This window comes from Dysidea avara, chromosome 3, assembly GCF_963678975.1.
Source record: "Dysidea avara chromosome 3, odDysAvar1.4, whole genome shotgun sequence".
NCBI lineage: Eukaryota > Metazoa > Porifera > Demospongiae > Dictyoceratida > Dysideidae > Dysidea > Dysidea avara.
The window spans coordinates 20,060,979-20,133,067 of record NC_089274.1 but is presented as its reverse complement, the minus strand read 5'-3'; the positions used below and the strand labels follow the sequence as shown (position 1 = coordinate 20,133,067).

At 37.4% G+C, this 72,089-nt stretch overlaps 2 protein-coding genes across 2 annotated transcripts; one reads left to right on the top strand and one right to left on the bottom strand.

The window, feature by feature from the left end:
• Positions 1-16,595: 16,595 nt before the first annotated feature.
• Positions 16,596-26,217, bottom strand: LOC136250027 (programmed cell death protein 6-like). The gene is made up of 3 exons (XM_066042187.1): positions 25,984-26,217; positions 24,517-24,696; positions 16,596-17,104 (listed from the first exon to the last, which is right to left on the bottom strand). Exons 1-3 carry the CDS (start codon positions 26,177-26,179, stop codon positions 16,734-16,736), a joined length of 747 nt encoding a protein of 248 aa, XP_065898259.1. The 5' UTR covers positions 26,180-26,217; the 3' UTR covers positions 16,596-16,733.
• Positions 26,190-52,810, top strand: LOC136250032 (coiled-coil domain-containing protein 43-like). The gene is made up of 6 exons (XM_066042191.1): positions 26,190-26,417; positions 26,464-26,566; positions 27,600-27,765; positions 27,965-27,996; positions 31,168-31,378; positions 52,545-52,810. Exons 1-5 carry the CDS (start codon positions 26,259-26,261, stop codon positions 31,353-31,355), a joined length of 648 nt encoding a protein of 215 aa, XP_065898263.1. The 5' UTR covers positions 26,190-26,258; the 3' UTR covers positions 31,356-31,378; positions 52,545-52,810.
• The last annotated feature ends 19,279 nt before the right edge of the window (positions 52,811-72,089 follow it).

Here is a 72,089-nt window from a genome sequence, read left to right as displayed (position 1 = left end):
TGGATCATGATGAGGGTTAGAACTAGTGGTGCATGATAAATATTTTACGCTCCTAATTAGGATGTAGCTAGTTCCACACATATATGCATATATTAAATATTCATGTCACCCACATTAATTATGATGCTATGATCGGTACACCTTACTTTCTTGTGTTAAAGAATGTACAATCATAATACCAATACTTCATATATGTAGGCTTTATTGTGAATTGTTTATAATATCTCCATGGTTTCCTTGATGATCATGCATGTATGGTTCTATAGGTGCTAACATGATAATCATGGTGTCAACAGTATATATCTTCTTATGTGATGATGCATGTTTAGTTATCCTTTTGTACTATACTCAGTATTAATAAACTGCCCATCAGGGTCGCCCACAGTCTGAGGCATTTTCCCCGGGCCCCACCCCTTGAATACCTGTTAAAAAGTTTGATATACTCTAATAGAGCAGTCAAGATCTAGATACTCTAATACAGCAGTCACCATATTCTTCAGAGGAGCAGTGTAGCAAGCTATGTATTAAGGAGATATAGCTGGTAAGGGATAGCTATTGTCATTGTATATAGCACGTAGTGACTTTTTTTTTGGTCTTTTACTTACCGCTAAGCTGAAGTTGTGATTCAGAGTGGAACCCTCCTTGCCCCTGGGGCCCTTTTTGCCCTGGGCCCCTTAATTTCTCTGGGTGGCCCTGCTGCCCATGCTTTTCCAGATTTTTTTGTTTAGCTGGCATTAGAGTGCCTGTAAGTTTTTGTGGTGCTAGATGTATGTCATAACAGAGGGTTATGTAATCCATTCTATAATGCTGAAGTATATTACGTCAATTTACATGCCTTCCAAGTGTATCATCCACCACTTATTTTATTGACATTCCAAGTGACAGGGGATTAAAAGGCTATTGATGAAACTTATAACCCATTTATCTACATTTTAGAGTGTTGATTTGGGAAGTGAATGCATACCAGGGTAGTAGGTACATGAAGCAGAAGTTGTTGACATTTTATACACTTTATAGCTAGCTAGCTACTCAGTTAAAAACATCCATGGAAAGCAGTCAAGCTGTTAACAACAGTGCAGCCTTCAAAAAAGTCAGTGCTTGGTTGTTCAAAGCAGTCAAGCTGTTAACAAGGTGCAGCCTTCAGGATTTAAAGTTGTTCAAAGGTGGCAGCCAAGAAGTATCTGCCAATTTTTAATAATAACAACCTTGCAGTACTGATCAATTAGAATAGGTCACATATTTTTACTGACTTCTTTGTCCATCACAATAGTTGTATAATGTGCTAATGGCAGGCGTAACTCTTACAAAATAATCACTATAGCTATTATAAGATTTCAAGTAAGTATCTACTGATATGAAGTTGCCCTAAAAACAAACTGAAGAGTTTTTTCCACTCAGCATTTACCATGACACACATTTAATTGATGACATCAACATCATGCACTGCAGCCATTTGTAGCAAGTAAAAGTAATAAATTATGTTTCCTTAGTTAGTGGTCTTTGTGAAGTGTAGGGACCATTGCCAGTGGTGAGTTCCGTAAGTAGTATATGTCAAACATGTAACATAGTTATGGTATGCAAAAGACAGCCACGACTATGTTTAAAGGACTTACATTTGCAGTAGCATACTATACTGAGACATACTTGAAAGTTTCCTCATTAGCCAACTTATACATACTTTGCTTTGATTTAGTAGGATCTGTGCTAATTAAAGAACAGAATACTATGTGAATCAGTAACTATTGGGAAAGCACGAGATGGAGTTACTCTAATAGAGCAGTCACCTAACTACTCTAATAGAGCATTCCAATTTGTCTGCATGTCTCCGTTAACAGATATATCCATACATTATCAAGTACATGACACAAGTCTATCTGAAATGCTGTCATTTACTGATGTATGTGTTTGTACTACAGTATCTTATTGCTAAAGTACACATGTACCAACTTCAGCATTCAAATTTCAAATTTTCCTGGTGAGGGGGACATATCCCCAGGCCTCTAGCATGCTACTTGTGGTAGTGCAGTTAATTACCAGTCATGCACCCCACATGACTTGCCCCCATATACTTTGTAGTGCTGTTATCTGCCGTTTATTCGGATATTTGCATGTTTTTGTTCATCTGATTGTCTAAATGGGGTGTATATATCAATACCAATGCAAAGGTCTTACTGAGCAGTACTTTGCGATGTCTATATGTACTATTAGAGTATCTCAATTGTTTAGGTAGTTACCTATGTGGTTAGGGATGTGGGGAGGATGTCTTCCATGCTCCTTCTTAAACTATATGGAAGTTACCAAATACATGTACAATTTTTCTGTACACACTTAGTATATATATAGCCCTATGAGTGCATAGCGCATAAAGAGCTGTGACTTGAAAATGGAAAGGGGGGGGGGTGTAACAATGTAATCATCTCATACTGGATATACTATTGATATTGTAGGGCTTAACTTAAGGACATAGTTGCAGTGACTGTGTTGTGACAAGAGACTGTGACCTGTTAAATTTGCTGACAAAAGTTGCTATCACCATTAAATTTTGCAGACATACTCTCTTTACCTATTTCAACACAAATGATCTCTGTTTAACAGTTTGTGAATACAGTTCTGTGTACATTCCATCACTCCATTATATTATGCTGAAGCTGGTATAGAAATAGTGAATGAATCAGCAGTTCACCACAATTAGTCCCACTCAATTTTTTCTTTATTCATGAACTTAATTGAACACTTGAACTGAGAGAGTTATTTTAGTTAGTTTATTTTTAGTTTCGTACATACAAGATACCTTACATGGTATAGTCACATAGCCTGAATGTGTGTCATCATAACATATAGAAACTGTTAGTTTAATATTTACAACTTGACATGTCCTCAAATGGACAATGGTGGTACTAATTAAACTTTGTCATAAGAAGTGAATGGTCGGACCTACATGTGACCATGTCATTATGTGTCATAATGACACTATAACATTTTGAAGTGCTTGTCATGTATGATAAATATTTTGTAGCTACTCCTGATGTGAATATCAGTATACATTTTCACCCACATTAGTAATGTTACTGTATTTGGTCAGTGCATTTGATTCTCCTGAACAAAAGAAAGTGTGCATTTCTTAAATTATATGGTCCAGCGAAGTAAGATACTGGGATGCTTATAATACCTAAGTACATCTTCTTTTGTACACAGTATAACATGTCCACCACAACATGCTGTAAGACACTATACATGGGTACATGATAGGTGAGCTGGTAAGGTAATGCAAGCACTTCAGACTTGTAATAGTACACCATGCCGTGCATACGTATATGTAAAAAGAATTATATTGCTACATATAGAACTTTTTGTGGTACACACATTCTTCAAACCAGTTTACAGGATGTCAAGTGCAGATGATGGACTGATGGACTATGTGCATATATGATATGTCAAGTTATGTACTGAACTAGGAACTGACATGTATTAATATCCCACAGCTGCCACTGACAAACAGTAACTATCTTGTTACAGGTTACATGTAAGAATGCTAAAAAGTTTACTATGTCCTTATATCCAGAGGGATTCTATTATCAAGAAAGGTACCACATACAGTGTAGTTGTCCTTCACATTCTTAGAGGTCTCATCCTATACGTAATATCCATTGTGCAGTGTTGTATAAACAGTGAAACCTGTGTATTAAGGACACCTTGGGACCAAGTAACAGTGTCCTGATTATCAAGGTGTCCTGATTTTCCAGGTCAGTGTACACGCTAAGGGATACTTGGGACTATTTCCAAGTGTCTTGATTAACAGGTTCCAATAGTTACAGTTTGTGTTTTCCTTTTTCTGTGGTTGAAATATCTTGTTGGTGATATAATACTTTTGTTTCACTAAAGTTATAAACCCTTATATATACTATACTGAGGTCATAAATTAGCTATATTTAAACCAAGCCATTATAATGAGGTGGTAATTTATGCAAACAAACAGCTGCTAAGTGAGGTTTCACTGGTTTTTCAGGTGGCACACAGTAGGCAGATCACTTTCAAAGACTTAACATTGGTAGCCCTGTTTTAGCTGGTCAACCAGATACTTGTGTCATGTGCTAACCTGACATAGTACATGTACTATAGAGTGTTTCAACTGCTCAATGAAATTATAGTTACACAATACGCATGAATAACATATAATATTTGTCTAATACACATATAAATTTGTATCACAGTTCAATCAGACAAAGAAAGCTTTCCCTCACACATTCCTATGAACTTAATATCAAACACTTGAACTGAGAGAGTTATTTTAGTTTGTTTATTATTAGTTACACTACTACATACAAGATCCCTAATATGGAATAGTCACATACAGGCTGAAAGTGTGCTATCATAACATATAGAAACTGTTAGTTAATATTCACAGCTTGACATGTCCTCTAATGGATGATGGTGGTACTAATTAAACTTTATCATAACCAACCTACATGTGACCATGTCACTATGTGTCATGATGACTCCTTCACATCTTGATTTGTATAGTGAGCACTTGTCATGTATGACAAACATTTTGTAGCTACTCCTGATGTGAATATCGGTATGCATTTTTACCCACATTAGCAATGTCGCTGTATTTGGCAACACGTTTGATTTTCCTATGCAAAAGAATGTGTGATTGACTTTACATTTCTTAATAACAAGAGACGCATAGGGTTCACTGAAGTAAGATACCCTTCAATTATGGGTTGCTTATAATACCTAAGTACATCTTCAATTGTATATACACAGTATAACATGCACAACATGCTGTAAGACACTGTTACACGGTACATGATAGGTCATCTGCACAGTAGGGCAATGCAAATACATCAGACTTGTAATAGTACACCATGTCAATATGTTGGCACATATAGAACTTTTTTTGTGGTAATGCATCCTTCAAACCAGTTTACAGCATGTCAGTGCAGATGACCAACTATATCATATATGATAATTATGTCAAGTTGTATATTAATTTCCCACAGCTGCCACTGACAAACAGAAACTATATCTTACATGTAATCTTGTTACAGGTTACATGTAAGAATGCTAAATAGCTTCTTATATCCAGAGGGCATAAATTCTATTCTCAAGAAAGGTACCGTATAAACTGTAGTTGTCTTAGAAGTCTCATCCTATTATATCTATATCCATTGTGCAGTGTATAACACCTTGGGACCAAGTAACAGTGTCCTGATTATTACTTAAGGTGTCCTGATTTTCCTGCTAAGGGATACTTCGGATTATTTCCAAGTGGATCATTTTCAAGTGTCTTGATTAACAGGTTCCATAATAGTTACACCTGCACTTGTTGTTGATAAAATGTTTTTGTTTCACTGTGGTAAAAAAAAAGCCATCTTATATGTATATCCTCAATAGTGAGATAGTTATAAACCCTTATTACTGAGGTCATAAATTAGCTGTATTTAACCCAACTTGAAGTGGCCATTATAATGAGGCGGCCATTTACGTAAACAAACAGCTGCTGGCTGCTAAGTGAGGTTTCACTGGTTTTTCAGGTAGGCATATAACTTTCAAAGAATTAACGCTGGTAACCCTGTTTCAGCTGGTCAGAACTGTCTAACTTGACACTTGTGTCATGTGCTAACCTGACATAGTACATGTACTATACAGTGTTTCAACCACTCAGCACATAGATAAGAACTTACTGCTTTGCTGTAATAAGAGAAATATTTAATGCTACCAAGGTTGCTTGATAATGTAACCAGCTAATGTGTCAGAACATATATTTGTACACCTCAGGCTCTTTGAATGTTGATAACACAAAGATGCTCCACTTCACTGTATATACCATGTAGGGGCGGATTTAGGGGAGGGGCTAAGGGGGCTGTAGCCCTCCCTTCCTTTCTAAGTTAATACCTGGCCAACAAAACCCTAAACTTTCTATGTGTATCAAAAGTAGACTTAATTCAGGAACTATGCATCACTACCAACACAAATAATGTCTATGTAATACCTATTGTTCAACCCTGTTCCAGGAGAGTACAGCTTCCTTTTCTTCAAGAGTTCTTCAAGAAAAAGTTTCGATTGTGGGTTGCATCTTTAGTTACAAAAGTTGTAATTGTGGGTTTTGTTTTATTCAGATGATTAGCAATGTTTTCTACTATGACTATGAGAGGTGATTAGTCTGCCTCTGTTAAGCTATACATGTTTCTTCCACACATTATCCCACAAAGGCTTCCCCTATTGTCTAGCTTTGTTTGATCATGGGAGTATTTAGAAACAGCATCCTTCATGCAGACTGCAAAATCATCACAGTCAAACTTGTGTAGTTTGTAGTCATAGTCACCCAATGTTGATGAATCCCAGATGGTCTTTAGAAGATGATACTCAAGTGTTACATAAAGAGAATCTGCCTTAAATCTGTAGATGTTGAGGCTGGGGTAAGGATTTTCCACAATTCTTCCAACTTCATTGATGATGTGTGAAATAATCTATACTCCAGTCTCCAACCTTCCAGTGGGATCCAACAACATCATTTTTATCAGTAAGAGAGACAGTTGAGGCTGTTGAAGAGGAGCTGATGCATTGTGGTATGCTATATCTAAATGCTTGGTAGCTACAAATAAAAAGATTGTCATGCATGCATGATGGCTACATATTGCAATCAGTCTTGATTTAATAAAAAAGTAAGTGTTTTGATAAACTGAAATTTCATTATTTTCCACTGAAAAATAGCTAAAAATACTCTCAGATTCACCTTTAGAGGGCCTAATTTTCAAACATTTCCTGGGGGATGCCCCCAGACCCCCTAGGCACACATGTTCGCACCCTAATGTAGTCATTATTCCAAATAGCTAATTTAATGGATACTACATGAATCTTACCACTAGGGCCTTGTGAGAAGGCTTGGTATCTTCTAATGTCTGGCTAGTTACATACCTATGTCTCTGTCCAGCTTAGCCCCTCCCTTTTCAAAAAATCCTAGGTCCGCCTCTGCCATGCATGTTTCATCAAGTGACTGGTGAGTCTATAAAGAATGGCATACACAAGATAATGTATTGTGCATTTCATTTGCAAAATATCCTTAGCAGGTTAAGTGTGCTCATGCATAGGATAGTGCTGTAGATGTTAGTTTTTTCATACTCAGTAACTATGGAGGACTGCCAATAGTGTTATATGCGGTGACTGTTCTATTAGAGTATTTTATTGACTACCCTACCCCCAACCCCTTAGATCCGCTATTGTATAGGGTGCATTGAGTATGGTAAGAATACTCTTTGTCAGTCACCCTTCATTGTAGTGTGTTGCCAGAGATTCAACCATCAGTCTGTCCTTGTTGTCTCAATATGTGAGCCAAAACTGTCTTCTGCATGTAGCTAAATAGCTGCCAGCCATTTTGTATAGAAAATGTTCTCTATAATCTAACTTCTCTGCTCTACAGAATGCAAATGGCTATGTAAACAATCTTCATAATGAAGCCAACAAGGAAAAAAAATCACTGTAAAATTTTCATCATGCACTAATGAGGAGTAAATGAATGCAAACTTACTATGTCGTCTGATGTAACTAATTCTGTAGTATTTAAATTTTAAAGGCACACAATAATTGAACAGTTATTCAAGAGCCCAAAACAATATGATCACTAGAGATGTGGATAATGAAAGGTTTGTGTGAAAATGAAGCATTGTGCCGCAAGAAATTTGCTCTTTGCACAGTTTGGTTTAAAAAGATTGATAGAACAGTTAAAGTGTCTAATAGAACAGTCATGCAGCAATAAACTGCTCTAATAAAGCAATATATACACAACATATTCTAATATAGCAACCAGTCAAAACAATAGAAAGCTAAAACACAATTATGAAATGAAATATTCTAATATAGTATTATAATAATCCAATACAACAATCAATTACACAGCTGACAAAAAAATACATATCTGTAGATGTGTGATGTTTTTTTGTCTTTCAGGTGTCAGACAGTTCACTATAGTACAATATTGTGGAAGTAATCATATACTGAGTAGCTACAGCATGCAGTTAGTAGTATAATTAGCAGCTCAGTTATTTAGGTAAATGAGAATGTCTTATTAGGAGTGTTAAATGATTGATGTTTTTGAGCTTTAGATATTTTGGCTACATTTATCTTGTTGTCAAGAGTTTTGATTCATATTAGCTATAGTTGCTGTAATTTTACTCATAATGCAATCATATGCTCACAATCTCAACACATCAGATGATGTCTAGTCTAATACTATGTCATCAACTGTAACATGTCTAGTATTAAAAACTGTATGTATAGTTTGAGCCCCTGTTCATAATTGGTTTCTCCATAGTGATGTTTGATGTCATGCAGTGACTACAAAAATCATGTGATGGCAAATGAACCATACTAGAACTCATCCAACTCATATTACACATGTCATATGTACAATGATTTTAAGGAACATTCCACCTCATGACCTGTACACAATGCATGTGCATAACAAATTAACAAACAGCTAATAGTTAATATGACGATTACAGCATCAGTATTAACAGCTATATAGCATAGAGAGCTGACTAAACAATTAACTATATTTTACTACTACTACTACTACTACTATAAGTTTATTATGACATCATTATTTTCAATAATCACTATGGTAACAACTTTGATGTATGATAAATAGGGTTCCACCGATACAGAAAAATAACTACCGATCCGATACCGATACCTAGAAGCAAATTTTCACCGATACAGATACCGATACCGATAATTGCTATACAATTTACAATCATCTCAAGCTGGCTATGTGTGACTGTTCTAGTAGAATATATTATTGTTCAGTGACTGTTCTATTGGAGTATTTCGATCTTTTTCATGCAAACATAGTAAGTAGCAGTTGCTTGATGTTTAGCAAAGCAATTCCTGCACCTTTTATGTTAGAATAATACTCAACACTATTTCCAACTTGTTATACCTCACGTTTTGCTAGCATAGGATTTATGATGATAGTTATGGTTATGACGATTGGTGCGAGTGGCTATTAATCGGTATCGGAATACCTGAATAACCGATACCGATCAATACAAAAAGCCCAATATCGGCTCCGATACGATACCGATCCGATTATCGGTGGAACACTAATGATAAACACCTTACACTCCTTGAGGATGTAGTTATGTGCATATATCTTCAGGATGTTCACCCACAATGTTACATTTTGGTACTTGATCAGACTTTTCTTGCATGAAGGAATGTGCATAACAAGACATCATACAAGATTTCAGGCAGTACAAAGCACACCCTCCTTTCAGTGCATACAAATGTATCTCATTATCTTCATAATCATGACTGCATGGTCGATGCATGTGTAATTGTGTACGCAACTAAAAGTGTTAAAATTGTGTACCGAGAGCTTTGTACACTCTTTATCATATGAATCATAGTCAGACTGATATAAGTTATCAAAAGTGTGTCCTAATAGCTAATAGCCATAAAAATGTCAATTGATCATAGCTATTCTCTGGTGATATTCAACTAGATATAGACTCTTTAAAATGCAAGCGCACTTCATGTCTATCAAACTACGTATGTCAACACTGTTAATGAGAAAGGCCCACTTGTGTATCAAAGAAGTCAACTTCTTTATTCACACATGTAAATTTTACTGTATAGAAACAACAAATCTTACAGCTTGGCCAGCTGCATCATACAGTCAAGACTACATCCAGTAATAGCTGGTGCCAATAGTTATTACTGAATGTAGTGTTAACTGTTTAATGTATATAGATGTATAACCATTAATTTTGCATGTAGCTAGCTACAGCAGCAGAGCCAAATACGTACATGATTTTTTAATTTTGTTGTAGAAAATTTGTTCGTATAGATACGTGTGATTATCACCATATGCGTCAGATCTGTGCACATGTCAGGCATTTCATCAGTATAGTGTCAGCAAATGGTGCATGTAGTTTGCCCACACAATAGTCTCTGCCATCATTACAAAAGAACTGACATCACATTGATATACAGCAGAGCACTGCATAGGGCCAACTTGAAGGATGAGGAAAGGCAAGGATTTATTCTAGGGCTTCTCCAAAAGCACTGAGGAGAATTATATATATAGGTTTGAATGAAAATGCTACAAAAGGCCAGCTAAAAATGAACTATGTTCTTGTCCTCTTGATTATATTTTGTGATATAAGCGTAATACTTTAATATAAAGATGTATATAGCCTGTATCTTCAGGATGTTCACCCACATTAGTTACGGTGTTATACTTCAGTACCTGATCAACACATCTGACTTTGTTCTATTAAGAATGTGCATGTAATCTAATTACATGATAACATGTTTGTAATTAATTAGGCACATCACACTGTTATTGATTTGTAAAAGTGCTTGTAGCTATAAAGCCATTCTATATGTAGCAAGTACATCCTTTAAAGTCCATACTACATGCAAATATTTAATGTACAAACCCTACAGCTACTAGCCCTACATATCTAGGTGGCATATTTTACAAGTAAGATAAGGAAGCATAAAGTTATCTTTTATTCTTAGGAATTAGCCTCATCTCACCCTAAACTGTATACAGAATATGACCCTGATTTGGCTGCTTCATCTCACCCTAAACTGTATACAGAATATGATCCTGATTTGGCTGCCTCATCTCACCCTAAACTGTATACAGAATATGACCCTGATTTGGCTGGTGTTGTAGCTGTACAGTTGATGGTCACCTGTTTACTTTTATTGGACGTGTGGAATATATTTTTAAAAATACAAAAATATTAGCTATGCAAGTATGCATGAGTCAAAATATTTGAGCATACGGGTTGGTTTCAAGACTATAATATATACCTTTAATGTAATCATCTGCCCTTATAATCTCTGTCAGGTTATCCAACTCCATGCATACCATGTACCAGCTGTGCATGATTAAACCAACCTGTGTAATTTGGCATCCTTGTTTTATTATAGTTGTTTCCATAGTGTATGTTGCTATAGCATCAGTACCAATATAGCTCCAATCATAGTATAGAGTACAAATGAGCTGCACTTAGAAATTAACCCAACTCATATTGCATATGTCATGTGTATAACAGTATTAAGGAACATCCTACCTCATGGCCTGCATGCACTGACATAATAACACACTATATTCTTGACATAACAAACAGCTAATACTGAGTTACGATGATTACATCAGCAGGCTATGATGGTGATGGAAGTGGTACACATCCTCTGGTGTGATGTTGATTATAGTCTCAAACCAGAGGCGTAGCTACAATGTAGGCAGGTGAGGCAGTCACCTCACCAAATATTGGTGACTGAAGTCACTGAACTGAGAGCTACGTTGGACCTTTAGATGAATTGAAAGCTTGCAATAACAAAGTTTATATGCTAACTTATTGTACAAGGTAAGAATCCATCCAGGGGCAGGTTAGCTACTGAGGTTTTCGGAAAGTGGTCAAGCAAGGTCGATCTATTCAGTTACCCTAATAGAGCACTCACCAGCAAAATTTTAATATAATAGTTTTGAACTCCTTAAATTGCTCTCACAATCAATCTCAGATGCATGGTCTAACTTTCCCAAGGGAGCATAACCCAGACCCCCTGGAATGGCATGTTACCACAGTGCTTATATATACTAAGTCAAGTTCTGAGCAACATGCATAAAATACCATAATGTGCATTCCTTGTAATTACCATAATAGTAGGACTAAGATTACCTCCAGATTTAATATTGTATTTCTAAATTTTCTGGGGGGCATGCCCCCAGACCCCCTAGCTGGAGCATGTTACGCATGCCCAATTGTACTTACACACTAGAGTGCGTGCATCATTCATAAGCAAAGCAAGGTCTGCCACACCTATTTAAAGTTTCTAGCTACGCCCCTGCAAACATATAGTGTTCACATGGTCATATCAACTCTTGTGCCAACACATCATTTCCTTAATTAACTCCCTTACAGCCAACTCATAAGAAGCAACCACGCACTATTTATGATCTTTCTGAAGTAAAATTTAAAGTCAATTTTTCACCATGCTTTCTATAAGAGTACGTATATAGTTTTTGTTGCCCATATGTATATGCACTATATACTGCTCATGCAAAAATCTGTAAAATATTGATATATATTGTTTCCAAATTACAGAGATTTTAGATTTTGATTAAATCTGAAGTTCACTAGATGTAAGGCACAGATTATATTGTGTAGAGCTAGATGGTTGGAAAAGTATTTTAATAAAATTCCATGTATGTATATGTATCTTGTTTGAAACACTTTACCTGCATATATATATAGCTATACCATTTGCTAATTAAACCTCCAAACATTTAATGGTCCCAGAGATGGTACACATGTGCACTGTATCCTAACAGGTTTGCTTAAATTTGCAAAAATGTCAGATTTTATTAATAGCTATTTATCTCTTTCTAATGTTTAATATGCCAAATTCTCTTTTGAATAGGAACATGTGGAAGAGAATTTAAACTAGTACTGGTCAGCTGTAATTTCATCAACAAAGACTAGGTAATGAGTGGAAATGCTGTGGGAAGGGATATTAAAACGTGCATGAAGAATTATATTTTGCATACAGGCAGCACCATGAAGGCTAGCTATATGGGCCATGATGTGGTTTGTGATGATTTTAATAAACATTTTACAGACCTAATTAATATGAGCGTGTAGCTATGTGCGTATCTTCAGGACGTTGATCCACATTAGCTACAATGTAATGCTTCCAATACTCAATCATGCATGTTGACTTTCTTGCATGAAAACTGAAATGTATTACACATATCTTTAATAACAATTGCATGACTATAGCTATATATTGACACATGAATTAAATAAGATATTATAGTGTATTACAAGTCATTTGTAACTTGTCACCTATATAACCATAGCTCTATATATGCAGCTACTACAATGATAGCTTATTTTAATTGATGTATAGCCCATATGCATAGACACTTCATAATGTCATTGGCTAATTTGCAAATTAATAACTTTATCACAATAAAGTACAACAAGATTTCACTGAATGCCTTAAAGTTCGCACTGGAGTTCTTCCCCAGTAAGGTATGTACATATATTATACTCATCTAAGATTTTGAGCTAACTTGCAACTTTGGTATAAAAAATGATTCATGCGCATGTTACATGAGCAGGGCTGGTTTCAAGACTGTGATCATCCACCCATATAATCTCTGTCAGGTTTATCAAATACCATGCCACGTGCCTACTGTTTATGGTTGTAGTGTAATTTGACACCCTTCGTCCCTTTGTAGTAATGCATTGCTATATAGCATCATCATATAGCTACAATTGTAATAATATATGTAGAGTACAAATGAGAAGCATATTACACATGTCACGTGTACAGCAATGTTAAGGAACATTCTACCGCATGACCTGCACACAACATGTACATTATAACACGCACTATATATCATGATTGAGTATTCTTGACATAACAAACAACTATGCATGCGCATGCACCATATATATATATATATATATATATTAAAAGTTTAATTCACAAATGTATAGCAGGCAGTATAGATACAGGCAAATAGAATGTCTAAGAATGTCTCCCAACAATAATTTCTCTACCTACATAATGTGACTGTATACTTTATATCTCAAGTACACGAACTTCAAGTGAGCATATTCAACTGGAATTGTTATTTTTCAACAGTACTTTACAGATATTTGTGATTAGTAGAGTATGTTGGGAGCCGCTTCTTATAGAGAGTGTGGTGAGGGTCACAAAATGACCTCAATCTCATTAATATTTACTTCTGAAAATCATAAATAACTTCCATCACCATCATATATACCCTGATGATGTGTTTGTTTGTTATGTTAAGAATACTATATAGTGTGTAGGTCATGAGATAGACTGTTCTTTAGCACTATTGTACACATGACATGTGTAGTATCACTTTCACCAGCATTTGTACTCTTTCATTGTACTGATGCAGTGATGCCATAGCAACAAACACCACTACACAAATGTCATCTAATAACTGACAGTCAGTATTTTGTGCCATGGTGTTGCACAGTAGAAACAAAGTAGTAAATTTCACTACTAATTTCTGAGTATATAGTGACCAAAGCTTTGGCACGCATTCATGTCACACAGCATCACTGCCCATATAGAGAACACTGTGAGGGATACCTGTTACTCAGGTTCTAGGCCGTATGCCCACTAGACCTGTGATCCCATTTATTTGATATTTGCTTCCTTAGTTAATACCATGTAGGGATATCCTGCAGTTAATACCATGCAGGTGCCTATCTATACAACCAAGTAGACTGGAGTAATGTGAATAAAGTCCCTTCCTCAAAAAAATGACAACCACAACAACTGAACACAACCATGCAGACATCAAAATTTGTGATTACCAGGCCAACAGCGTTGCTGGATGTCACACTGTGTACATGCATGTGTGAGCTCATGTGTATGACAGTGTTGGATTTATATGCATGGTAAGCTCCCAGACATAATTACTACCATTAAAATACTAGGAGATATAGGCTATAGTGTGTACACATGTTTCAACTCATAGTCTTTTATGTATCAGTAACATGGTGATGGCCACCTCTAGTCTTTAACTGTGATCATGGCACACATCATCAAGAAAGTCTAAGCATTAATGCTGTGGTGGAACCTGCAGCTGTCTTAGTGGCCACTTGTATAAAAAGGCTACCTCTCTAAAAAGGCCAACTTTTTAAATTCTTCTGTAATGAGATATTCATGCAGTGATCCACCTATCTAAAGCAGCTACAATTAAGGCCAAGAAATGATAGCCTGAGGGTGACCGGCTTAGATGTAGGTTCCACTGTAGCAAGCAAGGTATCTGATGAAGAGCTTGTGTAGTGAAAATTTATTACAAGGGCATTCACCCCACCAGTAACATCCCATTACATTCAGTGAAAGTGCATGTAAATAAATTTGGAGACACAGTTAACCACCCCCTAATAAACAGTCCACAACATATTAATTTGATTTACACAGCAGCACCAGTTTATAGCAGTTTGCCCTGAGCTATAATCATGTTATAGAAGCTGCCAGTTTAAACTTAACTTGTCCTAATAGTGGATGATGGCATTCATAAGAAGTGAGAAGACACCCTACATCACATGATTTCACCATAACATCATGACTCTCATAAACATTATCAGGTGTATTTCACCCACACTATTTATGTAGGTATGTTTAGTGTTTGGTCAATACATTTGACTTCCTTCCATGAAAGAATGCGTGATGGGTCACCCATATCTTGATAATAAGACTTTGTGTATATGCTTTACAGGGTTCACTGAGGTAGGATACTTTCCTGTAATGGTTTGTTTATAATAAATTGCTATAGCTACAAGTACACTATGAGTAGTTAACCAGTCTGAGAGCTTTGCTGTGTATAGCTATAGCTATATTGTATAATCTATCACAGTATATAGCTTATAGTGACACAGTTTGAGTGAACTATAGGAATTTGACTAAGATACCACAGATGTCACAAACTCAATAGCTATACCCTAAATGTATCTGAGAGTCCTACACTATTCAAAGGGTTTCAAGCATTGCAGTTGTCTTCTTCAGAAGCCTTGTTTCATTGTTGCTGTCAACAACTAGCTTTTATGTGGTACAGTGCAGTATTACACAGCGGTATACTATACCCATTGTACAGTAGTGATGTATATAGTCTCACTTTATGTTTCCTGTTTCTGATTTTCTGTGTTTTGGATGGTTGGAATATTACATTGATGATATGTAAATTTGTTTCTCCTTGGCTGGCTGCTCTTATGTACAAATTTAACTATTGTTCTTAGTAGTTGCTCTGTACAAGGACTGTCCACTTTTAAGAAATTATTTGAAGTAAAATCGTTGTCATATGTAACTACAATTAGTCGATTTGTTGATATGGAAACTAAGCCTCCAAAATGTAGTTTCTTACTGGTAGTTAGTATAGTACAAATGAGTTACACAAGAAATTCAACACATTACCTGTGATTGTGTGTGTGCATACAGTACAACAGTATAATATTGCACAACATTCTTTCGTGTGGCCCATGCAGTAAGATACATTTTTTTGTATAACAGACTACACTGGTACTACATGTATGAAAATATCAGCAAGAAGTTTTATACTACAAACTCTTATATGTACAAATTTTCAAAGGATGCAAATTTTGCAGATTTCACTGTTGTTTAGCTACCTGCAAAATTTTTATCCACGTCTGATCTTTGAAAATAAATTGTGAAATCCTGGGATAGCATGTCAGCAAAAATTATACATGTTGAGATTTGTACATATATGGTTAAGTCAAATTTCTCTCTCACACTCACACACACACACAAATCTAATGCTAGAGCTTCTTGCTAGTCATCTATTACAATCTTGTTAAGGTGGATTAAAGGATGATGGATCTTTGGTAGTTAACTAGGACATGGCCAAATATCAGTGATCCTCAACCGGTAGTGTCATCAAGGAATACTTACATGCATGAAATATGAGAATTTATGTTTGCTGACTAAACTTCAATAAGCAGATTGTTTACATACACAGTGACATAAACAACCTCAAGGTTTTCCGCCCCTAGCTGCAGTATGTATACAATGGTTATCAAGTAGCATCATTGAGAATTAACATACAAAACGTACCAGTATTGTGGAAAAATAGCATAGATGATATTTACACACAAATGATGCATAGATGTATGTTATAACAGCGTATAGTCAAGTGGTCGTCTTTAAGGTTTGTTGTTGATGGCCATGATCATGAAGTCTTCATAGCTGACAGTTATGATCCCGTTGAGGTTCTGGTCACGAGCTCTAAAGGCATCTGTCAGACATCGTAGCATGACACATGCCTGGATAAAGTCGTCCAGTTTGAGACCATTCCTTGCCTGTCGATCAAATCTTGTCACCACAAGTGAACAGAAATTCATGGATACACGGAAGCCCATCTCATTGAAGGCAGTACACAATTCTTGCTGATCAATATTTCCTGATCTGTCACGATCATAGCGGTCAAACACTCCCTTCCACTGGTTGAGGTACTGCCACAACTGGTTGAACTCACTTATGTCAATGGTACCATTACCATCACGATCAAACATGCCTAGAGGGGTGGACACAATGACAACATACCATATATGGTTCAACTACTGATCATAGCATACACAAAGTACCATGTAATTCTTAACCATTACCGATACTGTGATTGTTGATAATGACAAAATGTAGTTGATCTGATACAGTAAGTCGGGGTAGGACATGATGTTATAACATGTATGATTTTATGTAATTCCAATGATAAAAAAAACAACTAATGTAGCAGCTGCTACTTACATCATTCTAGATACTGAAGTTGATTGTATTTACTAAGAATACAGCAAACAATAACACAGGTACCTGAAAATAAGATCAGTATTTATTCTACGTTCTATTGCAAAGTTCACCACAATATTGCTAAAGTTCAGTAGACGAAATGATTTCTACACCAGTGAATCACAATAAATACAGCGTTAAGCTTCATGGTTTACTGGAAATAAATCTTATGGCAAAATGTACAGTATGCACGCATCACACAATTATTGTGACATTTCCTGAGTCACACCTATCTTCATCTAACTTCAATTATATGGTATGACATTATTATGACAATACAATTCAACAGCAAATGGAACATTGTAATGCATTGTAGTTAAAAACCAGGAATTTGCTTTGCACTAATTATCAGTAATTAATTTGTTTACCAATTGTGACCTGTAAGCAAAACCTCAAATGGTTTGCATTTTTTTTTGCAAAAAAACACATAATTCATTCAATTTCATTGGATAACAAATGTGTGCTACAAAAATGATTTTTACTGTAGTAACCAGTGAAACAAGACTCAAATTGATATATACCATACTTACCTGTTCATGACGTACATATGTACGAAAGAGTAAAGAATATCTTTCTGTAAAACGTGAGATACGTGTGTTCGTCTATATTGTAACTTTACCATTGCTATTTCTAAACTTAAATATAGTCATTCTTCATTCTTGCTTATAAGCACAGAGCCCAAAAAACCACAACTTGACAAATTTGCCAGTTCATGGTGAAAAGAACGAGATGAGTCTTTCCTGACTCCATAGCCTGTTGCACTTGTGATCTATAAGCATTTGTAGTTCATTGTCAGTATGGTCACTGTACAAATCAATGGTTTTGCTGTTCCTGCTCTCTACTAACTCCAAGAGTGTTCAAAAGATAAGGCTGTAACTTTCAACACCCTATTGGCTTTCCCCTCTAGACAAAGAAGTCGGAAAAAGAAAATGCAAACTAATGGGTCTTTGCTCAACAGGTCATACATAACATGTCTTTGAAATGGTTACTATGGAGTTCACAATAAATTAATTTTAAAAACAAATACTTGCCTTTTCGGCTATTTTAAGCTTTTTCTATTTTCTTATACATGGATGTTTTAGCCTATACCAGCAACCACAGTTTTGTACAGAGGGTTTTCATGACAAGTCACAATCCACCATTCAAGTTACAAGTGTTTTGTTCTTTTTGTTACCGTACAAAGAGAATATTCGCTCTAAAATCACCCATACAGCACATAGGCAAGCATCTATTTAATGGTTTCCGCAGTGATGGGACACACCCCTTCATGGTTTATAAGCAACCATTATAAGCAACCAATCCTTCACAGGTATGTAATACAGCCCATAAATACATTCATTCTTAGAATGAAGGCTTCTTTTCTGTACTTGTTTGCTCATGTGGGTGTATAGACAAACACGCATACACACAATTTTCCCAATTCAGGAAAACAGGAGTGCCCACATCTGGCCTTGAGGCACACACCTGTGAGACATACATACCCAGACTTACTCATTTCTTAACAAAGAGTACAAGTTAAGGTGACTTAAAAACTTATTTGATAGCCAGTTAGGATAGTTACAAAACAGTGGGTATATTTACTCTATAAGCAGAAAGCTATTGTACACATAGTTAGCATTGATACTGAGGAATTGTGTTAGCACTACAGTGAAACCTGTCTAAAGCAGTCACCTTCGGGCCAGAAATATTTGGCCTTTATAGAGAGGTGGCTGCCTAACTCAATATCCTCCATAAAGCAGCCATAGGCCATAAACCGAGGTTTGGCCTTTAAAAAAAGGTTCCAGGGACTTATAAACTCACGTTTAGTTACATAAAAATGCATTTAACTATACTCCAGTACACCGCCTACTTACACAGCAGACCAGCAAATTAGCTAGCAGAAACTGAAGAGCCTGAAGCTAGCTACTTTGAGTTTGGAGACAGCAATTGAGCTAATTATGATTCCTAGCTACAAAGTCTGTGAAGTAAAAACAGGGACTTCCTTAAAGACGGTGAACTGTTAATGTTAACTAAACAATTACAAATCCAGGAATCAAGATTGTGAGGTGAGCTTTAATTAGAATCACATGAAGAAGCAAAGCCATGGAGTGGCCACAAGCTTTTCTATACTGTGAGTTTATAACTTTTCCGTATTACAGAAGTATGAAGTAGTGCAGCTAGTTTATACTCACCATAATGGCTATAGCTGGCTGCTTTGTGCGAGGTCTTTGTATAGCGAGGTGCTGTTTAGGACTGCTAAAGCTGGCCGTTATACGTGTTATAGAGGTGACCGTTTAATGCAAACTATTTCTGTACAAACTGATTGGGAATTGGTCGGGACCGTAGTCACATGGCTGCTATGTTGAGGTGACCGCCCAACTCAGGTGACCGTTAAGGGAGGTTCCACTGTATTAGCTCAGTGTGTTGGCAGGCTAGACTTGTGACATCATAAAATAGTGATGACGTATGACTAACTTCCTTTGTCTTCATATTTATTGCATCATGAAAACGATGATGCAATCACTAAAATTAGGTGACTTCCTTTGTTTTATTACTTTTTATTTCTGGCAGGTGAATGAATGGAAACTGATGAAAAAGTAAGGTATATGTAAATATACTGGTTGCTTTGAAAAAGCTTATATGTGCATGTACCTCCCCAGGGAAGGGGAAGTTCAAAGGTATCCATGGAATCCCTTTTTTTGGGAGAGTATTAATATTACTTAATGAGTTGCGGACATGTTTTCTTTAAATTCAGCCAAAATCAGTTTATCAGTCAAAGAAATACATACAAAAACTTAATAGTGGCAAAACACTCATTTTAATCTCTGTTTGCTACAAAACAACTTGAGAAACTGCCACCCCAGCATCTTCATGCAAAATAAGCGTAAAATACCGTATAGTAAAAAAACTTTGGCAGTAAAAAGTGTGACAAAACCCCTTTCTTGAAAAAATTGATGGAAAAAACTTTGGCGATTGAAATATTTGCCAAAGTTTTTACCACCAAAGGTTTTATTGTATGGTACGTAAGGATAACGACAAGGTGTCAACTCATCAGTTAAGCAGTGTAGTAAGTGTATAGGTAGCTAGTGTTGTTGTTGTAGCAGTACGGCTACTGATCTAACGACGTGGTAGCAAAGACGTCCTTCGCTATCTCCTGCGATGCCGAGAGCGACCGTATTTACTTTTTCAGTGAACTTCCTTCAGTAGCAGAGGTTATCATGTATATCAAAGTATTTGGCCAAATCCATCGCAAGACGATGAACTATATCTGACGTGCGAACAGGAAACCGGTTGGAAATGCTATCCCAAGGAGTGCTTATAAAAGTAGGACACATTCCTAGGAAGATTTCAGCTTGATCTTTATTGCGTGGTGGTACGAGCTGACCTTCATCTCAAGTTCTAGTTACTCAATGTATCATCTAAAATAATTGGCAAAAAAAACTTTGGCGAATTGAATGCTATTCGCCAAATTTGCCAAAGTTTTTTACCGCCAAAGTTTTTTACTATACGGTATGTTCTAAAGCTATTGCAGTTATTTTAAAAGGCTTTTAGTTGCATTTCTAAAGGCTTACTCTAATATGATTTTAACAGTGAAACAATGCTGGAGAGTGACTACTAGGAAGGTAGACTGAAGTTATAATTACCATACCAGAGCAGAATCCGCTCCCTTCAAATTAATTTTGAACATGAAATAATACGTAAGTGCATACTGTAGGCAGAGTATCAGGTTTCTGTTACTGTACAACAGGATATTCTTATACACATGAAATGAAACCTAACTTCACGCGCTACAATAACATGTAAACAGTTTTATACAACACTAAAGAGTACTTTTGATATGAAGCAAAGAACGGCAGACATTGTCATTTGCTGGAACTTGATGGTATTTATAATGATACAAGCGTCTCTAGCACGTGAGGATTCTAATGGCACTTAGTCTAAGCCCATAGCACCAAATATGGCGAAGATATTCCTTGTTTAATGAAGCAGGTACAGCCATGGCAGACATTTGATGAAGAAAGCTGTTTTCTAAGTAGTGTAATTAAAGGTGTTTTAGCCAACTGCATTGATGCTTGGTGCCATTTTATCATGGAGTTCATGGTGAGTAATGTAGTGACTGTGGGATCCTTCTATTGTTAATACTTGCAAAGTTATTTTAGTTTGTATAGAGGCATGCGTCAAAGCCTAAATATTGGCTTAACGGATTCAAAGGGTTTCCATGCTTTATAGTTACTAAGGTGTGTTTGGCTTGTGTAAAGGATATACAAATAGGTTCGCTGTACAAAATAGATGAATGTAATGGGATAACAAAAACAAGAGAGGAGCAAGACCATTTGAAAAATCCCCTCAAGTAATAGGTAACAGGTTGCCTAAAGCTATATTAAAATTTGACGAGGACAAGAGGAAGTTAGTTATACATCACTGTCTTATCTTATGATTTCACAAGTCCAGCCTATCAGGGTCACCACAATAAGCAAATAGTGCTAATACAAAAGTATTAATCAGATAAAATGTGCAGCCTACCAAATTTATAAAACCGGAGCCCTGAGACTGTAGCACTAGAGATGGACCGATACCACTTTTTACCAATACTTCCGATACGAGTATTTGTACTGAAATTATCTGCCGATACCGATTCCGATACCGATACTAAGCATTGAAGCCTACACAATTTTATTATGAAATTTTACTGTTGGCATAGCTAGCTATTAAAATATCATGGTAATTGTTCAGTTTGATTGATCTCAGTTCAATCAAGTTTCAAAATATTCATTGTCTAAACATGATAAACATCATTGTGGATTACTAATTTCTTGATTTGAGGTAGTTTTCTTGGAAGTTTATTGATTAGGTAATTAATTGCGTGGGCAGCCGATAATTCTACAATGTTTGTTACAGCCTTGCAGCCAAACCTTTTCATGAAAAAGCAAGCCAAGTAGTCATAAACTTATTCTTTGAGAAACAACTTCACTGTCATTAATTACATAGGATTCACGTGTTCTAATATATTAGAATACACATGGAGCAATTGTAGCAATACTTGGAAAAGAGTAACAAAGGCTTTTTTCACTACTTTGCTAACCCAACTAAGTTATTTGCTACTGGAAACTTAGCTAGAGATGGTTTAATAAAAGTGGTGAGTGTCTACTGGTGGTATCTGTACCTCGCATTACTGATACCGATCCAATCCGATACCACTGGTATCGGTATCGGCCCACCTTTATGTAGCACCTCCAGGCACAATATATGACCGGATCTACAAGAATCCCACATGTTGGTGCATTTTCCAATTCCATTTCCTTTAGCCAACTGAAGTTTCAGCATTAGAAGCCAAGAGCTGTAGAAGTAACAGTGCTACAAGTGGCAACAACGGAAAGATCAATTTGTACAACAAGCACTTATTAAACAGTCATTACTTACGAATGATTCATTACTGGTGAACCAATGCATACTGTAACAATGGTACCAGACATACCTCATTTTCAGCTACGCTCCACCCATTATACAGCACTACAAATGATGGCATGAGAAGTGCATCTGCTAATGCCATGATGCCATGATGCATTACCGCTAATCAACACCTATGTGGTACTGGGAAAACAAAGGAAGACAAAGGTAAGTCCATGATGCATGCATTGTAGCTGCTGTGTTTGGCAAGAAGGCACAAAGCAATGTTGAACAGTGGAGAAATCAAGCCATAACCTTATCCATGTGTTGAGTTAATATGCTTGGCTGGAGGCATCAGTTAGTCAGGCAGTCAATTAATAGACAATTCAGTTTAATAATAATAATAATATTTCATAGAAACTTGTTGGAAGGATTTGGGGTTGCTCTGAAGATATTTATAGGCTTAGTTATATACTATCAAGTTATTATGAAGGAAACATGTTTTAGGACAAGAAAGCCTAAATCTGCCATTATCATACAGTACAGTAGTACTGTATATTAGAAGTTTGGGTTTTCTGGCCAAAAATATCATCCAAAAACCAGCTTCACAATACCATCTTGGCGCCTTAGCAGCATTGGTTAGGTATAACCAAGCCCAAAAGTACCTTCAGTATGACCCTAAATGCTTCCAATAGATTGATACGAAATTTTAATTTTTTTTGAATTTTCTACTGACTAACTGCCTGCCTGATGCCTTCAGGCAAGCGTAACTCAATAACGGCTAAGGCTATGGGCTTGATTTTTTCACTATTTGACATTGCTTCGTCCCAAGATGTGGCTTTTTGGCATACCGCAGTACGTACAATGCATGCATCATGGACTTACCTTTGTCCTCCTTTGTGTCCCATTTCTTTATGCAGACAGCCCAAGGTGATGATTCACGGTAGCATGATGCATGGCTTCCTTACGCTTGTAAATGGGAATCGTTTGTATTTTCCGTGGTGACTGGATTGATTGCAGAGGCGCTTCTAATACTGGCCTTCGTTTGTAATTCTGTGTACAGTAACAGGCTGAACATAGCTGAAAGCAAAGCGTAATGGGGCGCATGTTCTGACAAAATCAATAACTCTGGTGCGCCATCCTTTCTTTTGATGCGGTATGTGCGGGTTCACCAGTCATAATAATGTTACAACAAGTATAAGGAAAAATTAGGAATTTTAAGCTCAATTAGGGATCATAAAGTAGGGAAACAAGGGAGGTCGCCAACACCTACAGATATACTAGTGAACATTTAATCCCTATTCATAGGTATAGGCTGAATTAGGGATTAAATGTCCACTAGTACATCTGTAGGTGTAGGCGACCTCCCTTGTTTCCCTACTTTTTTTTCTATGATCCCTAATTTTTCCTTATATTTGTACAGCATTACTGTACTGATTATTGGAGTGTTGGGGTTGATTGAATAGGTTGAATGTTTCTTGACAACACATGACCCCCCAACCCATACATCATGGTTATTGTTCTTAATTATCATTAGTATGCCAAACAGCTCATCATTAGCTCATACCATACTTAATGATGCTGATAAAGTGAGGAAAAACAAAAGGTGTACCATAGTAAGAAACTCAAGGAAACTAGGTATTATAATCATCGGTTTAAAGTGCAACTGGCTATACAAGTATTTGAAAACTACTTTCTCTTCTCATGCAGTTAGTATACATACACAATCACACTACACAACACATGGACAGACACACTAAACACATCAAGTCATACCAATCATGAGTCGGCAAGTTTCAGGATTGAAATGTGACCAGTTGCCATTGGTCAGAGCTTGTTGTAGTTCAGTAGCACTAATAGAGCCGGAATGATCAGCATCCACAGCAATAAACCATGAGTACACATTGGGGTCCATGCCGGGGGGGCACCCTGGGGGCTGACCATAAGGAGGTCCACCTGCAGAAGTAGTTATTATACTATAGTACAGTTTCATATATACAGTATGACATTGTTACTTGGTGTTGTAAATTATCCCAATTATGTCATTTTAGGCCTCTACTTCTAGATGTAGTTGTAATACAATGGATCCTCACTAGCTATGTTCTCAAGTTGACAAAAGTGTATTCACAGTAGTGAATTTGTTTGGATTAGTGAAGTCCATTGATTATATACAGAACTTAGTTTAATTGCTCTAATAAAACATAATCTGTTGACAAAATACTCTAATAGTACAGTCACTTCCACTATTAAGATTATTGCGCATAACTGTAGGGATCCATTGTAGTAACTTCACTAAATATTGGCAAGTATATTTAGAGCAATCCATATCCTTTCTTCTTTGCACAAATATTATACTTGGGCAATCAAGACTGTTATAAAATTGTGACGGTCAAGAAATCAGACGGTATCCAAAAAGTTACAGTGGTATAACTAAATACCGCATATAGCTAGTAAAGTCAGCAAATTATTCAGCACTACTATAGTGGACTGTGTGAATAAAAAGTAAATACATAAAAGAGTGTGTGGGTCATAATAACAGTGAAGCCTGATTTGCTTCAAAAAGGTTATGCAAGCGTATAAGTGTGTGTGTGTGTGTGTGTGAGACTCTGAGTATATAAAAATTCTAACATTTAAAGCTCACCGTATGCATACAATTTTCAAGGTATGTACTTTTCGTGGATTAGCAAATTTTAGAATTTTTGTGGTTCAGTTTTCACAAATCACTTGTTTTTCACTCAGGTCACCTATTAACTAGCATAGCACTGATCCTGATAATTGTTAACGAAAATTTCACGGACTGCCAAGCAACCACAAAAATCATGTCCCTTGAAAATTTGTACATATATATATATATATATATGATACTTGCCATGTGCAGTAAGCATGATTATTTGTTTTGCCCACAATATCACTACCTCTTATTACTGCAGTTGTGCATGTGTTGTGAAGTAAAGAAAGACTGACCATTGGTTTACAAAACATGTCCAACTGTAAAAGTAAGAAATGCAAGTAATGTGTGCCTTTGCTAATCCTCATGGACAGGTAGCTCTGGTGGTGCTAAAGAAAGCAAATAGTGGGTTAGCCAACAACGCAAAGTTGTAATATTTGCATGTACAACAGGCTAGATCCAGGTGTTATCCAACAGCTCAAAATAATGGAAGGAATCATTTAGCACACAAACACACTGTTATTCGTCTAGGAAATACGTAAAGACGATATAGACACCAGTCTGACATCTCATACCTCCAGCGGGTGGATATCCAGGCTGCTGGGGCGGGTATCCGGAAGGTGGATATCCGCCTGGCTGTTGTTGCTGATAGCCTGCGGGCCGTTGTTGCTGATAGCCTGCGGGCTGTTGTTGCTGATAGCCTGCGGGCTGTTGGTAACCAGGTTGTCCCCCGTACTGTGGTTGATACTGCTGCCCTGGGTAACCAGCCATTTTATCACCTTAATATATTCACGCAATATTCTATTTGAAGCGCACCAAAGTATTTAATTTGAAATCATGGTTTGCTGGCATGGCGGAGTACCAAAAGTGGATTAACTCTCTCTTTAGCGATCTGAACATTGACGCTGACGTGTTTGCGCCCTACGTTATTGGAATCCTGGAGGATGGTGAGATCCAAAGCGACAAGGAGGTTGAAGAATGCGTCGCTGAGATACTGAGTTCTACTATGGTACGTCACGTGATCACAAGGCATCTATTTATTTAGGTCATCTCAGGATTCTGAAGACGGCAGTGCTGAACTCAGCAGAAAGTTAGTTACAAAATGGAGGGAACTAAACCATTCCACCAGTGCAGTGGTACCAGACGATACCTCGAAAGGTATTTTAATGTACTGTAATAAAGTTAAGGCTCAAATACATGCATTGGAAAACTTTGACATGAGACTATACATGCATGGACTCAACCATATACCTAGTACAAGGTATATAATACATGCCTAGTTCTGTTGAAACACTGTTGTTAAACACTAACGTGTAATTCTAACAAAACACCGGAGTCACATGTTATACTAGAGTCTATATTCTAGGCATTGGTAAATGTACTTCACCTAATGTTTCATTATTGGGCAAGAAGTGAAGATTCCAAACTGTAAGTTGATCGTATAAACGCTCACATCACCACAATCATTATCACCCTGCACCTAGCGTAAGTCGCCAATTATTGGCAGATACCAATCATCAGCACTTGTAAACAGTAGAGGCTACAGGGTATATGGAGGCTACCAAGTTCGACAATGGGCTGTTATATCCTCTAAAACATTTCTTAGAATCATTTTCATTTAGTGATTATTGTTGTTAAAGCACTAGCATGGAATTGCGTAAAAATAATTTTATATTGGAATCCAGTATGCTTTTATATCTAACCTGAATATCTCTTGAACGGTTGGCCTCATCTTCGTAAAACTTCTGAGAAACGGAGTTATCCAAGGACTGCACCTCCCATAAAAATTTCACAAAGAACCAATGAGGCATCATGGAGTTACACACAAAATCGCACATTGTGCTGATAATTGGTCAACCACAAAAGTACAGTTGCCGATAATAGGTACCCCATGTCGATAATTGGCACACGATAGGCATTGCGATTTTCCTTATAACAAGACATTCACTTGTGAACGTGAGATAATTAAAATTTGGTGCGCTAAGAGATGAAGGACTGCTCTGTTAAGTGGTTCAAACCGGAAGTTTATATGCCATTGAATTAAGGAATTGCAACTGCGTGATGAAATGGTGCCGATAATTGGCGATTTACGCTAAACGTCTGGGCCTGGTGTTTAGATACCGAGTTCAAATCACCAGGCAGGTGATGATACCAAACTCTTGTGGTGACTTCTCTGATGTCTTTGTTCTAGGTGATGATTTGATAGATATGGTGCAGTTAGTACAAGATGCTGTCAAAGATTCAAATGTATCTGCAAAGACATCTGGCCAATCACAGCTCTCTGCTGCTGAGAAACAGCGGGTCCTTCAGTTAAGTAGTTATGATGTGGACGACAATGATGGAGACAACAATTTATATCCTTTGTGTACTGTGCCAGAATTTGACCATTGTAGTTCCTTGCGTGCTGTGTGTGCTTGTGTATATGTGTATGTTCTATTAGAGTAAAATGCTTGTCCCTGTGAATTTGGTGGATGCTCTATTAGAAGGGTAAAATGGAATCACTGTGGAATTGTTGACTGTTCTATTGTTGTTTGTCCTTAACTCTTTTCTCACATACAATGGAGATACTGCTCATTCATCACTCATGGGTAAGCACCTGTATGTGTCATTGGGGTCTGTTAGGGTTACCCACAAGTTTATGATTAATTAGAGAAGAATTTCTACTAGCCTGACTCTACCAAGTACTAACAAAATTCTGGGATAGAAAAATACATGTATTCTTCAACCTCTGAAGTCTTTCTGTAACCACAGTAATTTTCCCAAATATTTTCATATGGTAAGAATGGCATGAGTATTTTCCATTATATAAAAGGACTTAATACCTGACTTTTCCTTACGTAATCTATTCATATTAAATTAGCCTATTTAGCATACATGGCTGTTGCAGTTATATGATGGCCAGCCTATATTGCATTGTTATGGATGCTGTTGTTACAATTTCTACTTGTATATACCAGTATGGTTTGTTTGGGAATAACTTGTTCCAAAAACATCTGTAATAGACATTGTATAGTGTGTGTAGAGAGGATTCTAACTAGAAGCTGGTATTTTGCCTGGTTCAAAGTCAGTTACATAGTAATACTCCTTTATAAAAAAGAAAGTGTGATCCTGTACTACTTTTGTAATTTCATTTGTTTGACTATTGTTTTGTAAATTATTGTCCACCATTCATCTTAGCTTTTTGTCAGTAGAGTAAGAAAATAAATGGTGAGCCTTTTTTGCGGTACTTTTAGTGGTTCTTCATTTAAAATGTTCAGTAAGTTTAAAGATTTTTGTTCAGGCAAATGCTGAAATTGGTCGGAAAATGGTAAGTGGGTTGGAGTTACGTTTCCCAGCTCTGAGTGTAGGCACATGCATATATGTATACCATTTCAATGGTGTAGTGTACATACAGTACACAGCTTTCCCAGTTAAGATTAGAGATGTATTGTCCACTAATCAGTCATCCAGTTGCCATGAGATACAGTTGTGTTTGTCCATCATAGTTGACTGATTGGAGAATATGGTAGTTGAGATTGTTAGGAATTGGAAATGGTGAGAAATTTGCCGGTTTTGGTGAAGTCACGTACCATGTTTTTAGTATATTAATTCTCATGAAATTCGCTATCATTTTTTGTCATTTATTTTCTGCCATTGTGACATCTACTTCCTTCTATACATCTATTTGTCAATTGATGATTGATACCTGTCATATTCTCTGGCATACAATATCAATACCAACCTGGAAACACTTCGTGTCATTGTTCATGCTCTGTTTGTTCCATCTGGCATCCTGTAGTGGAATAGTTTGAACCAGTTTTTTTGTTTAAGTGTTAATTTTAGTAGTCTCCTTATATGGTCGATAGATAGTATATTTGATGAAGTGCTAAACATATTTACAACCAATCACAATTCATGGTTCATGGAGCTATTGCATGCTGGAGATACCTGTAAACAAATTTTAAAGTCGCTGACCTTATGAATTTCAATCTATCCAGCCATCTTTCTGTGAATGAATTTTAAGCACTATTATGGATGCTGTTGTTACAATTTCTACTTGTTTGTATCAATGGTGGAATCCAGAATGTACTACTGTATTTAAAGCATGAAGTTTTCTGTAGTTCAATAAGTGGCCAAGGCATGTTTAATACTCTTCAGCCAATCCTTTGTCCATTTGGTTTTTTGTGCATTTGGAGAGTGTATATATATAGTACCGTACTATATATAGGTGTATGTTATAAATGGTTTAGTTATGAAACACTGTATGGTTTGATATGCTGTAATCATAACAATGCACTTATTTGTAGAATATGTGTGACCCGCTGAGCGAAAATCCGCATTTTCCTCAAACTTCATTTATTGTCTAGAGAGAAAAATCAATGGGCTGTTAAAGTTTCAGCCTAATCTGGTAATGTTATAGTGATAGACAGCAAGAAAAGTAAAACAATTGATTTGTTGCAGTGCCAGAAAAAACTACAGGAATTTGTTTAATTGATCGTAAGTCTCGAGTGCAACAGGCTACAGAGTTGGGACTTGTGCCATTCTATTCACGATGAACTGGGGCATTCATCAAGGTATAGGTTTTGGCCTGAATACACCCGTGCTATTAAGCAAGAAGTTTGTTCAAGCTTAGAAACAGTGATGATAAAGTTAAGTTTTACCGCAACGTAACCAAATACATGTAACTCATGTTTGCTTCATGGTACAGAAACGAATCCATTTAATATTAGATATTTCAGTTTGCGTCTTCCTTTTACTGTTTACTTTAAAACATGCGTACAGCAGGTCACCTATAACTCCATACTTCAGTTTGCATCTGATAATAATATTTAATGAATAATTCACAACCTCTTAACAGGCCATTTCCAACAGGAAAGTGTGCATTAGACAGCTCTCCTAAAATGTGCTACCTTATTAATAATCTGTTCCCACTCTCTTTCAAGTCATGTTAGGCGGCCTTATTTGGTGCCAGTCGTTAAACTGTCCTCTTATGATGATATCAACATCAGCCAGCTCACATGTCTGGTGACATCAAGTATACATTAGATTATTTACTGGCTTGTTTACTTAATCTCTTCTCTTGTGGTGTATCCCCCTCTGCAATGTCATGGTAACAGTGTAGACATTAGTCTTGTGGGTTAAAGTACAAACTAAAATTTTTGTTTGAGGTACTAATGGTCTATTTTATTTGTATCTATGGTGGTCATTATTTTGAGGTGGTCTGTTTTTATTGTGTTTATGTAGTTGCTATAGTAATTAACTGATAAAGTGCAAATGGTGTGGGCTATGCTAAGATGGTTTGGTATTTTGTGAATTATCAAATATTGACATTGTTTCACCCACTATTACAGCTCTAATCCTGTGTGGGCCCTACAGCTGGTAGTCATTCTTGTGAGGCCAAAGTGTATGGTGGTATACTGATGTATTGAGACTGTAATAGTTCAGCTTGGCTAGGGCAATAGTGTATTGTCATTGAAGTAGGAGGATTTGTATTGTGAGTGTTCTTTAGTGAACGATTCTGGTCCTATGCATTGCAGCATAGTTGTTTCAGTGCTAAAACACTGCTGCGATGTGTGAGAGAGAGAAAGAACGAACAGTGACTTACTTAAAAAATCTAGTATTGATAAACCCATGTTCTCTGTGATGTCATTGGGTTTTAAAAAGTACAGTTCCTTATGTGTATATATAATATTCAGTACAAAGGGCACATCATACGTAGTAGAGTTTAACATTGAGAAAAAGGTGTGTGTTGTTATCAGGAAAATCATTTACTATACTAGGGGTATTTGAGAACATGAACTCCAAGGTGGTACAAGATGAGGAACGGCAACGACGAGACAAGATGAAGAGCAGCCATGAAGTGAAGCTGGAGAGAGACAGGACTAGCAGACAGCTGCAGTTACAGAGAGCACAAGAAAGGAAAGAGAAAGAAAAGAAGCGAACACAAAAGCAGGAGAGAAGAAGATGACGAAAGGCTGTCACCATTCAAAGGTGCAATATTACTGCTGCTACTTGTGGTCTATATGTTGATATAGCGGTCATATTAATGTCGTCAGTGAAACAGCTAGCCTGCTATGAATACTGCTTGGTAATTAAGTTTAGTAGCCCAAGTGTCTGATGACTGAAACCATCACCGTGACAACTATGCAAACTATAATGATTTAGCTATTTCCTTTGGCGAATTTTTATCCTTACCATTGTCTGCTACTGCTGAATGTGCTGATGCATGGCATGTATGCTACATTTGGTAGGGTATGGAGATGAAGTTGTTGTGATGATAACATTATGATTTATAGTTGTCATTTGTGTTAGTTGTTTATCATTTAATATTTTGATAATGCGTGTGTGTTTCTCAACAACACATTGCTGGGCACCTGGTGTTTGCTGGGGAAGCAAATGTTAATTGTTCATGTATTTAGAACTTAAACTTATGGTGCTTGCACTTTTACCTGTGAGACGTAGTACAGCCTCTTTTTTATTTCCTTGGAGGATTTGTCAGCACTGAACCTGACTAGTACACAGGTAGCCCAATGTTTCTCTGGGTGGGCATGACTGGTTTACAGAAACCAATGACTTTGCTTTTTGTAATTTTAATGTATAGTGTTTGTTCACTGTTTATAGTATAACGTACACACATGTGTCACACTCACACACAACACATGTGTACAGTACACTAACAAGACATTCCAGCCAATAGGATAACATGTTTACAAGTCATCTGGTGGGTGTACAAGCAACATGATAATGTCAAGAGGGACCAGCATATATTTAGTGGGGTAGGTCTTAGCCCACCATTGTGGCCTATCTTACTTCCATTTTAGCCTGTGTTACTTCACCAGTGCGCCTCATGAATATCACTAACTCTCCACGCTAGTGGTTTCAAATTCCATCTCTGAATTAATTAATATACAGCTCATCCAGTAAATTGATTACCTCACAAAGTGTTATTTTAAGTGAAGCTACCAGACCCTTGTGTCCACAATGGTAGCTATAGGCAATCTGGTAGTGATTTAGTGCAAAGGGGGGAACAACACTTATTGAACACTAGAACACTTGGAAGAAACCTACTAATCCAGCCACTCACGTAAGACCCCATACTGATTTAGCACATAAACTGAGGCACCTGATAATCAGGAAACTGTTGGTTGGGTACAAAGCCCAATAGCAGTACATCCATTTGTTAGCTGCCTCATTTTAACTCAATCCACTGATATTATTCATGTTGGAGCCTTCAGAATAATTATGTGGCAACTAACAGTTGAGTAAGAGTTTGCTTTCAACCCACGTCAAATCTTTCCCACCATTTCACTCACAACATTGTACACTTTGTCATCGTATTGATTACTGTAACAACTCATGGTGGGAGCAATCCTCCTATAATCCTACCAAAGAATTTTTGATTTTGTTACAAGTACAGCAATACGTCGTAGGGGGAGGGAGGGAGGGAGAGATCAAAGGAGGTTGGTCACATGTTATAGTTGTATGACGTATTGCTGTGCAGCCAAATATGGTGTCTGGTGTTGATAATAAATCCTGCTTTGTCTCATTCACTAGAGATAATGCTTTTTAACTAGGAAAGCGATCTATTGTGTTGGGATGGCTGAAAGAAGGTTTGAGAGTGGTCTGGGACATGTATGGCATTGATGTACCAATTCACACATTACTTTAGAGTACATACTTGCACTGGTGTTAAATATAGCTTGAAACTTTTCTTTTGAAGTTATGGTGTTTTCAATGATCAGCTTCATGTGAGGTGTGGCATGCGCATAGATATAGTGTTATGCTACAGTTATGCTAGAGATAGGCAAGCTGGTACACACATTAATGCTGGATGGCACCATGTATTATTTTTGTGTCCACGACAATTTCATTGGTTAGTTATGACTGTTATGTAGCAACTTGGATTGTTGGCCTGTTCCTGTTTTGTTAGGGAACTCTCAATTTTATATGTTAGAATAGCTGGTAACGAGGATTGTCTTAGCAATGTGTTTGGACTATGAAATATTTTATTTTCAATGATAGAGGCTGCAAATTTTGATAACTTATTTCTTTGAGGTATTTACTCAAATGTGATTGCAATCCTTCATGAAAGCACAGTTATTTTGATGACAATTTAAGCCTATGGTGGTATGTTTAAAATGTGTACAATTCATATGTTTATTTGCTGGTCAATTGTACATATTCCTTAGTGGGATGGAGTGATTAGTATTTGTATTGTTTGTCTATTTGATATGTGAGTATCCAGGGAACCCTTCTGTATATGTTAGGATACTACTAGTATATCCCATCCTAGTGTTGGTTCATTGGAATTATTGATGCCACGATATATCGTATATTGTGATAATCGTGATAGAATAATCATAATAGAGAAAAATCTATATCGTGATATAAAAAATACAAATTATTTAGTAAAAAATTTGATATAAGCTGGCAACATGTGGTGATGCATAACTTTGTCAAATCATTGCTATAAATTGATTGGAAACATTAACATATTATAAGTCCCATGATATCATGATTATTGTGATATTATATCGTAGCATCGCTATATGATTGAAATAAAGGAAGTATTAAGAGTTCAACATCTACTTACCATCAGTAATGTTGGGAAGTGGTTCAACTTTAATATATAGTGGAGCACCACTGTTTGTGTGAGTGCGTCCTGCATGCGAGCGTGCATGTGAGTGAATGGGTGTGCTGTAGTGTAATGAGTAGAGTATTTAAGTATTGTTTAGTGTATTGTCTTCAGGTAACTCACTCTAATCACAGAATGTGATTACTTTCTATCCAGCCTAGTATGACCAAGTAAACAGTTCTTTCCTTCTGTTCAATGTGACAGGAAGCGGTAATGAGTTTACCACTCTTAGCAGTTAAATGATAATCATTGACTGAGCACACAGCTGTACTTTAGGGCTGGTAATACAATCATATTCATTTCATTATAACCTCTGATACATGCAGTCAACTTGTGGAGGTTTTTTTTTTTTTTGAAGTGTCCTTGTAGATTTGTATAGTGATATCTATATATCTATCCTGTGAGACATAACTTTGTTTGATTAATGAAAGTATATCCCGGTATTGGACACTGATAAATTTCCATGGTTCCATTTGTATAGTGGACTCACATTTAGACCATTGAAACCAGGACGCCTCTCCTTATAAGACAATCAGGATGCTTGTCCATGGTCCCAATTTGTATTCGTGTATACATATTAGACCCATGAAATCAGTACCGTTTACTAATGAGTACATTCCCAAAATGCTTGGAATAGATTTCACTGTAACATAGTTTATTTTTATTTTTTCACATTAGGTGACTGGTAACGGGGACAATGTGTTCTGACTATGTCAACAGTTACTTATGTCCCTTTTATAAATTTTGATACAACTTACAGTGGTATTTCTTTGATATCTATAGTATAGTTTGCAATCCTCGATAATTTGTTTAACAAAGCAATATCATTTTGAAGTTAGAGCTTAAGGATTGCTTTCACATGATAAATGCCTTCAGTATTACCTGAGCCACAATGCTGGTAGTAACCTGCAACAATAGTCACAATGAATATCTTTTAACAAGCCTTATTGGTGAACTTGGCAGTATTGGTACACGTTCATTTGTTACAATACGACTCATTATATAGTACATAGGTGTTTTTGTAGCATAGGATGAGGTATAGCATATACAGTAACGCTGATCTTTGTTGCTATGTGTTAAACACTGCAGGCATTAACAAGTCAAAAAACTAGTAGAATTAGGATGTTGTAGCATCTAAAACTGCATGATCACAGTAATGCAAATGTTTTTTTTGGTTTTTTTTGACTTGCCATTTGAATAATATCTTTATGTTTCAAGGGCATTAGTAATACTACTTCAATATACCCAAGTAAAGGTATTTGGCAATACTGCAGAGTCTTAACTGGTCCTGTACGAATGTCTGGTCCGACTGAATTTGACTAAAATTACGGGTATAGGAGAGTTCCCTTTGTAGAGGCAAAATTCTATTGGTAGAGGCCTGTAGTACTTCATAAACTGCCTTTAAATGAGCGAAGTTCCCTGTAGTCACTACTGTTAGAGAGTATTGCAGCAGAAACAAATGCCAGATTTCACATAAATGACTAGTAATTTTTTGTGGTGCCATTGATGAAGAAAAAGTGTTTTATGGTCTTCCTAACTTACGAGTTGCTGTAGAAAGCTTTAAGGAGAGGAGGTATGATGTTAATACACAAATGCTGAATACTTGTCTTGTGTTGTGGGTGGTCTTGCTTAGTGGCTAGGGTAAAATGTCACTGAAAAAAATAAAAACCCTGATCATAATTTGACTTGCTTCATTGCACTAAAGTTTATCACTGATGTCAGTTAATGATAATCATTGACTGAGCACACAGCTGTGCTTTAGGGTTAGTAATACAATCATGCTCATTTCGTTATAACCTCTGATATGTGCAGTCAACCTGTGGAGGTTTTGCATTGCTCTTAGTTTTTCTGAATTTGTCCTTATTAAGTTGTGTATTGTATTGCTGTCTGTGTGTATGTGTGTGATGTTTTTTCTAATGACTATCTATTGATGTTATTGTTTAGGACTTATTTATGCATAACTGAACTTTTGAAAAGGGCAACCTGATTATGGACAACTGCCCATGGTCCCATTTATACAGTATTAGTGTACACACCTGAAATCAGGTCACCTAATTAACAATAAGGAGACCTTGGTAATCAAGACACTTGTCCATGGTCCCATTTGTAATACTGTACACTCAATTGTGTTCCTGATATCATGGCCACAAAAGTGTGTAAAGTAGAGGAATTCTACTATAGCCGATTTTCATACAGAATGGCTAGTAACAAGGACAATGTGTTTTGACCCCTGAAAAATGTCATTTCAATAGTTGTCTACAACTTTTCATAATTTTGATATGATTTTATTTCTTTGATATGTTCTCTCTATAATGTAGTTTGTAATTCTTGTTAATTTGTTTAACAAAAGCAGCGTCAGTTTGGTTTGCGTTTAAGAATGGTTTTGCACATGACAACCACCTGCGCTGTTGCCTGAGCCACAAATAAGTGGTAGTGCTTGGACAAGCACTTCATCAATGGTCAGAATGATAATCATTTCACTATATGTCTTATTCTTTAACAAGCCTTATAAATGAACTAGGTGGTGATGGTACACGTTCATTTGTCACAAAATGACTCATTATTCGTAGAAGTTTTGATAGCACAAGATGTACGGTGTAAGCATTGCTAGCTATGTGCTGAGCATTTATTTGTTTGCTGTCAACAAGTCCTTAGGGTTAGCCAGTGGCGTAGCCAAACCCGGGCAAGCCAGGGCATTGCCCGGGCATCAGACTTCTTTGCCCCACCATCAGCTCCTAGAGTAATTATAAAGACGTGGGCTGGATAGCTCGAGATTTTGCTAAAGTTACTTAACTAGTCACTGTACAAGAATAAGTATAGCACAACTTATACAACACTCACCGTGCCATTTTCGCCGATGGTTTCCTTCTTTTTGGCTAAACAGAGATGGGGTTATCCAAGGGATTTTCCCTACGAGTAACTTGATTGTGCACAAATAGAGGAGGCAATAAATAGAAGCAAGATCACGTGATTACTAAAAACCGCGCAGCATTGTGGCAAGGGGTGAAGGACAAAGAATTGGTTTCACTATAGTGGGCTGGACGGTTTACATTTGGATTAAGTGATCACGGTAGCTATCGGTGTGGTCAAAACTCGGGAGGCAAAGTAGTCTAGATGTATTTGTGAAATTAGCACCCATCTATCCGTGTGGATACTGCTCAGTTCAAACGGTATGGAGTACTTGTTCAGTCAGCAATTCTTTTCTTTTTGTTTCTACTTTTCTAGGCTAACAACTGTAGTGGCAGAGCATAGTCATCACGTGATAGAGCGCCTCGTGCTTTAATTGAAGAATCTTTGTAGTCTGGTATTAAGACACATGTAGCTAGATGTATGTAATATGTTAGAAGGCCAGTAGCTAGCTAGGCGTCTATTAGGTTGATATTAGTTATCTTGCATACAGTAGTGTAGGATGATACATAATGCATTTTTAAAATGTTATATTGATGTCCATATGAAGATGGGCATGTGTACGTGTGAATTGGCTTGCCCACCCATTGCCCAGGCATGGCGAAAAGTCTGGCTACGCCACTGGGGTTAGCAATGCCCAAAGAACCGGAAAATTGAAAGTCACAATAGTAACAATACCGATAAACAATATTATTCTATGTGCCCTTGTCAGCAATAATCACAAGTAAGCAGTATTGGAATTTGAACACAGTTTCAACATTTGAACACAGTTCCAACATTTGAACATAGTTCCATCATTTGCATTTGTGGTTATATGGAAACCAGGCTTTATGGTGGTATGTATTACTTTTAAATAGTACACAAAATTGAAATGTTTTGCTTCTGGTCCACTGAGTTACTAGGGAAAGTGGCAAGATATGCAGCTGTTACAAATGGATTGGGTTTACCACTTTATGGGCATTCAGTTAATGATAGATCATTGATTGTAAACACAGCTGTACTTTAGGCTTGTAATACAATCATATTCATTTCATTGTAACCTCTGAGATTTGCAGTTACTTATGGGAGTTCTTAGTTCTACATTGTTTGTTATTTTTTTTGTGAATGTATCCATCCATCCCTATTACTTGTGTTCTGTGAGATAATGACATGTCCAGTACATGTCAATGGAATTGTGTATTCCATTGTGAATCTGTGGTATTACCCAGAGTTCTCGCGTGCATATATTGTAGACTTTTACCTTTGCATTGTTTTGTTTTTGGTGTGTGGTACTATTATTTCTCTGTGTGATATTGTTATTGATGTGTCCAGTACAGATCAATGGAATTGTTGTGCTCCAATTTGATTGTGTGGTATTACAGAAACGGTGTCCCATTGAAGACACCACTTGTGACAGGAATGCATGTATTAGTATTGGAATGTGAACGTGTTGTTCAACACTTCACCGCATGATCAGTAGGAAGTGTGATTGGTTAGATTAGCTTTTGATTGTTCTGTAAGTGGTACTGTAACACTGCCACACAAACAACACTCCTTGTTTTTGCTGTCATTACTAAATAATGAGTGTCTCCGTCTTGTTTACTTGAAAATGTTACTTGAAAGTGCTACTATAGTGCTGTGTACCTGAATGGAAGCTTGGGAGGTTTGTGTTTGAAGTGCAGTTTTATTTAAATTTATAAAATGTGAAGAACTAAGTACACAACCATAGTCAGTCTATGATGGATGTACCTGTTATGAAAAAATACCCCTTTGTCTGGAAGTCATTGGATCTTAAAACATGTAGTGTACAACCCAGAACATACCTGTCCCTAGTTAAAACTTAAGCTCGTATTCAAGGACGCAAAATGTATGTACTGTATTGATCTATATTGAAGCTTGTCTCACATGGGGCTCAAGTATATGCTGGGTTAATTATATAGGCACTCTCAGCATCACTTCATCCCCAATCACCCTGCACTTTGTATGCCCTAAGAAATGAATGCCTGGCTCCTTAAACTCCAGGTCTAAAATGATATTATAGGAAATAAATGTCCCAGCTTCTATACAGATAAGTATGGTACACGTAATTTTAAATTTTGATGAAATGTCAAGCTGACAAGCTTGCAACTGGTATCAGTGTATGGACCACTAGAGACACGTGTACAAGGCTAGTAGCACTGTTATCTTTTGTGAGAACTATGACTCAATTAAACTGTTATCATTAAAACTAGGAGCGCATTGCAGAGCTTATGATAAGAATTCTCTGCTGTCCTGCCACAATGTCCTGACAAACCAAAATCGGCCGGACAATTGCCAAAATTGACTGGACATGAGATGAATGCCCAACATGTCTACTGTAGCATAGCAAATAAACATTATAGTGGTAAGACATCACATGCCTTACTGCAGCTGTTATGTGGTTAAAGTACACCAGTGGGTTGGCAATGGTACATTTATGGTCACTCCCTTGGGTTGTAAGAATGTATACTATCTCCTGGCAACCAAGTGAATGTTATTGTTGATAGCATGCCAGCTCAGCCCTTAGGCTCCTTCTTTATGCTTTGATGGGACACTGTGTCCGGACAAATTGCATTATGGTCAGACATCTATGCAATTTGACTGGATTTTGTCCGGTGTCCAGACGTTATCATAAGCTCTGGCATTGAAACATATGGACAAGGAAGCATGCAATTCCATACACTGCTAACATTACAGCAATTTCAAACATGGCGTCTTGTGCTAGTGATGTATATCATTAGTTACATTATTCTTACGTGCAACAGGGATACACAGAATGGGCCGCTACTCCATCGTTTTGTGTAAAGGTAGCAAAGCTGTTTCATTAGGAAGGCCGTTGAGTCAAAGGAACAGCTTAGAATAGTCTATAAAAGTAATTTTGTGTCAGTAGTGAATGTAGAAAGGCTGTCCTACCATGCCTGTGATACCATTCTTCCATCATGCCATTCAACTTCATTTCCATAGCTTTACTTCGTCATGCTAGTACTCGAGCATGTCCCTCATAATATCCTAATTAGGGATTTGTAAAAGTATAATACATGGCAGCCATATTTGAATTTCGCTGTTTGCGTAGTTACATGCTCCCTTGTCCATAGGATTCGATGTCCTCCTGTTATAACAAACCCACGAAAAGGTAATGATTAACATTAATCTATGACCTACTGTACCATATTACACTAGTTTCTTGGCTTTGTGTTCACTGACCCTGACGTTATTGTGATATTGTTCCTGCTGAATTGAGTACAGAGTGTAGTTATTTGGTAATACAATGCTGTGTGTGTAGCCTTCTTTAATATCGTCACCATTAGAAGGGGTTACTACGTAGTTGTCATACAATAGTGGTGAGCTGTATGGTCTGAATACACTATAGAATTAGTGATGTGTAATGTGAGCTCCCTACACTTCTCTATCCTGACTGTAGTGTAGTGATATTGTGGCAGTTATGGTGGGTGAGTGTGAGTTAACCTGGTTGGGTTACTGTATCAAGTGATTTGTCATCTGTACTTTTTTGTGATGTATCTATACTGTGTACGTGTGTGCATGTGTGTGTAGTGAAAGCTGATTATATGTTTTTCTTATTGATGACGCCTCCTTTCCTTTACATAGCGTATAGAGGGATACTTTGGTGGGGGTAAACTTTGGTGAATTTGACGATTTGCTACAAACTCTCCAAAGTTTAACCAACCAATTACTTGCAGTGCCTCAGATTAGCATCTTAGTAGCTAAACACTGAGCTTAAATTCGCCAAAGTTTATTTCACCAAATGCAATTTAGCTTGCTATTCACCAAAGTTTACCCCCGCCAAAGTTGTACGGTAAAAATCAAAATGTGTGGTATACAGATTGCACAGTGATAATGTTAACAACCTGTAAACTGTTCAGACCTGTTCAACCCAACAGGTCAGTACACACTATGTGTGTGCATGAATTTGTACAACATGTGTAGGCAGTCTACTGAATTAGGGCTATACGATAACAGTGCCCGAATGATAAAGCACTTGTTGTATGTGTGCTTGCTCGTGTTAGCATGAATTCGTACAGAGTTAGGGCTATGTAGCAGTTCCCAAATAATAAAATGCTTGCTGTATGTGTGCATGTTCATGTTAGCTTAAATTTGTACAGAATTAAGGCTGTGCCCAAACAATAGAAGTATGCTCTTCACAACAAACAATGATATATGTGACTGGATCTGCGAAGACCCGACATAATAGTGCAAGCCTAAATTTTCAGTATAAGCCATTGATTGCAATGGGTAAAATATTTGTGTAATCGAAAAAAAAATTCGTAAAATTTTTAAACGCTTTGTTCTTTGTGAAGAAAGGATCCAATGATAAAAACCTGGATATCATCGTATTTGCCTACTCAAGAGACGTTCAAAAATCTTTGTTGCGTTGCAGTAGACCAAAGGATACGGGCGTTTGTTTACGTCACGTCGAAACGATCGTACGCGATCGATTTTTCTTCATTGATTTTGTCTCTGTATGCAGTGAAGAATGGTAATAGAAGAAAAAACTTACCTGGTAATGGACTCCCCTGTTCATGGCGAACACAATGGTGCAAGTTGCAACTCTGTACTGCATTGTGTTTGGAAGTTACAGCCATTTTTGTAAGCGCATGTAATTTATTTTCCCAATACTTGCTGTACAAAGCGACCTTTCTGTTGTTGCTACTTTGTAGGCTGTAACTCTAAAAGTTGTTGGCATACAAGGCTAAAACTTGGCCAGAGCATATACTTGGCTAAGGAGATTATAAATATTCAATAATAAAGAATTTGAAAAATGCACCATTATGTCGGGTTTTTGCAGATCCGGTATAGTTAAAGTACCTCCACACGTGTGTATGGAAAATACAGCACGAGGGGGAGTGTCAAGAGGCTGATACAGCACGAGGCAAAGCCGAGTGCTGTATTTGCCTCCAGACACCCCGGTCACATATTGATATTGAAAATTTTCACCTGTTGCATACTTGTAACCTTCAAAGAGAGGACGGATACATTTGAGAGCGAACAGCCTTTCTAGAGCTGATTCTGTTTTCCGCAAGATTATTGTTTAAATGTGTTTTATATCTGCATATTTTACTGTGTGATAGTAATTTAGACAATAGTGCTACTATCCTGAAATGTTCTTAATAAATCTCATAATGAATGTGATAGCAGTATCCATGGTCACATGCAAATCTAAATTCCCCATTGTGACTTGGAGTAGAGTACAGCCCTGGCAAAAACACAAGAATACATGTGCACATGCACGTACACACTGTGCAAGTTTGTACACACATAACTCTGATACATATTAAAGAATATTTACCATAGTAAAATTGCATCCCCTCGTTCAATACAGCAATAGCAGTCTGTTCTTTTTTGTACTCTAGTAATGTAGCCAAGATAGGTTGATGAACTGTTAACAGCTGGGTTCACTAGGGACAGTGGTTCCCTAGCAATCTAGAGCTACCGTAGATATGTATGAGTATTATTCTACCTTCCGGAATGACTTGAATAGCTTGTTTCCCATTACAGTAGATTATGTGAATTATTTTATTGTAGGAACATGGAGATGGTCCTGCACGTAGGCAGGTACCAATACTAGTAGAAAATAAAAGAAACATGATCTTTTGGCAGAATAATTTTACATATCAAAACATTGTAAACCTGTAGGAATTGAATGAATATAACTATCAGCCATTATGTAAATTCATATATATTGGATAATTTGCAAAATCTGTTATCTACACATCACAAATGTTTATGAGATGTTGTGATGTAAGCAACGTTTGTGAGCAGATACATTAAAGGTACGATGAGCTAATTTATCATTATCAACGGAATGTGTTAATGAGTTTAATGTACTCGATGACATATTTTGATGTTTTGTAGTGTTTTGTGCTGATCACTCATAATACAGATATTATATCATTGCCAAAGAAATTGAATTTTTTACTTGTTCTTCTTGTATCATTGACATGTACTCCTTGCTGACATTCCTCACTGGATATACAGTAGAACACTTTCTCTCTAAATCCAAGCAGCCAAAAAGAGAAGTTTGTACCACTTATGTAATAAGGCCACGAAAAGTTTTATGACTGGTACTGTATGGCTTTTCACAGTTACTACTTAACCAAAGTAGCTGTAAACTTAAATCCAATCTTCAGTAATGAAATTGTGTGACTACTGATTCGGTTTAGAAGCTGTGTTCACAATTTTTAGCACTGTTACAGTGGTAGTGATGCTTGTTCATTCTAAAGTAAATGTTTATCGTCATGTGATAATAAATTTGTAAGGGGCGTTTTCTTTGCCTTTTAAAATAGCAGCAGTGAATCTATTTCTTGGGAATCTTTATTGAATATGACCCACTCAATGTTTATCGTCATGTGATAATAAATTTGTAAGGGACGTTTTCTTTGCCTTTTAAAATAGCAGCAGTGAATCTATTTCTTGGGAATCTTTATTGAATATGACCCACTCAAGTCTGTGCAGGAAAATCCTCCTGGGGCTAGACTAGTAACCCACAGGAGGGCTGTCCAAGTCTCATGGATTAAGGCCATGGAACCTGAAGTTCCGAATACCACTAAGTGCAGTTGGGTGTCTGCTTTCCCAGTTGATACCAGGTTCCCATTTAGTAGCTGGGCAGACTGGAGCAATGTGTAATAAAGTTTCCTGTCCAAGGAAACAACAGCACATTGAACCTGGAACCTTTTTGATTACCAGGCCAGTGCTATAACCACTTGGGTATGCTGCCTAACACACACCTGTAGCCTGTAGCTACCCATCCATAGATGATTGCAGTATCCTCGGAGGAAACCCCTGAATAAGATGACTAGTGGATCAGGGTTACATTGCCTTACAAAAACATGAGTGCCTGGTGAGATCCCCCTTCCTACGAAAGGTCCTTCCACAGGGACAGTGAAAAGAGGAGGGTCCTGGGCTTCCATGATCTAGATGATGTCTGCCACAAAAGCATTGATGTTTTGTCAGGTCTCCAGAACGTTTAAAAGTGCGTCCACATGTACAAGTAAAACTTTGAGTTAGAGAGGGTCTGTTAGCAGCACAGGCTATGCTGCCTCACGCACACACACACACACACACACACACACACACACACACACACACACACACACACACACACACACACACACACACACACACACACACACACACACACACACACACACACACACACACACACACACACACACACACACACCTGATCCTGATCACACTGCCCTTGTGGGTTACGTGTTCCCCCAAATGGGGGAGCAAAAACACTTAAAGTGGATTGCGTGATCTTCTGTGGACAGCAAGGCTACCAGCACTCTTAAACCATCGTTGGCATTGTTCACATTACACTGCTCGTGTACTGGCTTCTCTCTCTCTCTCTGAAAGGCATTTGTGTCTGTTTAAATCTCCAAAAGATCTCTGACACACTAAACAAAATATTACTTGTGTAGCTGTTCAAACTCTCTCCTCTGAATGATTGGCTACATTGCATATGTGAACAGCCAGTCCCCCTCTGCTCCTGAACACACACACACACATGCATGCGTACATACGCACACACATACATGCATGCATGCGCACACTTGTATTGACACTGCCTGTTTGGGTCACGTAGTCCTCCACCACAGCAGAGAAAGCAAGAACTTGTCACACTGGTGGAATACACTTCTTTAGTTAGACTTTTAGGCCCCCAGCACTCTTCATCCATTGATGACCATGTTGGCATTGAACAGCTCCATGTTGGCATTGAACAGCTCCATGTTGTTCAGAGATGGGCTTAGCTCGTTCTGTTAAGCACTTTTGCCTTTTCAGATCTTCTGGCCTCCTAAAACTTCTGCCACAATCATTACAAAGAACAGATTGTTTAGGGGGAATACTGGCTTGTGTAGAATGTTCTCTTGTCTCACATTTATGTACAACTACTCCTCCTCAACTCCTGAACCAGCTCTCACATCTCTGACATTAAACTACACCAGACTGTTCCTCTATAGGTACCTGTAGCTGTCATTCTGCAGTACACTTATGACGAGCCTTACCACCCTCAGTCCGAAAATACCTTTGACATATTGCACACTGCATCTGAGCTGCATTTAGGTATTCCTGCTCATCATCATCTACAGATTGAAGATCTAGTTGTCACCTTGCTCTATCATAGCAACAGCCATCACTGATGCCAAGAGATTGCAAATCTGACTTCAACACATCCCTCCATCTTCTCTTGGGTCCATGAAATGGCCGCACTTGAGGTAGCCACCTAAACAAACAAACTCATGGTAAACGATGGTCATCCATTCTCGCCACATGTCCCAGCCACTCTAATCGATGTCTTCTCAACTTGGTGGCTATAGTGTCTTCTTGTTGTGGCTGATGAGATGTGCTCCTCCCATTGTTGTCTGTTAGTAGTATATACCCAACATCGTTTTGATACAGCTGTGGTAGAAGCCGTCTATTCACTTCAAATGACAATGAAGTGGTGTCCAACATTCACTGCCATACAAAAGGGTGGATAGTACACAAGCCTGATACACATGACGTTTAGTTTTGATGGCCAACTGATGGTCAATAAAAACAGTTCAACGTAGTGCAACAAAGGCCTTCGAGGCATTGGCTATTCTCTGCACCACTATTTCCCTCTTCTGCAATCACTGATCCTAGATACAGAAACTGATCAATCCACTCAATTAAATCATCTCCATCTAGTGCAGTGTACTTTACTGCACGCTAGGTCATTATAGAGTACTTATAGAGAACACATAACGCAATTATGCATGCATGTCCATAATATGACTTGTACTGAAACGTGCATATAGAGAATGCACATATGGAGAAAGTCACTATAGCAAACAATTCAGTATGCACTTAGATGTAGTGGTCTCTAGGTGTAGTGGTCTTTTCTATGGACTCTAATAATGTATCCAAGATTGACTGTTGAACTTGAGTTCTCAGTGGAGAATGGTTTCCTAGCAATCCATAGCTAACTATGAACAAGTGCTATTCTACCTCTAGAATGGCTTCAGTATAAATCCCTTGGATACCAGTATGAGCTCATGATTGAGTCTTTGCTTCAAATGTAGTTAAATACAGAACAAACAGGAAGTAGTTACTTGCAAGATGTAGGATGGGCAATCATTTAATTATTATAAAAATCGCGATTATTACTAGTGATAATCGAAATCTGTAATTTGATGTATAATTGTAATACACACAGTAATATTTGTGAGTTTTCAAAGGAATCGTCATTGATTTTACTGTTTTAAAATTGACTGTTCATATAATGTGTTTTGTGTTTTTCATTACTGCAGTTGAGTGGGAAATACAGTGAAACTGGGGTCATGTGTAATACGTTCACTGGTCTATTGCTTTTTAAAAAATTCAAATGTGCCATTTGTGTGCAAGCCAACCTGCATAATGTAACTACCTGCGTAATAAGGTCATCGTAATAAGATAGAAACTTTATTCATAGCGTTGTTTGACCTAGTGCAGTATTTAATTCATTGCTGGCATGACTAGTTCAAAGAATCGTGTTATCTTTTTTAGTTAGTAATTCCTTAAGTTACTGGCTATCCGAACATCTGCTATTAACACACTATACACCTACAATGTGGTTCAATTAGCGGCAAATAACTTCTTTTGGCTCACCCACAGGTTTGATGTCCTTGGTTACAAGATGTAGCAGTTATAAGGCAGTTGTGATAGCAACTACAATATTTCATGTACTTGCTGTGTAGCTGTAATAAAACTATAATTTACTACTTTAAGCTAAATGTATTGGTTGCTTACGTCACACTTGTTTACTCTCTGAATGTCACTAGAGTCTTCAGCTAATTGTAATAGGACAGTTTGGTATATGGACTTAGCTTAGCAAGTCACGTCAATAATGTCACTATGACAGTTATACATGGTAACTGTAAACACTTGTACTGTGAAGATGTTGCTGGTGAGCATTGTAGTAGGTTCCTTCCTTGTTTACATAGTCATTTTCTGTCTGATGCTCATCCACATCAGTTCTGCAGACCACACATTATAGTGTATGTGTGTAGTTATAATCTGTCAGTGCATGGTAATAATCTTTCAGTGCATTAAGGGGATATCCAATCACTTGGTAGTATGTGTGTTTTTGTGAGTGTGCGGGTGGGTGGGTGGCCATACTTTGACCCATATGTGAGACACGGAAAGGATTTGCCAACACTGATTCAGTACCTGAGTGGAGTGGTACACAGGTGGTTTGTTCTCCAGTGTCTGTGGAATGTTTACATTTTAAAAGTTAAATTCTCATATATTAACACAATATTAAAACATTTCACTACCAGCTAATAAAACTGTTACATGAGGTGTGAGATAACACTTATTGATATGCGCACTTCACTAACAATATTTATTGAGCTTTGTAGTAGTACAAGTAGAAGGGAAAATAAGAAAGTTTAAGGGATTAAAGGAATAAAAGGTAGTAAAACAATGGAGGTCGTCTAAACCTGAAGATATACTAGTGGACAGTGATTACTGTATCATGGGTAATGTTTATTTTCGGATATTTCAAAGCAGAAGCTTCCCTAATAGCGGTAGGGTGGTGCAGCACCGCCCTACTGTACTCAAAATTGTTGTAAAAAGTATGTATAGCATTGAAAATTTGACTTTGATGTTGGTAGTGAATTGACAGCTTTACCACTGTACTTTATTTTGCTAGGAAAAGGCTCTTCACTTTGAAAACAATTTCACAAGACCCACTGTTCTTTAATTCCCACAAGTAAAGTAACTTACCTTCACATGATCATTAAGTTAATATCATTGTACTGCACCAATAGCCAGTAAACAGCTGATTCAGAACGGTCATTGTTGGGAAGTGATGCTGTCTGCTACAATAATTCTAGTTTAGACATGATTGAGCTGGTGGCTGATTAGAATTTGTTCCACTATGAGCCGAGACTCCCCCAGTCTTCTCTCCAGTGCATAGGGATTAGGATTAATCCATCAAAGATGGCAAACGTGCACTTGTTTCTTTCACAATTTGTCACACAAATTTCTGTTTATTTGAAATCCACTTTGAAATATGCACTTTTCAAAATGTAAAACCTTCAAAATTCAGATTTTGTCTCTTCTGCAAAATTTTCTGCTTTGAAAATAACCTGCTATACAAAAAATGTCCACTAGTATATCTTCAGGTATAGGTGACCTCCCTTGTTGTTGTTTCACTACTTTTATTTCTTTGATCTTTAATCAGAATTAAAATTCCTATTTTTTCTTTTACTTATTTGCTTATTATTGTTAACTGTTTTTGATGACTGGTGCATACTGTATTAGAAAGAATGCATGGTTATTGTGAAGTGATTTATTAGCATATAGTGGGTGTGTGGTGGGACTATCGTATCATCTACCAACATGCACTCATTAATCTGCTGATGTGAGTAGGATAATGAGTTGGGTACACTATCTACTGGCTAGGCTACATACATACTTCGTTGTGGTGTGCAATCATCCTGTGATAGTTTACATCTAGTAATACCCTGAGACAGTTTTGTTATTATTTCATGATAGATCAAGACAGGTCTAATATCATTGTTGGTCTAGTCATGTGGATGAGGTAGCAGTATCTCCTGTGTGTACAGACAGTAATATTAGACATGTATATCCTTGTTAAGGGATTTTGTGTAACTCTTAAATATGGCATCTGTTTTGTCAAACAAGAGCTATTAATACCTAGCATTGTAATGAGGCTTCTTATAAGAATGTGTGTATTGAAGAGGTAAGTCAATCTCTCTCTCTCTCTTAGCCCATGAGGTATTGTTGGCAGCCAAATTGCTGAGTTAGCAAAACTAAACAGTAAACTGTAAGGAATTTACCTTGTAGTGTATCATGGTGTTTACCATAAGGAAGAGTGTAGGGACATTCCCTTTGCTACACATGATGTAATCACAACCATAGTACATATTTGATAACAATAATACACATCTCTGGTTACTAATGGATTTCAGTAGAGCTTCTGAGAATAGTGATATTATTGTATGTTTAATAGTTATTCCACGTCACATTGGCATGCTTGCCAAATTGAACAATGATTAGAATGTCTTCAACATTGTTAAAGTGTTGACTAGCATCACACTACTTGTATAACTGCTCCCCTCACATACAACTAGTAGATGTGCCTTTTGTTGGGTGTGTCCTATTGACTGTGCTGACTCTTAGCTGACTAATTTGTCATGTGCAATGTTAGCCATGCGCTGGTACAAGGATTGATAATTCCAAGAGCTAGATTGATCAGCTTTTGTGGTGTACTTGGTATTGTAACATCAAAAAAATCCCTGTGTAATTCTTACAAATTTATCTAGACTATTGAGATGTTTTTTTGTTTTTTTTGCTTAGCTGTGTACATCCAACCCCTGACAAGTTTAAAGACAATACATACATGTTGTCGTGGAATTATATTATTGATGTATGCTATTGGTATATTTATTGTCTAGTCCCTTTTTTGAATGGTACCAAAAACTGGGGACTGTCTACAACTATAAGATGGTTATAAAATGAATACTTTTATGCTATGAATAAATTAGCCCACCTTGCGTTCAGTGTTAAAGAAATGATATGATAATGAAATAATGTGATGACTTCAATCAGTACAACATAAACAGTCATCATGTCTTAATAACCTCACCACATTACGCTGTGATATCCTGTTTGATGAATACCTGCTGTAATTCTTATACCTGATATCATTTCAGTTTTATTTTACTTTACTTTTAAATGCTCTTTTTATGTGTATTAGTGAAAAAAGCCACTTTCACATACCAAAATAGCACATGAGAATACTCCATTAAGTTGATGTTTTCACAATCAAGACTTAATATTCAGCTGTGTGTGGAGCTTTTACCATACAGAGGATGGGAAAAACTTTCGCGGTAGAGGGCAAACAAACTTATTCGCAGTTAAACTTTTGTGGTGGACAAAAGTATGGTGGTAGACGAAAGTATGACGGTAGATGAAAGTATGGAGGTGCCTGCTCAAAGTGCTTATAGCTGTGTATGTGAACAAGCCACACTACCAACCAAAGTGGGCATGGTTCACAACGATTATGACGCTTACATACACCAGACAATCAATTAGAGTAGAAGTGGCCCCACGTAAGCGTACATGCAGCAATGGACATGGCTTCATTCACACCTTCAGACTGCTGCAACACACCTTACTGATGAATGGGTATAGCTCCACATATGACTATAGAGACAGTGATATACAAATCCCGATGAGTGGGTGTCGCTCATGATAGAAGCTGGATTGCTAGGACTTTCCACATTGTCAAGCAAATTAGATATGAAGGTACTCATCATAGGTAGCTGGCAGTAGGGGAAACTTTCATGTTTTTTCATAAAACCCGAAAGTTTTGCCCATCAAAACTTTCCCCCTATACGGTAGTTTCACCTCTCAAGTAGATAATTGTTGCCATAGTTGAAGCATGTGGGAGATGACTGTTGTTTGAATACCAATGTTCAAGTATATCATCACTCACATTATATACATATACTACACCAGATTTTTACATTACTGTCCAAAAGCTGAATATGGTAGAAATGTTATTCACATTTCCTGTAGTATAGATTGAAATAGTAGGAATAAACGTAATGAAGTAAGTGAGGTTGCCTAACTTGCAGCTATACTAGTACACGATTAATTCCTACATAGTCCATACTTCAATCATATAACTTGTCAATAGCATATTATCCATTACAGATAGTTGTTTTGTAGAAATTTATGCAGCATGTAACTTGACTCTGAAGTGTTTTACTACAAAGTTTTTTACTCACACAATAAGACTACTCTTTTACAACTTTATCAGTGTACTTGTTAATGATGTTAAGAATGGGGTGTAAACACTGAGTTGGTTCTAAGAATGGAAATTGACAATCTACATATATAAACCTTGACATGGTCTATGGAGAAACCATACTGATACTTGCAGTGTTTATTTCATAAGGAAATATGTGATATTAAAATCCTGTTTACTATTACTTGATCTTAAAATCCTCTACTTTACCTGATGTAAATGAAATAAGCACTGAAATAAGTTCTGAACTATTGTTGACAATAATTCTTCTGGTGGTAACCCTAAAAACTAGTTTATATAATGTTCCTAGATTGGGTTGTATGAAGGGAAGGAAATTGAATTTCCTTTTTATTTATTAAGATGATGGTAGGGTATTATATGGTCTTGCCAGTCAGTTAGTGGCCAGTAGTACCTGCTGTATTACCTGCCAGTGTATAATGAATATATTTAATTCTATTTTATCAATTAATATTAGAGATCTCCATCTTACTGTGTGGGTGAACAGTGTTTTTCTTTCTGGTAGACATTTTTTGTCTTTGTCACAACTCGTTGATTAGGAATTGTAAAATACTTCTAGTTGTGCATGGCTTGTATGGCTTGTGTAGCTCCTTAGTAAGTATTCGTAAGTTGTCTGCAGTTTTACAAGCATGTTGTTTTAGGAATTTTGGTTGAAAGCATTTGCTAATAATCTCTATAGTATTGATGAAAGTGTGTCAAGTACTAGCTCAGTCTGCCCACTGCCTTGAGATATTTATCTGAAGTTTAATCATACAAGATTGTCACTGTAATAGTTTGATTGCTACTTTGATGGCTTGTTTGTTTCAAACAGTTTCTATCTGAGATCAATTTCAGTCTCCTAAGGTTTACATTATTGACATCCCTTGACTAATTGCAGTAACTTGCGGATATCACATTTCAGTTTTGTAGCTAACTACTCTCTCCTCCAAATATGGTCATGTTTACTCCAGGGCACTAGTTTACATGTATTTGTAGGTATTTCGTGTACCAGTACAAATAAGTGTACAGATATAATGTTGATATGTAGTGTATAGGTTGTCATAGATGTGACCCGCTGAGCGAAAACCAGCCCTTTTCACAAAATTCTATTTTGCCATAAAAATAAACTGGGTAAAAATACGTGTGCTGCTTAAAAATTTTACGCACATTTCAATCACTTTAGTATAAAGCTCAAATTAATAAAACCTATAAATCGCCAAATTTTCCTGTTCATTGGGAGTAAGAAAATCTTTGTTTCATGTTCATGCAATGCACAGTATGTGAGTTACAGATGCTAATGTATGATGATGTAGAAATATAGTTTACCGTCATCATTTTTAAATAAGCGCCTGTAGTTTATTTACCATATTGTTACTGTACAAATCGAGTTTATTCCTGTCTAGCACTGTAACTCCAAGATTATTCATCAAAAGGGCTGAAACTTTGGCTGTCCACTCCTTTGTTACTATAGATCACAGAGAAGTAATAAAATGGAATTCAAGGAATGTGCAAAAATGGCCTATTTTTGTTCAGCGGGTCACATATAGCTGTCAGTGGTGTCCAGGTGTAAACAGATTATTTTGGGCTAACGCCTTTAAGATTGACATCCTTTGGGTAATTAAAAGTTTTTATGGTGAAACATTTTTATGGTAACTACACAGAGGAGCCACCCAGTGTCTAATTTCTTCATCTAGGTTGTAAAACAAACTCCAAAAATAAAATATCCTAACATAACCTTGTTATTTATGGGAGCATGGTCACTGTTTATGTCCTTGTGTTTTCTTGTAACATTATTACTTTGTTTCTTTTGATTTTAGAATTTATTGCAATCATGTATTTCAAGATGAATTCATCAAAAGCAGAAAACAGATATTCAAATGAATTTGTTGCACATTATTTTACTCTCACTCACACACACACATATATGCATAATGATTTCAGCGTAATAGCAGATGATAGTACTGTATATAGTATTTGGCTGGACTGTGATTATTATTGGTATACACATAAATGTGTTCACATTTCATATGTGCAGTAAGACAGCTATGTTCTTTAAAAAGTGATGCCAAATTTTATAAATCTTTATAGTTAAAAACCATATTTACAAGACAACTGAAAGTCTGTCATATCATCTTTTTGGCACACACAGTATGTTTAGAAAAAATTATATATATACATGTACTAAGCTGTCTAGGAACATATAAAATTGTGTACAATACTGTGGTACACACGAAGGAGATGTTTGGGACTGAGCCAAATGTACTGTACAGCACAGGAAGGAAGCACCGCTTGACTGTGCTGGCCCAACTATTACCCCCAACCCCATCTTCCTTTCCAGTTTTCTCTACTCCAGTTTAAGACATACAGATAATGGAATCACCCATACCAGTCCCATAATGATGAACAGCTGTGCATAGGCAAATGCTAGTGAAATCCATGTTGTCATATGCAAGATTACCAATCAAAAGGTCTTTGATTTCTTGACTTCTGGTCGCTGATATTGGCTAACAATGATTGCATGTGCATCAGTGTACTCTGTGTAGTACAGTGACACATCAAAATTAGTCCTCATTTATATACCAGTCTGTGTTTAACATTATACTCTACCTTTGTTTCCTCCACCTCACATGGAGCCTCTGATATGGCTTCACTCTCTGTCGAACAACAATGGACCTTGATACAACGTATATCTTGGAGGGTTAATGGTTCTGCCATTATAAATACCAGTGTAAATCGCATACAACATTTTGAATATATGTCATAAGGTTGTAGTTGATACTAATATTTTCAAGGCTTTATAACTCAGTAATTGAATTATTGCTGTTTGATGCATTGCATGGGTAAGCAAAAATTTATGAAAAAAAACTTCTTTGTAGTTGACGTTAAAGATGTTGTATTGTCCATAGGCTCCCAATATATAGTCGTGTTTGGTTAGGTAGTGTATACATCATAACTAGTCATCATTTTAGTGACTGACTGGACAGGAAGTCAAAACTAGAGGAAAGATTTGTCGTGAAGTCACATTTTTCACCCACAATGTTTTATTCCAGTGTTATACAATTCTTGTGAATATTGCCATATTTTTTCCTGCCAAGTATCCATTTATCAAGTTTATGAGCCGTGATGTTACATTTCTTTGGCATACAATACCAACTGGGAGACAAAATAGATAACTTGTTATGTATACGTTCTATGAGATCCACCTGGCTTCATGCCTGCATCCTGTATTTGCTGTTAATTTTTACAGGCACCTTCAGCTTGTATATAAAATAAATACCAATAAACTGTGAAATGAGCTGTAAATATGTTTAACACTTCATTAAGCATTGATGATATACCCTGTCAGGGTATATTACCTACGATTGCAGTACAATCCAATGATAATACTATTAAACATTAATACCCAGCAAATTTAATATTTTCTGTGAATTTTTGCACCCATCAAGAACTGTTGTTGGTATTTACAGACTCTTTATAATAGTTGTCATGAATAACGTGGTATTATTTTGTGAACAACCAGTGGAGCATGTTGAATGTAAGTGTGGAGTTTTCTGGGGTGTATCCATTTACTGGACTGGTATATTTTTGGTTTTTGCCCATTCTGTGGTTAAAATTTATTGAGTCTCACAAGCCAAGGGTCCTGAGGGAACCTACAGCCCACTACTAAATGCTGAATATGAGCAGTAAAGTATATGCGATAACTGTCTTTTAATATTTTCGCTGTGATTTATTATGTCCTACAACACTTATTCCCTACCCTGGTGTACAGTAATGCTGTAGAGAATGTATATCAGCAATAATTAACCAGCGATCCGACTTACCAGTTGACAATATCCTTCAAGATATCCTTAGTGTGAACTCAGGAATTGAGCTAGCATGGACGGACTTGTTTTCAGTGCCGCAGGATGCAATGATTATAATTAAGCACACGCTGAAAAAATTTCTAATCGGTAAGCCTTTCTCCAGAAGTAAAGGTCTTGCCATGCAAGACTATACTATATATAGCTTGCTCCTTGAGCTCACAGTAAGGATATCTTGTCAACTGGCGAGTTGATCGCTGGTTAACTATTGCTGATATACATTCCCTACAGCATTACTATACACCAGGGTATGGAATATGTTTGTAGGACATAATAAATCACAGCAAAATTATTAAGACAGTTATCGCACACTCCACTGCTCATCAGTATTCAGCATTTAGTAGTGGGCTGTAGGTTCCCTCAGGACCCTTGGCTTGCAAGGCTCAATAAATTTTAACCACAGAATGTGCAAAACCAAAAATATGCCAGTCTGGTCCAGTATTCCAGTCCAGTGAATGGATACACCCAGTTTTCTGGGCAGATATACAGCTTGAAAAAAATTGCTGTTGACATTTAAAAAACCTTAAAACATATCAACATTTTTGCAATATTATGGGCCAACGTCTTGAGTGTGTGACAGTCTAATGTGCATCTGAAGAGATTACATAACACTGTAACCAAATCTCAATGCTTTAAAATATTATGCAGTGGTTTGTAATCTAACAGTATGCTTACCTCAGAAAATAAAATATTTTAAACTGGCCATTTCCTATAGGAAAGTGGATATTCAACAACTCATCCTACAGGAAAATGGATATTCAACTTAAACTGTCTGGATATTTAATAATCTGTCCTAGTCACGTTCGGTGGCCATATTTGGTGGGTCATCAAGAGTGTGTTACTCTAGTCATGACCACCACTTGATGATATCATCATCAGCTAGTTCACATGACTGGTGACATCATGTACACTCTACTGGCTTGTTTACAAACTTTAAGTGTTGTCTATTTTGTTTGTACCCTGGGTGGTCTGTTTTATTTGTGTTTGTGTAGTATTATTGATAGTGCTGGAATGGTTTGGTATTTTGTGAATTATCAATTGATATTGTTCACCCACTATTACAGCTCTAATCCTGTGTGAGCCCTACAGCTGGTAGTCATTCTGGTGGGGCCAAAGTGTTTGGTGGTATACTGGTGTATTGAGACTAATAGTTCAGCTTGGCTAGGACAATAGTGTATTGTCATTGAAGTAGGAGTATTTGTATTGTGAGAGTCCTTTAATGAAAGCTCCAACACAGCAAGTTGCTGAATTTTTTTTGTACAGTAATACACAGGAGTCTTGATTTTGGGGGTCTAAACTATAGTAGGTATATGTACACATTGAGCTGGATCCTCAAAAACATTTAATAATATAACTCATGGATGCAATTACACACAATCTTGAAATTTGGCAATTTGTAGCACTACTTGACCCGCTAAAAATATTTCAAAATCTCTTGGTTCAAATGTCTGACACAATATTTACAGCCATTCAAAATTTTTACCATACATATATGGGGGAGCCATAAAATGCAGTGTCTATTGCAGGTCTTTCCCAAACTTGTAATGGTGCCAAACTGTACCTGTCTGTTGTTGACACTTTTGATTAATCAGTTCAACTTGTACATACTATACACTGGGGCCATGGACAAGAATGCATTAGTCCACCCCAAACTGTTCGATCACATAAAGGCAAGTTACTTTTATTTGTGCAAACTTAGGCGAAGAACAGCAGGTCTTGAGATTTATTTTTGAAAAAGAGCCTCTACAAAATATGTGACCGAATTTTGGAAAATCGCCCTTATGGTTGCGCCTGAAACAATTAGAATTTTTAAAACCATCATGGTGCTGTTAATAGTAGAAAGCACTTTTCAAATATTTAAAAAAATTTTTCTTTTAATTCAGGGTATCTATGGTTAATGCTACTCATAATTGGATAGGAATTTAAGTTATAATGGTTTAAGAGCTAAATATTTAATGTGTCAAATGCGCCCATAAGGGTGATTTTCCGAAATTCGGTCACATATACACCCTTCAAATGTTACCTGCTAAACAGTACATAGCCCATAACTTGGCGTAATTCATCTCTACTGGTTCTTCCACAGCAAGCCCTTAGTGGAGCTCACTAGCATCACAAAAAGAAGCTGATGGAAAACATGACTGTTAGCTACTTGTATGTGGGTGCTCTTGAAGGTAAAGAATTGTAAAATTTGTGAGAATTTGGTACATGTTATGTACCTCAATTATTTACGCACTATAAATTATCACTGCATTCATCGTGGACAAGCATCTTATTTGTAGCTATGTTTTCCTTGAACAGATAGTAAATCAGTCTTGCGTAGCTTGATTGCTTTCTTTCTTTGAGTCTAGAAAAGTGGAACACTTGCATGTACAAAATCGCTAATCCTGCTACGTGTTTTCTTACATTTGCTTGTGTTTTGGAGAAGAGGCCTAAACCGCAAGTAAGTGTTTCTACTGCCACCCTACATGCTTTCCATAACTTTCAACCTACTGCATTAAGGATATGTGATAATAAGCCCATTTCACCTTGCATATCCTTCTCTATCCCCAGAAGAAGAGGATGGGAACTCCATGGAAGGTAATTGAAAAAGACAAAAAAGCTAGTGGTTTATCTAGTATTGATGAAAATCACTTAAAGGGTATTTGAGAGCATGAACTCCAAGGTGGAAGGAACAGCAAAGATGAGACAAGATGAAGAGCAGCCATGAAGCAAGCAACAGAGGAGAGGCACAGGGCTAGTAAGCAACTGCAGTTACAGAGAGAGCAAGAAAGAAAATCACAAAGCAAAATAGGAAAGAATGCAGGCAATTGGTGCTGTGTTATGACTGCCACTCGTGATCTAAATGTTGATATAGTGGTCATCATGTAATAGCTATAATACTTCTTGGTTGTAACCCTAGTGTCTAGAGACTGCTATCTGCAAATTGTTATGATTTAGTTATTTCCTGTTCCCTTCAATGAAGGAAGGAAGTATTAATCCGATTCCACACTTAATAATAAAAAAACTTAAACAAAAAAGTTGGAAAAATGGAAAAAAAGTACAAATCTTCTGGGGCCCGAACCTGTGAAAGGATAGTCGTGGTACCAGCTGTGCTACTGCTGCTAGCTACTCAGCTCTTCTTACTTTTCTATCTTATAAATGTGATTCAATAAGTAACCTGTATATAGTAAGACTGGGTGAAGAAGAAACCAAAGCTGAACCCTAACGCTAACCTTAAGTTTGCCTGTTAAGCATAATGATGTCCTTCACTGTCTGTGTGAAGGTAAGTATTTGATGCGAGCTGGGGTTGGCTAAGCTTTGCTGGGATGCTCGCCTCACTCACTCCAACCCTAGCTCTCACCAAAAAGTTACTTTCAAACAACTAGTGTGCTTGATACTAGAATTATGATGGGTGATTGCCAGACGAATAGCTTGCATCTGGAACCGGACAAATAGCCACTACATTCAATGAAAAGAAGGCCTCCACAGTGTTCTGATGGTAGCCCATAACTGCCGTAGTGCTTGCACTTTGTAGTACCACTAACGGGCTCCTCGTTCTATTTCTTCCATTGTATGCGCATGGCTTGTATTTGTGCTACACTACAGATATGAAGTCGATGTGATGATGAAATTTCAATTGCCTTCTCATTATCATTGCTGGCTGCATCATTTGTTTGTGTAAATCCGTAGGTAGCATGTGTATAGTGTGATGCAACACAGCCAAGTGATTAGAGCAGCATTAATCACAAGGTTCTAGATTCAAAACTTGGTGACACCTAATTGCATGCTAATTGCTTGAGCAAGAAGTTTTACTCTAGATCTATTCAGCTACGAATGAGGAGGCAGGGTACCTGGTGTTAATTGTGGAAGAAAACTGTTACTCTCCATGTCTCACAATGGATGAGGAATTCCCACCTTAACTTGTAGGACTTGATAATAGTGTTCTGCAAGGTTCTATTTCCAGGAGAGCACGCTGGCTCATAGTATCCTGGGTAGTGCTGAGGTGGCCCAGTGCTTCACTGGGTAGCTATAACTGTGCACAAAACAGCCAAAGACTTTGCTTTTACTTTACATGTGAAGTGTAGTGTGTGTGTGGGTCACTGTTTATAGCATAGTGTACACACATGCGTTACAAAACACATGTGTACGCTATACTAACAAGAGATTCCAGCCTATAGGATAAGGATAACAGTCATCTGGTGGGTGCACAAGCAACATGATAATGTCAAGAACCAACAGATACTCAGTGGGGTAGGTCATTAGCCCACTATTATGGCCTATCTTATGTGTCTCATGAATATCACTTACGCTACATTTCAAATTCCATTTAATATACAGCTCATCTGTTAAATTGATTACCTCACAAGTGTTATTTTAAGTGAAGCCAATGACAAGATTGAATATCCACAATGATAGCTATAGACAATCTGGTAGTGACATTGCACAAAAGGAGAATGCTCTAGAACTTGTTAATGTGGACGCTTGAAGGCACCTAGTACATAACTAATGGCTTATACATAAACTGACCTGGAAAGTCAGGGCACCAGTTGCTAATTGGTCCACATGGTTCTATACTGTGTGACTCTTATAAACACTGGCTTACTTTCACCAACTTCCAGCTGTTGATTTTGAAAAGCATCCCTTGGTCGACGGATATTATTCATATTGGAGCCACCATAGTCAAGTGACTTTGTGAACAGGAAATAAGTGAGAGATGATGGTCATATAATTGTATGACATTGTAGTAGAGCTAATATAGTGCCTGATACTGATATTGCTTTGGTCATGTTCACAAGAAGTATGGATAATCTAGCATTTGCTTCTTAGCTAAGAATAATGTAGAGTTGGCTAAACATAGGTCTGGGACATATACACACATTAGAATATGTACCGTGTTGACACTAAAGAAGTATTGTAGTTGAAACTTTTCTGTTAAGGTCATGAGGTGTTCCTCATCTAGTGAAGGATAGCTTAATGGTACACTTCCGCTAATGTTTTCCAGCAGTAATCTTGAAGTTGAAAAGGTGAGCTTGGTATTGCCACCTGCACATTAGACTTTCACAAAAATTCAGTGGTAAAATACTTTGTGTAAACAATAACAAAGTACAAGTTTACTACTGTACACTTGATCTGGGAATCTGACAGTAAAATTAGAGTTGTGCAAGAAACAAATTGGTAAATACATTATTAATAAATTGATATTCATTGCTGGATGACACCATGTAATATTTTCGTGTCCACAACAATTTCATTGGTTAGCTATGACTTGTGCAGCAACATGTGTTGTTGGCCTGTTCCTGTTGTTAGGGAGCTCTCAATATACGTAACTAGATGATAATCAATGATGATATATTATTAAATTTTTTGGTTGGTAACGAGGATTCTCTAAGCAACGTGTTTTAACTCAAGAGATGTTATTTATAATAGCAAAGAGTTATTGACTCTTGATAAAATTAATAGTTGACAGCAGTTTGTCAAAAATTTGATAACTTATTTCTTTGATGTGTAGCTTGCAATTCTTATTAATAACCATTTTTGGTACCTACAGTATAATGTACACAATTTATCTGCTGGTCAAGCATAGATATTCCTTAATGATTGGAGTGATTGTGTGTGTGTGTGTGTGTGTGTGTGTGTGTGTGTGTGTGTGTGTGTGTGTGTGTGTGTGTGTGTGTGTGTGTGTGTGTGTGTGTGTGTGTGTGTGTGTGTGTGTGTGTGTGTGTGTGTGTGTGTGTGTGTGTGTGTGTGTTGATATGTAATTATCCAGGGAACCCTTCTGTATATGTTAGGATACTACTAGTATACCCCATCCTAGTGTTAATGGGTGATTATGGATACTTGTTATATTGTTTGCTGGAACAAAGAAAGTGTTAAGAGTTCTCTATCAATACTCACCTACTAATCAATAATGTAATACTAAGAATTCATAATAATTATTATGAATTCTTGGTAATAGTGTGTGTGCATGCGTGCGTGCGTGTGTGCGTGTGTATGTGTTATTTATGTGTTTATTTTGATGCGTCTATAATGTTGTTTAGTGCATGTACAGTGTGTAGTCTAGTATTTTCAAGGTTATACACTTACATGGCATACATTCTATCCAGTCATGAGGAAACAGCCAACCCAGGAAACATCTTGTTTCGTTTTGCTGACTTACAGCTGAAAACGATAGGAAAGGCAGTAGTAATAATTGGAATGGGTTCATCGTTCATCAGCACAGTAAGGGAAGCTTTAATTTTGTGGGTCAGGCTACTGACTCAGGACCCTGCCATTGTCCTCACCTCCCCCCCTTCCGCTGAGGTCATCTTGCCTGGCCTAAATAAAAGATTACTCACATTCCTTGGGAGTATATCTCCCAGGAATGAAGTTTACCTTAGAACTAGAACTGGGAAATTATATCGATTCTGGGATAATCGTGAACATTGTGATGTTGAGATGTGTGTCATGATGTTGTGACATCACATGTATTATGATGTATTAGTTAATGGAAATGGTGGCACATACTGTTGTGGAAGAACTCGATCTGGAAAACAAGCCTGCAGTTTTGATACAATTCATTATGTGAATAAATCTTACTGGTTAAAAAGCTTACCTGTTAGAAACTGTTAAGTTTCTAAGGATACCATTATTCATTATAATTTTGTATTAAACTGTAACTGCCTATGGCATTAATTGTGTTGAACGGTTTTACCTTGTTTTGTCATAATTCATACAAAGTTGTGCAGCTACTGTTGCACGTAAAGTTATAGTTATCATCATGAAAGTAGCAAAATTTCGCAATCCTACTTGGAACGAGTGGAAGACATGAAATATGGTGTGTAGTGTAGTGTGTATGTATTGTGTATTGTTTGTATATGTTGATTAGCGTAGTGTGGTAGGACACTTACTTGTACACATGTACGTACATTCCATCCAGTCAAGGGTGACGGCAGATGCTAGTCAAGCACGAAAACAGCTTGCTTCATTTTACTGAGAAATTGATAGGAAAATTAGCTGTAATAATTGGAGTGGGTTTACCACTTCATAAGTGCTTCAGTTAATGATAATCACAAAGGGTGGGGGTACAATCATATTCATTTCATTATAACCTCTGTCTTTTTGGTGAATGTGTACATCTCCATTAATTCTGTATTTCAATGTGTCCAGTACAGGTCAATGGAATTGCATGCTCCAATGTAAACTGATTCAGAAACAGTGTCATATTGAAGACATCACTTGTGACAGGAATGCATGTATTAGTGTTAGAATGTAAACGTGTTGTTCAACACTTCACTGCATGATCAGTAGGAAGTGTGATTGGCTTTTTATTGTTCTGCAAGTGGTATTGTACACTGCTGCATAAGCAACACTCCTTGCTTGCCGCCATTTTGACTTCAAGAAATGAAGGAATGCAGAGGAGGGGTAGGTCACGTATTGTAGCCCTATGATGTATTGCACAACCAAACATGGTACCTGATGTTGGTGCCAAGATTTCTTTGTCACATCATGAGAAGTATGGATAAAAGTTTCCCTTGCTACTTAGCCACACCGTTTGTTAAGAGGTCATTCAAAGGTGTGGTACTGACATGGATGATTCCCAAATAAAAATACTTGGTATTGATATTAATGGGATCATGATATTTTTGATGCAAACAAAATTATAATCTTTTCTGGAAAAACTGCCTTGTTCATTTTGGAATGTTATGTTACCTGTATATATTAATGTGTGTATACAGCCTGTATTTGAATGGAAATTTGGAGCATGTTTTTGGGGGTGGGCTTTTGGTTACGATGAGAGTGCATGGAGTTTTACATATTTGCTCTCAAGAAACCGGTCACATTGCTGTTTAAAAACTTTTAAATCTCAGCAGTCTAGAAGCTTTTTAATTGAATGTCACATGTCCCAACAACTCTGAACTTTTGTAAGTGTGTAGGGATGCTAAATTTGTTTTTCTGTCACTCTAGTCAGTGGAGTACCGTCATGATTATTTGTGACTTGACAGAAATAAAAAGAACAACATGTTAACAACTAAACAAAACTTAAAACTGAACAAAGAAATTTTATTGGCTAACATTAAACCTATGGCCTGTGATTTGTTCCTACACCGGTTTCCTGGCCTTGTTTCAATGTAAGCTCATGTGCTGACTCTGATGTTATTGTGATATTGTTCCTGCTGAATTGAGTACAGAGTGTAGTTATTTGGTAATACAATGCTGTATGTGTATCCTCCTCTAATAACGTCACAACTAGAAGGGGTTACTACGTAGTTGTCATACAATAGTGTGAGCTGTATGGTCTGAATACACTATAGAATGAGTGGTGTGTAATATAACCTCTGTATCCTGACTGTAGTGTAGTGATATTGTGGCAGTTATGGTGGGGAGATGTTGAGGGTGAGTTTGCTGGTTGGATAACTGCATGAAGTGTTCTGTCTGTTATTTGTGTTTCTTGTGACAAGTCTATACTGAGTGTGTGTTACAACCTCTGTTCGTTAGACATGGCATAGTACTCCTGTGGATTACTAGTCCTGTCCTAGGAGAATTTGCCTTTATTGGGTCTAGCTAGTGTCTCTGTGGTATGTAAGCATCCCAGTGTTGTTGCTTGGGTGGCAATAACAGTGCCTTTGCTTGATTTTTGTGTATCGTGTGTGTATGCTCTCTAGTACTAAATATAATTTACTCCCTTGGTGTGTTTTGTTGTACGTGCAGTGACATTTATGTAAACACAAGTTGTCAGTTACAGACCACAACCCATGCAATAAGCCTTAACAAAATGAAATTATTTTTTGTGCAAGTTTTCTGTGTTCTGTATTGTTATATGCTGAACATTTGTTGATACCCAACAGCAGGTCACTTTGATCACTGTTGTGTTAATAAAGCTGGCACAGGTCGAGAGACAAATACAGCACAATACAAAACTGATTCCTCAGTCAGTCTGCTGTGTGGGATATACTGAATGTTTGCACAACTGAGTAAGCTAAGGTTTAAGTAGTTCTGTACATGTGCTTATGTGTATTCTTGTGGACTTGACACACTTTGAAAGACTTACTACACTAGTACCTACAGTATGTGTAATGTGATCTGAAGCACCACGAAATATTTCCACCACTTTGTAGATAGAAATGCATGCAGAATTTCCATGCATGAATCCTTGTGCCTTATCTACTCTATGGTATAATAAAGTCACTTTTGTGCTTTCAAATCAACCTTGCTGTATAAAATTCCAGAGGAGATCATGCAATGGATCAATCATACAGTACATAGTAATGTATGTACTAGGGATGATGTTTATACTAGGGATGATGAAGATTTGGGCTATTTTGCCCAATAATGCCATCCAAAAACAGCTTTACTTTTCCTTCATGCCAGCAAGACAGAATTAAGCCCAAAAGTGCCTTTAGAGCAACCCCAAACCTTTACAACAAGTTCATAATTTTTATATTTTCTGACTTCAGCCACACTATGGTTGAGACTATGCTTGATTTCTTTCAACTCTTTGACATTTCTTAGGCCTAAGATGTGCCTTTTCACCAACTGCAGCGGCTATGTATACCTTTGTCCTCTTTTGTGTCCCGTTTCTTTTTCCACTACTGCATAGGTGTTGATTGGCAGTAATAAGAAATGGCCTATCATGAGAATCGTCCAGTGACTAGATTGATTGTAGAGATGTTTCTTGTACTGTGTTCTAGCTGAAAATGAAATAGAATGGCCAACTTTGCTTTTCAGTTTTAATAGTTGGCGTGCACATTCAGTCACACGATTAATTTTCATAAGTTATCTGGTGTAGTACTAGTCTGGTGCCATTCTCTCCTTTGGTATGCTAGTACTATCACCAGCCATAGACACAGTACACACAAGTGTAAGGAATAATTAGAATTTTTACAATCAAGTAGGGATCAAAAGCAATGAAGCAAGGGACGTTATCTACACCTGCAACTATACTAGTGGACATTTAAACCCCACTTCAGTCATGGCTATACAATCAATAAGCTGTATATAATTGAAGTATCAAGTGATTGTCCATTAGCAGGTGTATGACTTCCCTTATTCCAATTTCTGTTGTTCCCTGACCCACCATAAGCTGCTGTAACTAACTGTATTCCTTATTGCATAAATGATTGCTTTTTTGTTGCTTACATTTGAAACTAAGTTGTTGAGCTTTGCGTGAAAGAACCATCACCACTCATGGACATGCTCAATGCATTACCTGAGGCGCTTGACTACCACCTTAATGTACTTATTAGAACATACTAGCATTTTTAAGTTTTTGTACCAGTCATTTGCCATGTAAAATATCACTGCTAAAGAAATCTCAGACTTTTCTCGTTCTGTTTCAAGTATAATTGGATATGTGTAAGATTAGTGGTAACACAAGCAGTTCAGTTTTGCCTTATCATACAGTATGATAGTACTGTATAGTAGGGACACCAAAGGTGTGGGGGCGATCCATGATATAATATAACCCAAAAACCTGCCACGGTTTTTCCTCACAACGTCATGACAGTATTGGTTGGGTAAAAAGTGTCTTCAGATCGACCCGAAACATTTCTGTCAAGTGGCTACAGATTTTTTTTATTTTTATTATTCAACAGAATTTTCTACTGCCTGCCTGCCTGCCTGTCTGCCTGCCTGCCTGCCTGCCTGCCTGCCTGCCTGCCTGCCTGCCTGCCTGCCTGCCTGCCTGCCTGCCTGCCTGCCTGCCTGCCTGCCTGCCTGCCTGCCTGCCTGCCTGCCTGCCTGCCTGCCTGCCTGCCTGCCTGCCTGCCTGCCTGCCTGCCTGCCTGCCTGCCTGCCTGCCTGCCTGCCTGCCTGCCTGCCTGCCTGCCTGCCTGCCTGCCTGCCTGCCTGCCTGCCTGCCTGCCTGCCTGCCTGCCTGCCTGCCTGCCTGCCTGCCTGCCTGCCTGCCTGCCTGCCTGCCTGCCTGCCTGCCTGATGCCTTCAGTCAAGTGTAGCGGAAAACTGGCTACAGCTACAGCCCTAATTCTTTTGCAGAAACATTTCTAGTTTGCTTAAGAAAAAACCTTTAGTATATTGATAAACATGTAATGCTTGCACTATTGTCTTACCTTTTATCCTTCTTTACCATGGCCATCAGTCAAGGTTCTACTGCTGAGTGTTAATAGACTACAGTACGGCTTCCATCTACCAGTGTATATTGCATCAAACTATTCGAATACATGTGGTCACCGGTTGCACCAAAAACACACGCGTACGTGACTCGCTGTTGATATTGATCAGAGAGAGCAACTCACGGCGAGCTATATACTAATGTGTAAGTCAATAAATATAGTTTATTTAGTAACAATGTTAAACCGAGTCAGGTCATCCAGGTCCTGCTTTACAGATTATTCAGGTCTGCCCCACATGCTAAGTTAATGTGGACATGTTACTACACGTCATAGCATAGCTCTGCTTCTTTCGTGAGCCACGCCCACTTACACATAAATTACAGTCTGTAGACATATGGTAACCACGCCCATTCATCAGTGTGTAGGTATGCACAAATCCATGCCCACTTACATAAATTACAGTCTGTAGACATATGGTAGCCACGCCCATTCATCAGTCCGTAGGTATGCACGAATCCACATCCATTATTGTCTGCAGGCTTATGTAGAACCATACCCACTGATCAGTTGTTATTGTATTAGTCATAATCTAGTATAATAGTGCTGTGATTAACTCTTTTAAAATATTGTGACTAGTTTTGTGAAAAGCAGGCTATTTAGTGGTCATAAGCTTGCAAAAAAACTTCACAAACAAGTATAAGAAAAAAATAGGAATTTTAAATTAGAGTAGGGACAGTGCATAGTGCTGCAATAAAAAGTACTGAAACAAGCTGGATCGGAGTAGTACGTAATGTCAATGTACAGTAGGGATATTCACTTCTTATTGTTTTACAGTATTTGGACATTACGTACTACTCCCTCCAGCTTGTTTCAGTACTTTTTATTGCAGCACTATGCACTGTCCCTACTCTAATTTATTTTTTCTTGTACTTGTATATTCACATATTTCACATTCCCTAAAGTACAGTGCTGTACATGCACTTCTGAATGTGTACATGTCAGGCATTCCTGGCAGCATTTTGACTGCAGTTTCGGCCTTTCTAGAAAGGCCATCTTTTATACTGGCCAACTTTTTGTATTCTCTATACAAAGGAAACTTCATTCAGTAATTTAATGTATCCACTTGTGTAGCAGGGCCACAAAACATTTGTCTTTAAGGCTTCTTCTCTTTTGGTTACTACATATACCAATTACAAAAGTTGTGACTGGAAAGAGTTTAGTGTAAATATTTTATTCTGGCAGTCAGCAGTACATGGCTTGAAAATGTAAGAAGAAATTAATTGCAATTTTTTAAAAGATCGTTTGCAGTTTGCTTATCATATAGTACTGTGTAGTAGGGTTTGTGTTTTCCTGCAAAGGCCAGCCTTGCTCTTTCATGACAGTTTGGTTAATATAATCAAACCTTAAGTATACCTTTGGTGCAACTTAAACGTTTGCTGTGAAATTATTTTAATTGAATTTACTACTGACTGACTATCTGCCTGAGCATGATGCAATATTGACTAGTGCTACAAGCTTGGTTTTTTTTTCATTATTTGATGCTTGACGCATGTCATAGTGTAATATATAGCGGCTTTGCAATTCTACATACCACTCAGTTGCCATCTGTATTTCACCTCCCTCCACACTCAGTAGAGTAACATCATCATCACCAATGCCAGCCCCATATCCATACCCTAATTAGTTATGGGAAGACCAGCAGCCAACCCAAACTGACTTGCCCCTACAATAAGCTCCTTCCAAAAGATTTTAAGATAACTCAGGATGCAGTATACAGTGAAAGATCATTTGTGAACTGTGATTCAGTAACTTGGACCCTTTGCAACCTAGGCTTAGCAGTATGGTCTCCTACCAGTTTCTTCCATGTTTGCACAACACGGTAACACTGCAGCACCCTCAGCCACCATACAAGTTAAAGAGTGTCATGCACTATTGCCTCAAGCCATTTCTAACTTCAAATCTACCAAAAACATCAGCACCGCACTGAACTCCTGCATACATTAAAGTACCTATTTACTATTAACATCTTAAAAGGTACACCATACTTCTCAAGGACATTAGGTACAGAATTTTATGCCTTCCTCAAATAGACAGACAGACAACCACCATGCTCCCAGGTCTTCTCCATCAGTTGTCTGGCAGCAAATATATCAGTGCTACCTATACCTTTATGGAAACCACACTGAGAGTCAGGGAGCAACCCATCTTGTGAAGACTTTCCCCACTACATCAAAATAACGCATTCAATTTTGACATGATTGAAGACTGCCTTTCTTTGGTAATGGTACTATCAATGCAAGCAACCTATATCTCACAGAACAGAACCACCAAACAAAATCAGCTCCAGTGAAATGAAAAGCTGACTACCCGCCTTTCTAGTTTTCAGCTGAACAAGGCAATCTCCAGCTCGTCCATGGTAGGTGGCATCTTCATCATAAATACTCTGAATACTTATTAAATACTCGTACCAATGATCTATGACTTTTTCTGGTTCCTTAGTCAGTTCACCATCAGCCTTCAAAACCACAGCAGTCCTTACCGCTGCAACCTACCAATGCTGCCCCACCTAACCTGGACATTTCTTCTAACTGCCTTTCCCTTAGCAGCCACCTTATTAACCCGATCATTGGCAACAGCCCTAGCCATAATCAACTTAGAGCTGAATACCTTCCGCTGCTCTGACTCCCAACAGCTGTAGCTTTAGGATCAAAAAAATTCCTGCACCTTCCCTCCTGACTACAGCAGTACCATCCTGTGGTACTGATCTTCCAGAATGTAACATGATGTATATACCCATCAACAGCATGCCACACACTAGAACCAAACTATTTCATCTCCTGAGCTCCGGCCAAATAAACCCTACTCTCCCACCAGCAAACCAAGTTTTCTATCTACAATTGAATTACTAGGAAGACCATTCCTCTGACTAATGTGAATGTCACCTGAAATTTAAGTCAAAGATAAAAGTTCCACGAACAAATGGTTAAATCATTAAATAGCACATTTTAGAGCTTTAGTGCAAAGCAAAAGCCTTCTCTTGGATTGCAAGCCCAAGAAAGGTAATACCACAACTGATATCTGGAACACACTTTCACACAACATCAAATGTGCTAGTTGGCTTTCACTAGCATTTGTACAATGAATAACAAACACTTCCCAAGGGTCACTGCACAGAGGCGCCAACTACTATATTCTTGAAAAAGACTACACACACCTTATCACCTTATTGGCCTGTCTGTTAACAATGGCAGGGTCCTGGATCCAAAGAACTGGACCTGGCACAAACTTAGCTTGAGTAGCATCACTGGTGTTGGGTGAGATCACTCATGCAATGGAACATTCTGCCACATCCACAGTAGAACTCTGTTTGTTTTGGTGGAGGAGGCTGACCGGCACAGTACTTTCAATGTCTGGTTAAATCTCCAGAGCGGTTAAAAGTTCTCCCACAGCCACAGACAAAAGAGCCAGTGACCACAGTGGGACCCCTAGCAACTCCTTCAGATGAAATGATTTGGCACAAATCATTCCTGCCACCTTGAACTATCCTGGGCCACCTTATATACCAACTGAGAACATCCAACCCTATCCTCTGAACATCCTCAAAACTACATCTCTCCACCGCAGCTTAGGTCCATGAAATGGTCTAGTAGTTAAAAGTTCTCCAAACAGCATCTGCTCAGGTAAATAATCATCACCCATCCTCGCCACGTGACCCAACCAGTGCAGATGACGCTGCACCAGTAACACACCAACCCCATCAGTCATTCCTGAAGAACACACACACATACACACACACACACAGATACACATTCAGATACACATTGCAAGTTATAGCTCATTCATTAGGTACATAGTTGTAGTTGGCCACTTCCAATTTTATGGACTGTAGTAATGTAGCTAAAATTGGCTGCTGAACTGTTGGTTTCTCTTGGGACAATGAGTCCCTACATCTACGTAGGCATGAACTGAGTACTATTCTACCTTCCAGAATGACTTCTGTGTAAATTGTTTGTTGGATACCTGTGTGAGCTCATGCTCACGATTGGGTCTTTACCTTCCCCTCGATTGCAGTTTAGTACAGAACTAATAGATGTATTTCCTTACCCCTGGGACAGTAGAGTGAAATTGAGGTCACTGTGTGATACAATGACCTGTCTAATCTGACCATTCTAGGATAAAAAGACGGAAACTTTAAACTCAAATGTTCCAGGATTATTTGACAAGTATACGCTATAATAATACTTGCCAAACACTGGGTTGAAGATTCAAATTTTTATTATCCAATTTGCCAGTTATCAGAGCAGCTGGTGTTTTATGTGCAATGTATCTGTAAGTGGTGAACATCATACCACAAATTTTTTGCCTTACTCAAAAGTTTGGCTGGTGTCTATATATGGTTATGAAATATGGCAACGTGATAGCAACAACAATATTTCATGCACTTATTTTGTAGCTGTAATACAACTACAATTAGCTAAGAAAGTTAGTGACTTATGTCACACTAGTGCATGCACTGACTTGCTGTTTACTTGTACAAAACTTGTGCTAATATTCACCTCATGTTCGGCTAATTTGTCTCTGGGACAGGTTGGTATGGGCTTGGCACAGGCAAACTACATCAGTGATGTCACTATGACAGGTACACATGGAAACTGCAAACACTTGTGCTGTGAATATGTTGTTGGAAAGCAGTACTAGTGAACAATGGACTGAGCATTTAGTCTTTAAAGTAGATTGATTTAGTTATGTTGCAATGTATCAATTATGAAATATTGTGAAGCCACTTAGCATAGTGATGTGTACATAGTGTGATAAGTTCCTTCCACTATATATTACATGGTCACAATTGGTTGCCTGTGGTGATGTGGTTGGTATTACTTCCCTTCTTCATCCATCATCTTGCTTGTGTCATGGTATGTCACCATGTTTTAGTTTTACTTGGCTTCTCTGTTCCTATTAGTTCCACAAGACCACACATACAATGTATGTAGTTTATGATGATCTTTTAATGATTTCTAAGCTACTGGGTATGTAGTGCGTAGATATGTTAAACTCAGAGATATGTCATTGCTTCTGTGATGCTTCCAGCTTGCTACTAGTTTGGGATTCTTCCCATCATGGTATAATGCCGTGGGCAGTTTTTGAAGTCCAACATCTAAGATGTGCAAAAATGTACACCTAGATCTGTATATGGTGCGGTGTGTAGCTGCACATAATCTTATGTTAATTTTTATTATTCATTGATGTGTCAGTACAGTTACTATAGGATCATTTATTGCAAAGAATGTTATGATTTTCATATTATGCGTAACATTAAAATTCTTGTTTTCCAGTGTTGATGAGGTGTTTACATTAAATGATAACTTCAAATCCTCATTTAACACAACTGATACATTTCACTACCAGCCAACAAAGTATCACATATTGATATACACACTTCACAAACGATATTTATTGAGCTTTACAGTGTGTCATACACCTTGTACAGGATGGGTTATATTATTTCTTGAAGGCTATATTCTTTCATGTTTTTAAGTTATGTACAATTTATTTGTGTAGGTGTTTGTAATACTGTATCATCAACTGATATTATTTCTGTCACTGTTGCATGTGGTCATTCCAGTACAAATTATCCAGACTATCATATCTACCAGCACTCACTGGTGTTGCCCATGTAGCATTTAAGTAGGGTACAATATTACTGGGTAGGTTGCATTGTGGTGGGTGTTTATTTTGTATAGCTAATACCACTCTGGCTTAGCAAAAAGATATGTTTTTTTAGAATAGAGGAAATGTGGCTATGTATTTTGCCATTGTAAATATTAGGATCATTGACAGTTTTGTTATTATTTCATGGTAAATCAGCTATCATTATTGGTCTAGTCATGTGGATAAGGTTGTAATATCTCCTGTGTGTACAGACAGTCACAAGGTAGCATTAGACACGTATATCATGTATATCCGTGTTAGGGGATTTTATAGCTCTTAAATGTTGTAACTGTATATGCTGAAATTTTCAAAGCCGAATCTGACTAGCTAAAATGATGCACATAGTGTCCATTTGAATGGTGTGCCACCATCATCCAAGTTAGCCCCTGAACTATTCTATGTCTTATGAGATGTCTAGCAAAACTGTTATTAATAACATTTACACTGCTACTACTACCATCCAGCACACAGCTACTGTGTATATCCGAGCAAACAAGAGTTTTTTGATAATGCATGCACAATAGTTGGCTGCCTCTTGGGTGTGATGCTTTGTCTGTGTCGTCTGCGGATTGAATCATCATTGGTTTAGCCTTTTCCACCATTTTTTTATTTCACTTGTTTCTTAAGCATTTCCTAGCTTGTGGTGAGTAGCTACTTCATAACTTGTTGATGAGCTGTGTACTAGCACTCAAGTGTGGTAAACACTGCTGAGTTAACAAAACAAGTCAGTAAAACTGCAAGGAATTTGCCTTTGTAGTGTATAAAG

Bases quoted from the DNA above. Each gene is read 5' to 3' on its own strand.
- LOC136250027 (XM_066042187.1), bottom strand. From the start codon at position 26,179: ATGGCTGGTTACCCAGGGCAGCAGTATCAACCACAGTACGGGGGACAA. The intron at 24,697-25,983 runs GTATGAGATGTC...CTACTTCTGCAG, and splicing joins TGGATATCCACCCGCTGGAG to GTGGACCTCCTTATGGTCAG. The intron at 17,105-24,516 runs GTATGACTTGAT...CCACCCCTCTAG, and splicing joins AACTTGCCGACTCATGATTG to GCATGTTTGATCGTGATGGT.
- LOC136250032 (XM_066042191.1), top strand. From the start codon at position 26,259: ATGGCGGAGTACCAAAAGTGGATTAACTCTCTCTTTAGCGATCTGAAC. The intron at 26,567-27,599 runs GTATTTTAATGT...TCTTTGTTCTAG, and splicing joins ACCAGACGATACCTCGAAAG to GTGATGATTTGATAGATATG. The intron at 27,766-27,964 runs TCCTTTGTGTAC...TTTTCTCACATA, and splicing joins GATGGAGACAACAATTTATA to CAATGGAGATACTGCTCATT.